General features: G+C 40.6%; 3 protein-coding genes across 5 annotated transcripts; 1 reads left to right on the top strand and 2 right to left on the bottom strand.

Moving 5' to 3' along the window:
* Positions 1-447: 447 nt before the first annotated feature.
* NKS1 (ubiquitin-associated protein (DUF1068)) lies at positions 448-10,544 on the top strand. The gene is made up of 3 exons (XM_010277986.3): positions 448-853; positions 8,846-8,869; positions 10,072-10,544. The coding sequence occupies exons 1-3, from the start codon at positions 652-654 to the stop codon at positions 10,371-10,373; spliced, it is 528 nt and encodes a 175-aa protein (XP_010276288.1). The 5' UTR covers positions 448-651; the 3' UTR covers positions 10,374-10,544.
* Positions 10,545-19,324: 8,780 nt separating this feature from the next.
* On the bottom strand, positions 19,325-37,760 carry LOC104611076 (Protein prenylyltransferase superfamily protein). Of its 3 annotated transcripts, none has more exons than XM_010277999.3 (11): positions 37,548-37,760; positions 37,090-37,192; positions 34,602-35,003; positions 33,482-33,589; positions 31,844-31,934; positions 26,883-26,951; positions 26,482-26,559; positions 25,104-25,196; positions 20,446-20,496; positions 19,895-20,131; positions 19,325-19,613 (listed from the first exon to the last, which is right to left on the bottom strand). In XM_010277999.3, exons 2-11 carry the CDS (start codon positions 37,173-37,175, stop codon positions 19,491-19,493), a joined length of 1,338 nt encoding a protein of 445 aa, XP_010276301.1. In that variant the 5' UTR covers positions 37,176-37,192; positions 37,548-37,760; the 3' UTR covers positions 19,325-19,490. The 3 variants fall into 3 exon arrangements, with proteins under 3 accessions (XP_010276301.1, XP_088742449.1, XP_010276308.1); XM_088886323.1 differs by having other exon boundaries at positions 37,090-37,214; positions 37,548-37,725; XM_010278006.3 differs by lacking the exon at positions 26,482-26,559 and having other exon boundaries at positions 37,548-37,726.
* A 15,294-nt stretch (positions 37,761-53,054) lies between these two features.
* On the bottom strand, positions 53,055-54,434 carry LOC104611091 (protein PSK SIMULATOR 1-like). Its single transcript, XM_010278012.2, has one exon. It carries the CDS (start codon positions 54,432-54,434, stop codon positions 53,055-53,057), a length of 1,380 nt encoding a protein of 459 aa, XP_010276314.1.
* Between the last annotated feature and the right edge of the window lie 17,655 nt (positions 54,435-72,089).

Raw genomic sequence — 72,089 nt, 5'->3', positions numbered from 1 at the left:
ACCCAATTCTGATGGGTGAGATTTTAATAAGGGGCAATATAGAAAAAATTAATAAGATTTTTGTACGGTTCACTGTTTTTGCAATTTTTTTTAAAACGTCTCTGATTTTGTCAATAATCGTAACTTCGTTAATTTTTATGAAAAGAAAGCCCTTTTAAGAAGTTATGTGACGGAGGGAAATATTTTGTCGCAAAAGTGAAAAGTTCAGGAGTTTTATCGCCTTTGTATGGCGATAATTGTCACCGACCCAATAGCACAGGGGGGGTTTGTAATTTAACCAGAAAAAAGCCAACTAGTCCTTAATTGGGATTTCAAACTAGAACCTTAAATAAAAAAACCAGATATATTTTTGTGTTCTTTAGAAAATTTAATCCATATCATCTACCGTATCCATGTTGCAGATCTTGACCTCAGAAATAAACAACATTGATTTCAACAATCAACACAGTTGCTTGTTTTGTCGCTCACATAGACATGCCGACATGGGCTGATAGGCTTTGCAGAAAATTACCGCGGTTTACATTTACAAGCAAGTAAAATTTGTAAAAGTTCTACTTTTAACCAGAGTGGGAAAGTGTGTTAGAGCTCATAAAAGGTGGTTTACATTAGTTATCAGATCTGAAGAAGGGAGGGACTGTGACTGAGAGAGAGATGTCGGGCGGTCCTCGTCGGTCGGGGCCATGTTTGAGGTTCTGTTTGGTGGTGTTTGCAGTAGCTTCGGCTCTTTTTGTATCTGGGCCTGCTTTGTATTGGAAGTTTAAGAAGGGTCTTCATTTGGGCAAAAATGGACCTTCTTGCAGTCCTTGCACCTGTGATTGTCCTCCTCCGCTTTCTCTCATCAAAATAGCTCCTGGTAAGCTTTCTTTTTGCTTTAGATTTGGTTTGTTGGCTCTGTTGTTTTTTTAACTTTTTTTTTTTTTGGTTCTGGGTCTTTGTTTATCATTCATTTTGTGAGGTTATGTGATGATTGGTTGAAATCGAAGGGGCGCCCAATTCAGTTTTTGTTTTCTAGTTTTGTTGATTTTGGTATTGGATCTCTGGTTTTGCTGCATTTTTCATGAAAGAAATCCAGTTTAGAAATGGCTATATTAGCGGCAGAGTAAGATTTGGAATCATTTTCAGGGGTTTACTTGGTTACTATTTATTCTTTTTTTTTTTCTGTTTGTTTTGCTTTATCTTTCTGTACGAACATGTTGAATTGGAGAGATACTGTAAATAATCAAGTTTAAATTTTCCAATTTCCACTTGCTTGTCTTTAATCTCTATATCCTTCATCCTTCATGTACATTTTCAACGTTTTCGTGTTCATTTGACAGTGAAATACAATTGAACTAAGTATTTGCATTTCTATAACATAGAGCTATCTGAAGTATCTCTAGATCTGATGTCATTGGGGGCCATGGTTTTTGTTGCCACTTAAATGATCCGATCTTCAAGTTAGGCTTTAAAGATATGGGAAGTTGTAATAGTAACGAATCTTTTAGGTTTTAATGAGTAGGACTGGATGGACCTTTACCAGAGTAATTCTTAGAAGGTTTTGTTCTGCTACATGTCAGAGGTTTAATGAATGCTAGTTCCTATAGTTGGTACAGCGAGGTAAGTGAATGTAATTGCTTTAGACAAGGGCCTTCCACTCCATGGGAAACCCAAAGAAAGGGCAGTCTAAAATATTCTCTACCGAAACTTTACAGTACAGGATCTAGTCAGTTATGTCCTAAAATGCCACTCAGATGAGATTAGTTCCACTTATTGGCTGTTATAGACCAGTATGTTTTCTGTCTATTTGTTTTCTCATGGTCAATAACAATGGACATTGTTAGTGATGCATGCCATCATGACCATCATCATTGTCAAATCCTTAACCAAGCTATTTGGGTTGGAAACACTAGTTGTATTCTGCAATTCCACATTGCCCAAGGTCAAGAATTCTCAAGGTAATAATGCCTTTGCTCAAAAAAAAAAAAAGCCTTAGCATGCGTTCAAAACAGAACCAGGATTGATAAAGAAGGGTTTGGCTAAAATTTTCAGCAGCCTGCCAACCTAATGCAATGTGTTCCTTCTTCTAGGCTTTTGGGACCTCAAAATGTAGAACTAAAGTGTGATAGTGAATGAGGTATTGTTGGCAAGTATGATAACCAAATGTCTCCACATGCTTACTTCACCTGCTTGATCAGATGACATGATGCTTTTTGACCATAGTATGAGCACTTCTAAAATATATAGAAATGTATCTTAACAAAACATGATACAGATAATTTTTCTAATATTCTATTTGGCATGATATAATTATTAAGAAGTGATAACTGAACTTGAAAAATTAAAAATAAAAGCATGGAATGAGCATATTAAATGGATGCCATTAGTCCTTATCCATTTCCTTGAGAGAAATGTAGGGGGAATCCCAATTCTTGCATCCATATCTTCATTGCCACTTCCAAGCATTTTAGCATCTTAGGTTAGTAATACAAATTAGAAAAAAAATGTTGATAATCACATGAACTAATATGACATCCCAAAGAAGCCCTCATATAGGTTCTCTTGTATCGTTGCTGATTGGTGTTAATAATAGTAGGGACATATGATTTTCACAATGTGCTCTCTTTGCCAATGGATAAATTTGTGCACATGTGTCCTCTCCTGTTATTCCTTTTTCCAGTCCACTGTCCACCTCTCCTCCCTAGACCAGATAGTGACTTCTGCAATTTGATGGATGCTTTAGAAGAAGTCAAGTTGATCCTACTGCAGCCGCTTGGGGGCATTATCCTCAGATCAGATGGGGACCTTTGGGTTTACAGTGGTCCTACTTCAGTTTCAAATGCTGCTGAAGATGAGATGCGTGCCCTCCTGGAGGGGCTTAGGATTGCTAAACTTCAATTTAGATCTCTAGTAGTGGCAGGACATTCAGGATTGCTATAAGTTGGGTCAAGAATCTGGGTATAGGCCCTTGGAATCTCTCTCACATTCTCCTAGAGATCTCATCTCTTATTAACTGTGGTTTCAGATGGATTCCAAGGGAGCTAAATCAGGTTGCTGATGGCTTAGCTAAATCTGGGTTGGGGAGGGACTCTCTGTATAGTGCAAATACAATGTCTATCTTTTAGCTTGGGCTTGTGTGTGTGTGGTGTGTGTTTCCATGGCCCTTTTTTGTACATCTTCTCATGTACATCCTTCCCCCCTGTTTTGATTATTGAAAACAACCTAACTTTTAAAAAAAAGAAAAAACAAAAAATCTGGACCCTTTAGAGGTAGCTGAAAGTACACTTCATCATCCTTGTATCACTATGCATGCCTTGTGAACAAGGATGTGGAGCTCGCCTGGACTAGGTTGTACTGAGGAAATCAGAAAAAGAACAGCGGAATAGTCTATCACATTTTTCAGATAATAGTAGGTGCCATCTTTTGAACATTTGTGGACAATGTTGTCAAAGTATTGACTAGTCAGTTGAGGGCTAGACCAGTTGTGTCACTAACTAGTTGGTTGATACTCTCATGATGTGGTTGCCTAAGATGACTAAGCATCAACTAGGTTGAGTGACTAGTAACTGATTATTGCATGGTTATAGTTTATGTTAATTTATTTATGAGATTGCATCAATATCTTGAATTTATCAAGTTATCACATTGACTCAGAGGCCAAAACAACTGGTCATTGCCTCACTGCATTGATAAAACTGTTTGCTGCACCACTGTAACTGAGTATTGACATTGTGATGGCTCTGACATGGTGCAGAAGTTGAGATCTTTTGCCATCTCATATCTAGGAGTCATCAACGAGATTGAGATTTTGATGGTTGAAGTAATGGGAGACTTCAACGGGTGTTGTGTCTTGAAAAGAAGTTATTAGATGCTATCTTGGTTCTAACTTTCACATGAACTTCACTTTAGTGACAGAGCAGATTAATGAATGTGCCAAGGGAGAGGGGTACAACATATCAACCAAATGGGGGATCTACTGAAGAGTAATTTTGGAAACCCTAAATGAGAGAGTTGGCTATCTCATTCTTTTCCTTTTCTTCCTTTCATATTCTTGGAAACCCCTCTCAATACCCTGGGTAGTTGGGATCATCATTGGGTAATGACATTTGCATTTTATTCTCTTTCTCCATGCGTCCATCCTCTCCATCTTGATGAAGCATGGTCATGTCCATATAGTCAAGTAGTAGGCAGACACATAGGGTGCTTCAAGAAACCATTTCCACAAGAAAATGTAATGTAAATTGTTGAAAAAGAAAAGGAAAAAAAAAGAACAAGAAAAAAGAAATACTCAAAAAAAATGTTGAAAAAAGAAATAACATCAAATGAGATGAAAGTGTTGTAACAGGAGGTCATGTTGTTCTCCGAGTTTGTGAAGGCTATTAAAGCATGAATGGAAGTAACAAATTTCTTGTGAAAGAGGATGGTCTACTTCATCAGTTGAGGGTCTTGCAATCTCTTGAAAAAGCTTCATGCTTTGAGGTGGAAGGGGATTCTGAAGTGATTGCTGGCTAGTTAAGAGAAAGTCAGAACTGATAGTGGATGCTAGTATGCTACATCTTATTATTCTCAAGGCTATTATTTTTGGCACCCCTAAACAAACATCTTTTTCAATTTGATTCCAAGATCATCTCAATCCTGTGCTGGTAGACCTATTAAAGAATTGGACATCTTATTTTACTGAGATCCAACTCTTCCATTGGATAGCCATGGATTTTGATTGATTTCTTTTTCTGTATGGGAGCTTGATTGGTGTTAGGTTTAGGATGGACCTTAGATAACTCTTGTACTTGGGTTTGGGTCTTTATTTTTTGAGGACATCCTGTTTTCTCTATCATTCCAACAAAAAGAAAAAAAAGCCTTGTAAAACCCCTCTTTTTTCCTTCATTGCAAGTGATGTTGCTTAGGCTCCGTTTGGTTTGTGGGATGGGGATGAGAAAAGGGAATATTCCAAAAATATTCCTTTTTCTCTCATTTGTTTTGAGGGAAATAGAGGGATGGGATGAGAAAAATGTGGGATGTCAGATCCCAAAATCGTGGATTTGGGGTTGCACCAAAACCGTGCGACCCCGGTGGAAAAATTTGAGAAACCACTGTTACCATCGACGACGAACAGAGGAGGGAGAGAACCAGTGCCTTCCCCGTTACCATCGGCAATATGCTACCTTCCCTTCCCCGTTTGAACCTAGAAGCAGAGCAGCGGCGGTGACACCCCCTCTCAGCCACTCCCTTCCTCCCTCTCTCCTCTATTCTTCTCTTTCTTCTTCTTTCGTCTTTTGTTTTTCACCAAAAAAAAGCACTGTTCATCATCTTCTCAACAACGAACACAGGAAATACCAGTGGCGGTGACTAGGACCATTTGCCCTCTAGTACCTCTCCGTTCATCGTCTTCGCTTTTTGCCAGCGAACTACTGTCTCCGGCGGCACTGTTTGCTTTCCAATGATGACCAGCGGCATTGTTCATCGTATTCGCTTTCCGCTGGTGAACTACTGTTCGTCTTCCTCTTGGTGAAACAGAGCACTCCACAACAGCTATACTCCATCATTCCTACCGTCTCTGGCAACCGTTTCACTGGTTTTGACTAGTTTCTCCGATCATCCATTGTTTCTGATTCACTCATTTTCCCTCTCTCTCTCTCTCTCTGATCGCCAATGTAGTCATGGAGCTCTCTTCTTCACCTTACATGAATCTAGCGAAGAAGTAGCTCGTCACAGTGCTTTTACCATTATTTTCCCATATATAAAACCGAACAATGGAAGTGTAAATTTGTACACTTTCCCATCCCATCCCATCTTTTCCCATCCCACCCAAATCTTCCCACAAACCAAACGGAGCCTTAAGGAACTTAATAGCTTGAGTCTTGGATTTTCTTCATCTTCGCTATTTTGATCATGAGTTCATGACACTGACAAAAAGTGTAGGAAAGTAGGAGATTTGTTGAATGCGACTAAAGAACGGGAAAATCTCATATTGGGTGACCATGACTGATAAGTTGAGTAGGCCACTAAGATGACCAGAAACAATAAAATATGGGCATGAAGAAGGGAGGGAGATGTTTGAAAACTTAATCTCATCAGCAACCACACATGCAATGTGGTGATAGAATATATTGTTGTCTTAGCAGTTAGCATCAATATCATCTCAGAATGAGGCCTTGTAAATGTGGTTACCATGTTACCATCCCTATTCTAGTATGACATTAATGTGGCAGATGTTTATAATTGACACACACATGTTAGCAAACCATTTGATTAAATGTGAAACCAAAATTACTTCCTTGAGAAGAATATAATCTAAACATTTTAAAATTCATTGCGTTCCAAGGTTGGAGATAATCATGTATTGGAGAAACTGATAATAGGGCCTCAAAATGGTTTTAGGTTGCTGGATGAATGTTTTATAGGACCACTAACACCAGTCTGTGTGGTTAGCCCAATGAAAGCTTTTGAATACAAGCAAACATCTGATGCACTTGAGGTAGACATAATAAATAATTTATCATGATTTTTGGTTAAGATAAGAAGAGTGTAAGTCCACTAGACATGAAGGAACCTATAATTTATTACAATTTTTCTTTTTTGAAGATAAGAAGAGTGTAACCCCACCAGACATGGAGGCACCTACAACCTATGACAGCTGTTCCAAGTATGGAATCAAGTCCCAGCTTCAGTGATTTCTTGCCAGATGAAAAAAAGATTGTGGAGAAAGTGTTGACTTCAGGATCATGGAAACCCTATATCCAGTATATTAATTTATCAAGGTTGTCATTTTTTTTTGACTTTATTAGGGTTATCCTACCTCCCAAAAAAATGTAGTTTCTCTTCCAAATTGCAAGTCTCTTTGTAAATCTCTCAATCACTGGATACCAGAAATTATCTATATTAGAATTTCCTCCCATTGGTAGTCCCAAATATTGTAATGGCCAATCCCCTACTTAACACCCCAACAGGCCAGCTAGCCGAATCATCTCTTCACTCCCTAAATTTACTCCTGCCACACAGTTCTTGCCCCAATTTATCTTAAGGTTGGAGATCCTTTCAAATTTATGAACTATCCTTTTTAGGTTCACAAGTTCTGTTTTCCCTTCACAAAACAGGATAATATCATTTGCAAATTGTAGGTGTGTAACCACCATTTCATCCCTTCAATTATGAGATGGGAGATCTCTAAAAAGCAATGTTTTAAAATGTGGAGGCATGACGCGAGGCATTCTACTACCTAGAGGCGTGAGACGTATTTCAGAACGCAAGAGGTATAAGCCTCCCGAACACAAGGAGGCATAAGCCTCCTTAAGAGGGGGGGGGGGGGGGTTAGGAGGAGGAAGGGGAGGAGGATGAAGAGGAAGGGGGGATCTCATTTTTTCTTTAATTTTAATAAAAATCTTTTATATTAAGAAGAATAAAGATGCATAACATTAGTTGAAAGGGGGGTTCTTGTCGAAGCGAAGGGGCAGGGGGCAAACCACTTTCTTTCCCCTTATCTTTTCTTCTCTTCTCTTCTCTTCCCTTTCCTTTTCTTTCCTTTTCTCTTGTTTTCTTCTCTTTCTTTTTCTTTCCCTTCCCTTTCTTTTCTTTTCCTTTCCTTTCCCTATTTTTCTTTTTTCTTTCTTTTTATATAAGATGCGCATGAGGTGTATGCCTCTACCACACTTGATGAAAAAAGTGCATGAGGCGTATGCCTCTTGTACCTGAGGCGTATGCCTCAAAGGTGTCAGTGCCTCTAGCATACGCCTCAGGGCGTTTTGGGAGTGCCTCGCCTAGAGGTGCGCCTCCAGGCGTACGCCTCCCACGCCATTTAAAACACTGCTAAAAAGGGAATTGCCCAAAGAATAGGCAAAACCAATGAATTCATAGTTAGTCAACTTGGTTTCATCAATTAGAAAATTGATGGACTCCTAGGAATTGCTACTAGCTAGTTCCCATGAATGACATGGAAAACCACCATGCATATGCAGACTGCACATTTATCTGCAACTGAATCACAAGCTGGAATGAGTCTTGACATGATAGCCATACTATCCCATTTAAGGCTGAATTTGGCACTGCTTAACAACTGCATTTTTTTTTGCCTTTTTAGTTGAAATTAAGTTTGTGTGTGTATGTGTAGGAAGCTGAAATTAAGTGACTAACAAGTGAATTAAGAGAAAAAAGCTTACTAAAATCATTTGGCCGCATTGCATTAGCTTAGGCCTTTGGATAATTTTTGATGGTTTTCTCAGATCAAGGAGAGACATTTTGGTGTTAACTGGAAAAGGACATTCATTTAATAGGGAACCTTAGGATTCATTCAAAAATGAAGATGCTTCCCTTAATCATCTCATAAAAATTTACAATTCCTAAAATAACCTCCTATATTTCGTTAACATTTTAATTATCACAAGAGCAGCCCTTTGATTTTTAAAAATCCAATTGATTATCAACTTCTTTTTTAATCCTGACCCCATATCCAATTAACCGCCTCCTCTGGCTAACTGGCCATAATCTCTGGGTTTTAGCTTTAGTCAAATGTTGCCTAAATCACATTAAACCAAGGGTCTTCATAATATTCTCCAAATTGATGTTAATTTCATTCTTGATAGGAAAAGTCATGGCACTTAGCTATGATATTTTTTATGCCTTCATTTTTTGTCCACAGAAATTATTCAACATTAATGGGCACATTGCCATCCTAACTTGTTTCTATGAGTTGCTCTTATGTTCATTGAAATGGCCATGGAGCATATTATCTACTTACTTTATGAGCTTCTTCATGCCTTTGTTTTGTTGCCTATGATGTAAATTTATTCAGTTCAATTTCATTGCAAACCCTGGTCATTGTTATTTAAACTCAGAAACTAACATTTTCCATTTTTTGTCTTTTATCCCTTTGCAGGACTCGTCAATCTTTCCGTCACAGGTTAGAGGCTATCTATATACTGTTTTTGTACTGCATCATCTTTTATTAATCTTCAATCTGTAGGAATGAAGTTGAGCTACTTATTTTCTTTCTTTATCTTTAATTTTATTCTCTATTGCCTTATCTCTTAGTTTAGCTGTTAGGCAAATAATTAATATGAAATTCCATAATATTTATAATATATATGGTTATATATATTACTCTTAAATTTATTCATTTTCCCCTTAGGTTATAAGTGGTTCTCACCTAGGCATCAACTCATCTTGCCAGGACAAAATCCATAGGTGTTTTCATATCTGCCTTAATTACACTGCCTTGTGCTAAGACCTGTTAACTTGATACTAGAAAAGAAAAAAGAAGGTTCTATTTTCCATGTCTAATATAAATCAATAAAAAATGAACCTCCATATCATGGAGATCACTTAATTCATTTTTGTTGACCTTATTTTATGGGGTATTTTGGTGTGTTTATTAACAAGTAATATTTTGAAGGGGCTAGAAGAGCTTGGGGTAGACCAAAAAGGACATGGGTGGAAGTAGTAAGAAATGATTTAAGCACTAATAATTTAACAGCAGATATGGCTTTAAATAGAATGGATTAACGAAACAGGATTCATGTAGCCGACCCCATATAGTTGGGATAAGGCATCAGATGATGATGATGTTTATTAACAATGTAGTTAAAGCATTGCCCAGGCATCTTAGGCTCTATTGTCTAGGTGATCAACCAAGGTGGCATTCATTACAACTAAGTAATTATTTTCCTTGTCATATATATGATACAATTGTGTGCCCATTTTGGGTCACTGCTTGGTTATTTAGAGCTAAAAAATTAGGGTGCTCAATTTCTGTGTTACCTTGAACTAGGGAGGTTAAAAAAAAATCTTCTTATTTTGAGTCTGAGGGAAGTCACTTTGCACAAGAAAACGCTGAAGGTTGTTTATATCCAGTCTACCCTTCCCAGAACCTTAGATGGAAGTGATCAACATTGTATGATTAGTTTTTGCATAGGCATGTTGCAAGGCATAATGCCTAGCTGGTGCTTAGTTACTTTGGTGGGGGCATATGCTTGGAGCCTGTATCTTTTGATAGTGCTTAGTAACTTGCCTTTCCAAATCATATTTTTGCCTAGTTATGAGTTTCATTACCACTAATGCAATGATATATTGACACTTCTACATATGTAATGGTATTTCACACAGATTGTGGGAAAAATGATCCAGATCTCAACAAGGAGATGGGGAAGCAGTTCATTGACCTTTTGACAGAGGAGTTGAAGCTTCAAGAAGCAGTTGCAGAAGAACACACACATCACATGAATATCACCCTTGTGGAAGCTAGAAAATTGGGATCTCAGTACCAGAGGGAGGCTGAGAAATGCAATGCTGCAACGGAGATATGTGAAGGGGCCAGAGAGCGAGCTGAGGCATTATTGCTCAAGGAGAAGAAGATAACCTCCTTGTGGGAGCGGCGGGCCCGTCAATTGGGTTGGGAAGGGGAATAGATACGGTTCATATTTACTTTGTTTAATATACAATTTGTTATTTACCTTTCTATTTATTTATCCCTTGAAGTACCAAAACCATGTTATCTAAGTAAACCGGCAGGCAAGCAGATCTGCTTGAGATGTAATATCAGTATAGCACGAATAGGCTCATGTTCTGAAAATTTTGCATCCTGGATATCACTCAAGGTTTTTAAAACTGAACCGGACAGGAAACCGTTCAGGGGTCTGGTTCCTGGGTTGAACGGTCCGATTGTTTAAACCATATGGATGGCCTGTTCTGACAAAAAAAAAACATAAAAAATAATAAAAAAAGTAAAAAATGGCCAAAAACCGTTGTTCAGGTTGATAGTTTCATAATTCGACCACCTGGGTCATTGGTTTGTTGACTAAATCAATGGTTTTTGACCAAAAAGCGGTTCTGGGCTGAAATAGAATTGCTCAGGTGACTGGTTTCCAGTTTTTTTGGTCAGGTCTAGTTTTGAAAACATTACTATCACTTATGATTATTACCATTGCCTCTCCTTGCACCATTCATGAGTAACTATGACAAGAGAGTATTTTTTTTCTTGGTTCATAAAATAGATATGGTTGTGTTCTAGAACCACACCAAATTGTAGCTTTTTAAACCATGTAAAGCGTTTTTCACATGGTTGTGGTTGTGTTCTTCTGAACCACAAAATAACATAACCACTGTTCTGTTCATGGTTCAATTTCTATTCTAAACATGTAGTCAGCTTTTTTGTGTGACTCATGTACAAAAGTGTTTCATCTATTACCCTTAAATTTTGATCATATAGTAATTTTTATTAAAAAAATGTCTATTAGGATGTGATTCATAGATTATTATGGATAATTAACCAATGGAAAATTGCAAATTGATGAGAGAAGCAATAGGTTGAACTGTCCAAAAACATAATGGATTCAAACACGGAAGAAGTAACCTGGACCTGGAGAATGGGATTGTTTCAGCCTTGTTCTCAGGCCCAATTGAAGTAGGTAATTCTCTCTGGGCTGAGATCTCTGCGGTCTTAGATAGTGCCCAAAGGGCAAAGGAAATGAACATTAGATGGCTTGTAATTAAAGGGGATTCAGAGGTAGTGATAGGGTGGTTGAAAGAAGACAAGGTTGGGTTATGGAACTACAAAAAAAAAAAAAAAAAAAAAAATCAGATGACTGGTTAAAGATACGGAAATAAAATTCAGTTGGGTGAAGAGATCTACTAATTCGTTTGCTGATGGGTTAGTCAAGGAACGGGTGATTAGGGAATCTATATTTTGGGTTCAGTTGTAATTCTAATCTTTTTCTTTGGGGGATCTTTCCTTTATTGCGGGAGTTAAAAGAGAGCTTATCTTGTAGGGATGAGAGATTCATCATATGGATGGCCAAACCCTGCAGGTAGGTTGGGCAAAATTTCAAAATCTCTCTCCCATGTGGGAATTACATTCCCTATTTTAGAAAACTGCATTTTCAATTATCAATCTTGAGCCTAAACCAGACCAGATCTGAAACCAAAAAGGTAGGAAAGGGATATACCTGATACGGAGTAGTAGTAACCCCCAACGAAGGTGTTCATGCCCAAGGAGATTACCAAAGACTGCTCCCGCTGAAGATGACACAACGTAGGGTGGAGCAGAATCAGTAGGATGGCTCTTCAACAAGAACCTCATTCTTCACCAAGAATCTGATGGAGGGCGAGTGAGCACGACTTCAGATCACTTTTTCTGCCAAAAGGTGATATCAATAACCCTTTCTTGATCGCTCCTATAGGTGGAGATCGAACTGGTAATGGCGGCAATAGCAGGAAAAGGCAAGAGTAGAAGATGGCGTCAGTCTAACTGTATGCTATCTTCTCTCTTGTATCAGTAAGACTGAAGGATGAACTAGGATTCACCCTTCTCCTCTATTTATAGCCTTAAAGAGAGGTTCTCCTAATCCCATTAAGAATTTCCTAATCCAAATCTTGTATTTGGATCTAGACTCTCTTTAAGAGATAAGGATAATCCCTTATCTTATCTACAGATAAAGATCAACCCTCCTAATCCAATTAGGAGTTTCCTGATCCAAATCTTTATTTGGATCTGGACTCTCTGAGTGGATAGGGACAATCCCTTATCCTATCTGTTGATCTAAATCCCAGAACCACCCCTCTTTAATTAATCTAATTAAGCCAGTTCGAATTGGACTTTAGGCCCATTAAGTCAATGTGCTCACTTATCCTCCAAACTGCTGCTCAGTTGGATATCCTTGTATGGCGTGGGACCCAAACATTGATCTACACATCAGCCACATGGATTCAGCTTAGCCTTTGTTACAAGGCCTGGCCGAATTCACTGTAGGAGACAGTGAACCCCTGAGTCCATCACCTTGGGCTCTTAATGGGGCCAACATTTACACTAAATGGTCATTGGGTCAAGCCACCTTATAAAAACCTAAGGACTGTGGGCAAATGCAAATTAGCCATCAGGTATTACCCTCAATGGTCTTACACTTAACCTCTCAGCCCATAATGATCAAACATTGCCCGACAAGAGAGGACCTTTCCCTCGGCTGCAAGGTACAGTGCTGCACTCTCTACTCACATGGATCCCGGGAATTAAAACATTTTGCAAACATTTTGAAACCATAATATATATATGTATATTTCTATATAAATATATTTTGTAAAACAAATTTCAACGGTTGAAATCGACTACCGACAATTTTGGTTTCCATCAAAGAGAATGCACCCCCGATCATTCACTTTGTCCGACAAAGAGATTGATCCTGTCACTATGATCACCCACTCAGATGAATTCTCGGACTGTCCCAACATACCCAGGTTTTGACCCCCTCTAAGAATCTCACTGATTGGCATATCAAAGATAGCCCAATCCGACACCTAGTGTAGTATCATAATCGAGTATAGGGGTAAGGTGTAATATTCTAGTTTTGCCCATCTATCTCCAAGGTATAGGGCAATACTGGAATTCTGGTCCGGTTCAGGGTTTCAAGAAAACCCACACTGCATGTACCTCAGGTCTCACCCTGCTAGCTGAGACAAGCCACCCCAACCAACTTGGCAACACATCAATGTCAGCCTTGGCAAGATAAATCTCCTCAGATCTATCCAACGGCTATGAAGATTCTAAACTGACACGAGTCTCATATGTGCCCAGTTTAAAGGGATTACACAGAAACACACCATAATAACATGAATCAAATATGTACTTTATTCATTTACATTAAATGTCATAATGTACATCATTCTGATTGAAGCTAAGGGTATACATTGTCTAACATATCTCGCCTCTTTGTAATTAATTCTTCTGTTTGATTAATGAAAGTTTTATTATTGATCAAAACAATTGAGAATTGAACCAGACATCAAACTAGAAAGCTATACTATTTATGGTTTTCATGTTTTAACCAGGCAGTTTAACTGCATAACCACCAAAACTAATCAAAACTATTGAACGAGTGTGGTGTTTGGCTCGCAGTTTCGAAGTTCAACTAGGTCATCCAAGCTGATTCATAAAGCATTGATTTGCTTGGCAGGATCTTTGTGGTCTTGTGTTTTTGTTAATTTTAGTTTTTTTGTAGCCTTTTAATTTACAATTGTCAATTTGTAATTTTAGTGTCTATTATTAGTCTAAAGAGTCAAAGTATGTATAAGAATATTATTGGTAAATTTTTAGATTTTAGAGAAACTGAAGTTGGAATCTCTTTATCTTTAGTTCTTTATTCTTTATGCCTATTACCGATTGATCAAAACTCAAAAGTTGGTCGTTCAAATTCCAAAAAATAAAGAAGTTGATATGATGTATATTGAAAAGTAAATCAATTTATGGAATGGGACGAGGATGTTGTCAAATCCCATGTGACTCAAGAAAGTTGTGACCATTTTACTGGTGGGGTATTAGTTGGTGATAGGATTTTGGTTATAGTGAATAGGATTTTGGTATCAGAATTTAAATCCCTTGGAATAAAAAATTGGAATGGTTTATTCTCATAGTTTGTTTTTTATATGATAATTGAAATTGGAATTAGATTCAGGTGGAATGGGAATTTAAATCCTTTAAATGGGGTAATGCCATTCCACTTAGAATGAGAATAAAATTTTGATTCCGTACCTCTATTCCCATGAACTAAACGGGCCCTTAGTTCCTTTTATGTAAGTCAAAACAAAAAACTGCTGCAAACAAAAAGCTCATCATAATAAAACATGGAACAGTCTAACAACTTTGCAATATCAAGAAGACAACTAAACTGTACAATCAACCTTTAGATGGTTCTTGTTGGGAATTGGGGTCACGAAAACTTGGAGGAGAAGCATAGAGGCATGTCTAAAATCATTTTCTTTAGAACGTTATTTTTCATCACTCAGTTTTATTGAGTTTGTTGTTGGGTTATAGGCAAATTCGTTCTTAAGATACAATAAAACCTTGGGCGAAAATCTACAATTAGCAAAGTTGAAGTCTCCAAAGAAATCTTTTGTAAGATAGTAGTAGACTGGACTAAGAGAGACAACAGTGATTTCCGAAAAACTTGTGTATTCATTTGCTTGATTCATGCTTCTTATATAATTTTTGGAGAATCATCTTGAAGAGGAAGGTATTGGTTCAAGAAAAACTCTTTGTACAGTCACAATTTCAAACTTTGGGACTGTTAAAAGTTAGTTAACAATTAATGATTGTTAACTTTTAAATAATGCCCCTTGATTACACTTGATCGAATTGTGGCCATTAGATTTTCTTGAAATGTTAACAGTCATGATTTAGTCTCACACCAAAAAATCAATACCGCCTTACGCAAATTACACGGGTGCAAACAAAATGTGCTTCTAAAGTGGCTCATTGTGCCACATACATGCACACACACACACATGTATTGTAGTAAGCCTCCATACTCTCCTCTATAATTTTAAGGAGCATAAACAAGTTTCTATTTAAAAACTCAAAGCACGTTTAATAATTTTCCAATACGGGACAAGACTTTAAAAAAAATAAACAAGTTGAAAACTGGTTTTAGTGTGAAATTTAAAAACTATTTTCAAGATATATGTGTAGGTGTATTTTCATGTAATTAATCAATTAAACCTTATTAAATTTAATATCTAATGAAATTAAAATCCAACAGTTCTAAGGTTAGATGATAGTCCCACCAAGATGTAAAGGCCTGATATCATATTAATCAAGATCTAGAGATTGTAAAGCCAGCATTCCAAGTTTGTCAATAAAAAAAACCAAGGTTTGTAGGCTTTAGGAGTAATTATGGGCATATTGTAGCAGCTCTTGCTTCTCAATAAAGTGGCTCTTAATCATCATTTGGTTGGATCTTGAATAATAGTTACTCCATGTAGATGGTGTAATACATTATTCAATTTCTTTAGGCTCCCACTCAGCACTCACAAGCATCAATGTAAGTTGCAATAAAGGAAATTCCAACTCAGCACTCCCTGAAAACAGAATACCATTTCTTAATTAGTCTGTCAATTTTCCTCTCCTCTATATCCTCACTACTCTTACACGTGCAAAATTGCACATACCACTCAACTAGTCTAAAACAAATGTACATCCACGTTCTTAGGTTGGTGGGTCAAGAAGTTCATAGGTTGGTGAATCTGGAGGAAAAAAGTGCAAATTTTGTATCAACGCTAGAAGTAGCATTGCCCATTCAAACAAACTCACCTCAAAACAACAAGCATAAAACAGCAACGACTACTCCATTAACGATTGTGATTCATTTGAAGGTCTTTGTTTCAGAGAAGGCAACATTCCTGCAATCGTTGTAGACCCAAGAAATAAAGAAAATCGAAGAAAATTGGCATTTTACCGCATTAATGCAGCCCAAATGTCGTCACATAAAATTAAGGGGTATTTATAGATTACTACACCTCAAAATTAAGAGGGTTTGGAACAATACATTCAGAAAACCAACAAAAAAAAAATGATCAAACAGTTGGGATCTCCTCCCAACAAAAAATTGTCTCAACAAATTCCAACATGATCTGTGCCCGCCTTCTGATGCATGGTGGGTCCCAGAAATTAAGAGAGAAAAATAGAGTAAAAAAGGGCGAAAAAGAATGGATCTCGGTCTGGGTGATGGACGGCTAGGGTTTGGTCAAAGGCTGTTGAAAATCTGATGATAAATGCAGATTTGAGGAGTTAGAGTCTTGACATCATTTGCTTTGTTCAGCCAGTGCTCAAGAAATATGGCAGTTGCCGGTTGGTTAACCCGTTTCTCTGTTTCTCCCATACTTGTCATGAATAGAGATGTTTCTAATACACGGTCGGGATGTATTGCGAGGGGTTGAACTTAGTGCTGCAATTTTTATTTCTCTATAAATGTCACTCTGCTTTTCAAATTTTTACCAACATGCCATTACTTCCGAATTACAACAATGCCTCATGCGAGTTCCCTGTAACAAATAAGGGAAAAAGTTATAACCAATCAACCAATATCATAAAAGTAGTTATCAATCAGGTGGGTTTTCATCAAATTCAGAGGTTGTGATTGGTCAAGCCCTTTCTGATATTACGTCTTTCCAGCATCATATATTTTTCCATAAATAACATGAAATGAATTGGTCTGACTGGTTTAAAAAAACCAAAAACAATTATCCCAAATACGGCCCAGAACTAAGACCCAGCCCATCCATCAGCAGGGCACGGCCCACACCACTGACAAAGTCCATTTTTCTTGGATTGGCTGGATTAAAAACGACTAAACAAGAATAAAGCCTCATACGCTTGGTTGTAATAATAGCCTAAGTCTAACGAATCCTGGGTAACTCAGTTAATCTGCAACATTGCCAAGCCCAACTAGGAACTGAGTCAACTGACTCCCAATTTTGTATTGGGCCTTGGACTCTCTCAACAGAACCAAACTTGAAGATGGGCTAGCCCGATCAGGCTGCCGAAATTCTAGCCCAACAATCGGAACCAGTTCAATCAAATCATCCAAAAACAAAGTTGCCCTTTCTGAGTTGTGAAAGTGGGTGTTGGGCTTTTCAGCTTTCCCCTTTTCCTTTTTCTTTGATGAAAACGTGATGGACAAGATGATTGGGTTCACCCAATTTGGTAGATTACACGTATGTGGCTGCAGAGTTTGTATCCATCTAATAATGGGTCCTCGCCCACGATTCATGCCACACAATGAATGGGCTTCCTTCAACCTCATTATTATCAGCATTTGATGCTTTGACCTTGTTTGTCATTCCACTTCTATTTTGGCTGAAAATTCGCTGTTTGGCAATAATGCAATATTAATTTTGTTTTTTTATTCCTAAGATATTTTTTGTTTCTTAAGAAGTTTGATAAATAGTTAGAAGTTACAACTACTTATTGGGCATGGCCGTGGAGGGTCTTTTTGTCTGAACAGAACACCAATTCTGAAAAAAAGATTCTCAAGTACTGATCTTTTTGCTGAGATGGTACCTTCAACATTTGTTGGTGTATCCAAACAGGCCGCAATAAGAATCTATAAATATGGCCAACAACTACCGCATTTGGAGGGTGGGCAGTGGCCAATGGGCTACCTTTCTAAAAAGTAGGCCGCTATTTAAAAATATATTTTTTTAAGAGAAAAATGCAGTGGTTCACCAAAGTTTTATAAATTTTTAGTTCTTTACATAAAAATAGTAAAAAATAAAATTTTAGTTCAAATTATTCTTTTCTATATAGCTTATATATCATGAGAGTTGAGAAATACATAAATCAACAGCTTAGCATGAGAATCAATGGATGGTGGTTCAATTGATAGGTTCTCTGGTTAGCTGTAGCAGGGACCTAGGATTAAATCCCCACTACCACTAGGGTTGGGGGTTAAGGGTTTAGATGGGCTACGCCTGTTGTGTAACCCTGTAAAGCCAAAAAATGTGCTTAACATGAGATTCATAACCTAACTTGAAAAATAATTTAAAAAAAAAAAATCAACTGACGGAGATAACCAAAAGCTCATGTTAAGCGATTTTTACTGCATTTTATTGAACCTGATAATCCTTGAAACAAATCCACGTTAAATTAATAAAAATAAAGAAAAACCTGATAACCCATGGAAAGGATCAATGATTTCTCTAGACTTTCATGTAAGAAGATTGGTCCACCGCAGGTGGACAAATTTGAGTTTTTACATTTGTTTAGGTCCAAGCTAGGGTTCATATTTAGGTTAGCCTTTAACTCAACCCACTCCATCTAATTTACACTCCTATTTTATTAGAGAGAGTCAAAAGGAATTAAGAGAGACTTAAGAGAAAACAGGAATTTAATTGGGAGAGTAAATGTTATAAACTTTGACTATTAAGAGGGGAGGGGACACCCACCCACACGTGCGCACACACAGATTTACGAATGGTCTTATTAGAGAACAAATATTTATGAGAGAATGAAGAACCATGAGAGTTTTAAATTGTGACTTGCTATATTTTTAAATATGCACACGTGTGCGAAAGGAGAGGAGGTACATACGGGTTGGGTTCTGTGATGAGAGAACCCCTCACCTCTCCTCTTTCCTCTTTCTGTTTTATACATATAGATGACTACACCATCTATGCATTAGACTATATGGCCATATGTACAATATCCAGATCTATTTTTTCCATTTTTGGCTTCTTTTGGGGGAGGACGGAGGGGTTCTGCTCTGGCAACAACACGGACACACTAGATGAATAATTTGGACCTGAGGAACTTCATCGCCAGTGGCTGCAAGATAGCATGGGAACCAATTGATCTATAATCTTAAGTATCAACATTTTGAGAAGTTAATAAAGGGAAAACATTTTAACGTCTTATCAACCAAGAAAGGGAAAAAGACTTTCACAGAACATGTTACAAAGTTCCAATAATTTAGTCTAATATAATATAGTTCCAGGCTTCCAGCAGTTATAACTGTATCAATCAAGGCTTGATATAATACAAGTTAATACTAGAACATTTTAACGTCTTATCAACCAAGAAAGGGCAAGATTTTCAGAACATGTTCCAAAGTTCAAATAATTTAGTCTAATCTAATAAAGTCCCAACAGTAACTTATAACTGTATCAATCAAGACTTAATATAATACAGTATAATATTAGAACCCCATAGTTAAACCATGGTTACAACAAGTGATCGCACCAAAACTTGAAAATTTTCTCCATCAACTCATTAGACCATTCCAAAGCTGAGCCTTTGCTGGGTCTACCTTATTTAGCAAATCCCTGAGGTCTCCAATTCTCTTTAGTTTCTCTTCGAGCTCAGTTCTTTGAGAGTGTGGAATTTGCTGATAAATATTAATGGATGGTAAGAATCATATTTGGCAACACAATGAAGAATGCTAGCCATACAGGTTTTTTCTTTTTTTGATCAGTAACTGAATGCTAGTAGTCATACAGATTAATCAAGCCATGCTTGCATACAGTGGCCTTGAAAACCAGATGCAAATACAGTTTGACCAACCCCTATGGACAGCATGGTCCAGGATCAAAAACATATGATGTATGCTTAATTTGATAAGAAAGAAGTTAACATGCAAGAAGAAAAGAAAATCAAAGATTCTACTACCTTTGACATCCAGAAAACATAAGCAGCCACAAACGTTACTTGTGCTTGGCCATCCTCAAAATCATCATCCAGAACGGCCAAACAAGTATGAAGGAGTTCCACTTCATTATCCATAAAGATGTACATGTCACGGTTTTTGCTATGGTCATCTTCTGAGTGGCAGGGTGTGTACTGAATGTTAGAAACAAAATGCTTCACCCAATATTGAGAGAGGAACCGACGATGAACCCATAAAGCCTGAGAGTGTTAAGCCCCAAGAAAACAAAATGGATCCATAAGAAATCCAAACACAACTCAGATAAGGTGGTGGTTTGCAGTATGTTAGCCCTTAAAAGGTAATTAAATTTGACTAGGAAACATGAAAAATTTTATGACAGTAAATAAGACTAATTTAAACTAAAAAAGAACAGTTTTTAAATCCTCTTTTCAAGTTTAGGGGCCTATGTCACTCAGGTGATCGTGAAGAATCACTTTATTTTAACAGCTTTACTAAAAACTTGAGCTGATACTGAAAATGCAATAGGAGTTTTATCAACATTGTAGCCATATACCTCTCTCCCTATGTAGCGCTTGATCAACATTTCATCCCAGTCAAGCTCCTCCTGCCAAAACACAATAGAGTGAAGCTCCTTTATTTATTTATTTAAAAAAGGGCCAGCCAAGACCTGTTACCCAGCAAAAAATTCAACATGTTAACAAACAAACATAAGAAATACATAATCATAAAAAATAGGATTCCTAAGAATGGTTAACAAGCAATTCCAATTCACAAAAACCCCCGACAAAAAGTAAGCCGGGTTAGGCAAGCTCTGACATTATAAATTAATATGGAACCTCTTGCATTGTAAAACAAATGATATATGGTTAACCGGAAATTTAGTGTTGACACAACAATCTCCTTGAGGAGATTCAAAGTTAGAAATCCATCATATATAAATAAACAAGAGAAATGAGTTGGGGAGACCACCTGCAAGCTTGCAAGAATGGTATGGACGAAAGCTTTGGGGCTGTTTGAAGTTAGTTTCTGTTTCCCATAAGATTTGATATCTCTCCTGTGGTGCTGGCAGCTGAATGGTTTGTCCAATAAAGGGAAAGTCTTGTGGGAAGTAATTCCGGAAGCAAGATTTGGTCTTTATGGACAGAGAGAAATAGGAGAATTTTTTAGAATAAACACGATACAGTAGATACAATATTAAAAGGCTTATGGGGCAGAATTTACTAATGTGCAGCAGTTCACAGACAGCTAAAGGATATATACCTTTCAACTCTTTTTTCGATAATAGGAATCTTTTTGTATCTAGATCTGCAGTGTAATCAACTTCTCAGTGGTTTCCCTGTACAATTCTTTTTTGAACAGGGCCTTGTATATTTTGTTCAGTTTCCTATAACACATTAACTTTTCTCAAAAAGAGTTGGGAAGACCACCTGCATGGTAAAAGTCAGCATAGATGCCCCCACGAACTTGGGAATTTCTGACCAGAGAAAGAGTACATCACTTCACTATGGGAGTCGATAAAACTTGTACAAGTGTGCAAATGTGATATATGATTCTGGATATGATCAAGGGCTCACTGGTAGGAGATTGTAACCTAAGTGGGAGCATTAAGATGGTTAGATAGTCTGACTTGTGGCTCTGGTCCCTAATTCCCTAATGCCCAGTACAAAGGCTTGCTAAATCATCTAAGCCCTGACCCAACTATATGGGGTTGGCTACATAGATCCCATTTTGCCATTCTGTTTGGTTTAGTGCCATATCTGTTGTTAAAAATAGACAAATCAGGATCATGACCTAAAAATTTGGCAAAAGTTTTAATACCAGCTGCCAACCTGAGACAACCCTCCTCCTTTATCCAGGCTTGGGACCACCAGTGTAAGACAAGCTCACACAATTGGATTTTTTTTAAGATAAAAAAAAGAAATTTCATTAAAAAAAAGAAAAAAAGATACATCCTAAAAACTATCCAAATTACAAATTTGATGTTCCAAAATTTCCCCTAATCTGTCACTCACATCTTCCTTAGAAACTTGACTAAAAGCTGGAGAGACCAGAACCCAATCTGCGACAGAGTTATTGATAGCTGCCACAATCTTTTCCATGTTCCAGTGTTTGTCTTCAAAGACTCTTCTGTTTCTCTCTTTCCAAGTGTTCCAGCAAATAGCGAAAGGTAAGCAGCTCCAAAGAATCCTTGCTTTTTTACTTCCTCTTAACTTGGTCACGTAGAAAAAAATTCTGCAGCATTTCCTGGCTGAAAATTTGGAAATCCAAACATTAATGTGAAGAAGCTCCACAAGAAGCCAGCAACCTTACAATGAAGAAAAAGATGTGTGACAGTTTCCTCCTGTTCTTGGCAGAGAAAGCACATATTGGCCATGCAAAAGCCTCTGGACTTCATGTGATCTATTGTCAAAATACTGTCCATAGCCAAAGCCATGCAAAAGCCTCAATCCTTGGAGGGATTGGATTTCCTCAAACACCATCTATCTGAGTTTGATATGAGTCATCCTTAACAATTGCCATATAAAAGGATTTGACAGAGAACTTCCCATTTGAATGCTCCTTCCACCACAGTTCATCCCTTGTTTGTGAAGATAACTTCATCTCCTCTAATTTCTCCAGCAGGTGCAAACATTCCTCCACCTCTCACACAATTGGAATTTCACACTGGCAGAGTTTCACACAAGGCTTGCCACATGCGAACATGTAACAATTGCACTGCAGGATCTCAAGCTTGGGTTAGAAATGTCCAGCCCAGGTATGATCAATTAGTAGTTCCAAAACAAAGAAAATCCCCTTGGTTGTGCTTGAGATGGATGGAATCAATAGTCAAGATACCAAAGGCCATACTTTCAATCCAGCTACAAGATTCAAATAAGCAAAACTGTGAGGAACCTAGGAAGCCCTTGATGCTCTAACTGGTTGGTTCTGGCCTGTTCACTATGGGGATGAAATCAAACACCAACCATTGAGGATGATAATGCGATATTTAGGACAAAAAGAAGCACCTAGCAGGAAATCTTCTCAAAAAAGTTCTACTGAGAACAAAGGTGTCAAATGGATCGCAGGAAGTACTTATTGATCGATCTATTGGTTATTAACAAGAAATTAAATTAACCCGTCATAGTTGTCATTGACTGGACAACAACTGAGCACCTGTGACCTAGTAGTTGTTTAGGTAATTATCTTTTATATGAAAAAATGGGTGATTTTAGTTTCTTTCTCAAGTCTCTTAGGAATTATCTTGTTCCCTGGTTGGTGTAAGCAACTAGAGAACATTAAAAGCTATCTAACACAAGAAACACTGAAAGGGGATTTTTAAAAAACATTATATGGTCTAAGCAAAACTAAGGAAAGGATCTCTGTGCTATTAATGCAAGAGGGACACATAAAGAGAATGTCTATGCTAATTAAAAGAACAGAAGAAGACAGACATATGAAGTGATGGAGCCATTATTTTGAATGAAACAAAGATATAGAGAAGAGAATATATGGGTGTGTTAATTGCAGAGAAAAGGAAAAAAAAAATGAGACTCTTCAAGTTGAAAATTATTCTTTTATAACAATATGATATGGTTTAGCACCACTACAGTTGAAATTATTACATCTTCTATAATGGAAACACCAACATGAGGTACAAGACGATTCCAAAGAAAATGTCTTATTGCCTAGGCATCAACTTGAAAACAATGAAATCTGATAATGGTTAGTCCTAGATCACAAGTCAATAAATGATCAAATCAAACAACCACCATTAAGGGTGACAAAATGTGTCAAATAGATTAGAGATGTGCAAAGCACCACTAATATTTTACTGATCAATTTTGGGTTGAACTATGAATACCATAATATTATTTATAGCATTTCATGTTTTACTATGTTTTATTTTCTAGAGTTAAGACTGCAACTCCACTTTGATTGGATGGTTGAAAGGTAGAAAAAGGTGAAAACTTTCACCATTAGAAAAAAAAAGGATAATAGTAAGTGGAAGCAATCCTCACCATTAGCTTTGCAGAAAAAAAGGCCATTTTTGGGTTTGTCTTCTAACTGGTGTATTCTTTGCAAAACTAATTGTGAGGATTGTTTACACTTACTATTATCCTGTTCTTTTGCTGCAGCTAATTGGAATTGGGTTTCTGCTTTATTTGGGTGCAGGTGGAACTTACCTACAAATGTAAGTCTGCTGTTCGATCCGTCTTTCTTTGTAAAGAGGGAGAAATATGTGGAAATGTATTAGAGCACCTGCCCCCTGGACAATTTGGGAAGGAAGGAATGCAAGAATATTTCAAGAAAAAGAAAGAATCCATAAATGTCAAGGATTGCATCTTAACAAGGACAATACATTGGTTGAGAACTACGGGTTCCTTCCAATTCTTTTCCTTTGAAGATCTTTGGAGGAATTGGTCAACAGTGGTAGTTAGCTCTTCTAGGAAGGATAGGGTCACTATAGAGTGGGTTCCTCTTCTTGAAGGAAGTGTAAGTTGAATTTTGATGGAAGTAGTTAGGGTAGCCCAGATCCTTCTGGAATAGGAAGGGTACTGAGAGATAAGGACTGCAATATTTTAGCCTTATTCTCTGGTCCAGTGGGTTTAGGAGGCTCTAGTGGGGCTCAACTATTAGCAGCTTTACAAGGTATTCAAATTGCGAATCAATTTGGTGTGGAGAATTTAATAATTGAAAGAGACACTACAATTGTTGTGGGGTGGCTGGCAGACTCGGATTCAGTGGTTTGATGGTACAAGGATCTCTTAAAGAAAGCTAATGGTTAACAAGAAACATGAATATTAGCTTACATTGGGTGGGCAGGTCGGTGAGTGCCTTGGCTGATTGTCTTGCCAAACAAGGGGCTAACAGGGAAAATCTGTACTGGACTGCTTTGTAAGGTGTTTTTTCTAGTGTCTTAATGTAATCATTACTTAGTAAGGAGAGGTCGCACTTCGTGCCTCTCCTTGGGATGCTTGTAACAGTTTTCATCCTTCGGTAATAAAATCATACTTCAATTATAATAAAAAAAGGTGAAAACTAAGGGTTTCAGATAGCAAGAAAAAGTTACCCAAGGTCTTTGTCGCATAGTGAAACCATGGGAAAAAGAGATATATAATGAACAGGATCACCCATTTCATTTAAAAAGTTAACTCAAGAGAACAGTCATGAATTAGAGAGAGAGAGAGATTTGCTACCGGTCATGATCTTTGTAATACACTAATAACAGACCTTCCAAATTTTATAGAGGCCCATCATGTTACTGGAGCACAAGTCATTCTCCTGATTCAAGCAGATGTCCTCCAGCATCCTAAGCATTAACCGCTGTCAATAACACAAAACAGTAAGATGCATGAAGGCTTCAAAATAGATCACAAAGGGAGCATCTGTTGGGGTGGGGGGAAGAAATCCAATTTCAAATTGTCCTTGTTGATGTTTGATATTTGATCACTGCCAGTACCTTGGTGTAGGTACAGGATCATGCTTTATTCTATCAATTTTTGCATAAAGCAAATAGCCCCCATTCCCAGTTACCATATACCTGGCAACATACTGACCAATTCTTTAAAAAGATATAGGTGCAAGGCAAGTCACAAGGATCTTCTAATGCATGCAGCATAAGCCGCATCAGATCTCATTCTCTCAAGAAAAAAGATGAACAAAATTGAGAAAAAATAAGTATAAGAACTACGAATAAATGTACTATATTTTTTTTAAAGAGTGTTTTGGGTAGGCTTGGGGCCGTGATAACTTGCCACCTGCCCCCTGTTTCAAGAATGAGGACTTACCAATGAATGGGTTCCAACTTCCAACTAAAACTATGGTTATACCATAAATCAATTTAATCAAATGACTTTTAATCATCTGATTTAGGCATTATCATTAGTACTTATGAAATTTAAGAATAACCGCTCACCATGTATTTAAATGCAGTAGTATCAGAGCACTATGACCTTCTGTACAGGATAGATTTTGACCAAGCTTTCTAATTAGGACCAATCTGACAATGGGTTCCAATGCTCCGGACATGGGATAAGTGGCAAGTTATAGGAGTCCTAGACCCATATACTGGTAATGTGTCCCAATACCCAGCTTTAGCCATATGTTCATATAAAAAGAGTGCATAGATGAATTAATCATCATATAAACAAGGATCATAAAGTACTAAAGAGCTTTTAATGGAAAAAAGCAAATGCATTCTTATCATAAAACAGAACCTCAAATAGTGTTAAACAAACTAAATATTTAGACAAATTACAAATAGACAGACAGAAAACTTTGAATTCGTCTTCAAATCCATCATGTGATGAGAATCCCATTATAAAACACATTCTCTTGACAGAGGGTTTTCCTTAAGCCTCACCATGAGGTAAGCCCGATTAGACTGTTCATGGGCCAGGCCTGGGTTCAGGTTTTGCCAAAATTTGATTGGGCCCAACCTGAACCTCAAGCTGAAGCAACGTAAAGCTGAGAACGATGGGCTGCCCCTGCCCATGAACGATGGACTTTAAAAAACTGGTTTAACTTGCCAAGGGTTCTTTGCCAAGTTATGATGCTTTTACAGTAATCCTAATATGTGATGTAATCATGTAAACAACATTAGACTCACTTTGCGATATTGAAAGCAGCAATTATCTGCGATATGTAACTCCGCCCATTTTCTTGATTTGTTGAACTCATCTAGAACCTGAATAAATGCACCCAGGTCTATTTATCATATACAACCCAATAACACTGTCCTAGTTATAATTTCCAAAGATACTTTATCAATGCATCAGGAGAATTGATACATGAGGTCAAAAGAATTGAACAAAAAAGTTAAGGTAAAAAGAGAGATACAGAAGGTCAAAAAAGGAAAAATAATGACTTGCAATTGTTGACTACAATTGCAAGGCTTAGTTGCATAGAGTAGTAGAGTTGTTAGCTACAACTTGGCTGTTTAATATCACACTTTCCATTTTATCTTTTCAATCATCCAAAATAGCAATTTCAATATTTATAGAATCAAACCTGGTCTTTTGTCATGTAGGAAACAAGCCAACAACGATGATGCCATGCACGATAGTTCATTTTTGATCTCTGAGCAACAGAAAGACCATTAATTAGTATAAAAGTTTTGTTCCTTTTGCAGCTGCAACCAGAGAGAGATAGAGAGAGAGAGAGATTATGGTGTAATTCCAGACTGCACATTACATGACATAGTAAATAAGGGCTTGAAAACATAATAAAGTCCTGAAATAGCATTATAATGTCATAGAACTCCTAGTATGCAACAGATTCTTTGCATCCTACTTTTAACCAGGCTATCCACTAGTTTGTTATGCTTGCTCCAAACCCCCTAAATGGTAGTTCTGACTTCCCTTTGATTTCATAATTCATATCTACCAAGTTTTGTATGATGACAAGGATATTTATCTAGAGATAGTATTATAACATGGTATTTTAAACTGTTGATCACTGGAGAGGTGAGAAACTTCAGGCCGGCAGGGAGGTGGCGTGTGGAGACGACCAGTGAAGCAAAAAACTTCCTATTCGAGCAGGGAAGGACAAAGGGGGAGGCTCATCTGAAAATCAGAGAAGGCAGCAGGGCGACAGTCTTCCTACCAGGTGAAGCTAAGAGTAGGATGATAAAACAAGGAATTTCGATGATAAAGCAAGAGTGGCTAGAAATCCATCACTGCATTGGAGCTAATTGATTTGTGCAGATCCCAGATCAGTGACTAGTCTTTAGTCGCCATTTCAAAATATTAGGGGTGTTGCAGTAGGGACAATTGATGGAAGTTCAAGTGAGGCAAAGGTGAGGAAAGATATTGAGCTGAGAAACAGTGTGGCGACTAATATAGAAGCAAAGGTGAGGGACACCACAAGCTGCATTGAAGCAGAAGTTACTACAATTGAGGTTTGTCATGTTGTTGGGATTTGCAAAAGCAGTATAAGTGGGGAGAGCGCAAAGGAAGTAGTAGAGCCAAGAACAGTAGCAGAGTTTGATACTGAAGCAGTGAGGAGCATCTTTATTGGTAGTGGTGACTTTAGGGAACAAAGGAACGAGGTAGTCTCTGTCCCTGAATTTTCAGACATCGGACCTTGGTTTGGGAGGATCCACCATTGAGAAGTCTGTAGGTGATGACTAAGGTGCCGTTTGGAAAGTCTTTCTAGAAAGATCTTCCAGCAGCCTAGATGGCTAAAAGACATATTGAGCTTTTGGGGTCTTGTCTTTAAAGACAAAGACCATTTGGTAAGCAGTTCGGTCTACCAAACTTTTAAAAACGTGTTTAGAGGCTATCTATCACACAGAAAGACCAGAAAGCTTCATTTGAAGTTTCTCGAAATTCGGCATTTTTGATCTTGTTGGGTCTTTCCACACACACGTCTTCTCATCTTTCCAGCTTCTGGTTACCAAACGGAAAAAGACCGATTTTTTGTCTTTTGAGCTTGCCAAAGCCCAAAAGACCGCACAGAAAGACTTGCCAAATGCCGCTTAAGTTACAGAAGTGTGTTGGAAAGTTAGGCAAGGTTTTGGATAGGAAGAGGGATCCAATGAACGTGGTCGCAGAGAGCTTTGCAACAGTCCTAAGAAATCTAGAGGAATTAGCAATGGTCATCTCATTCATGTAACAAAGGTGTTTTCACACTTAAGGGAGGGTATTATAGGAAATGAACCTTGTAATGGATTCAAAAGAATTTATAAGAAGAAAGGTTTGAGATATAAAGAATGTTTTCAAAAAGAGCTTGGTAAAAAAGTTTCACTAGCCTTGAAAAATAAGCTAATGGAAAAAGGAAGGTTGGGGTATGATCATGTCCCTCAGGATGAGGACGTGGAAGTTCCTGTTCGAGGAAGGAAATCAGCAGGAAGATTTATGTGATTTGGGTGACATTTGAGGGTGGTTTGCAGCACTCTGATAATAAGGTTGGTAATGATGGGGTGACGAAGAAGATTCAGGCAAGCGTGGATTTGATTTAAATAAGATTGTTGATAGGGAGATGGAGGTAGCTAGATCTTTGGGCTTGTTCTTTTAGGGCGGAGAGGGTTTTGTAAGAAGAGCTTTTGAAGAGTATGAGAAGAGTATCATATGAAAATTCCATCAGGGAAGGGGGTGAAACATGGAATGAGGACCATGAGCAGAAAGCTGACTTCAATGGAGAGATTGGGGTAGTTGGAGGGAGGATGGTGTTGTGTTGGTAGGCAAAGAAGGTTTTCCGTTTTTCTCTTAAGTTTTGATTGTGAGGGTGTGAAGGAGGGCAGCAAATGTTTTCATTTGGAAATCTTTTTTGCTTGTACTCATTGGATTGATGGCAGGTTGTGTCGTTGTCTGGGCATTGGCCACTTCAAGTGTTGGGAGGTGTTAGAGCTGTGAAGTTGTATTGTTGTCTGTTTCTTCTTGGGTATTTAGGTTGCCTCACCACATGCTTTCTTTTTTGTTTTTTCAATAAAAAATTTCTTCTTACTATCAAAAATAATAGAGCTAAAATGGAGGTATAGGTGGAGATCATGGTGGACATGGTGGGGTATGGTGATATATTCAGAGGACATGGACCAGGAAGAATGTAGGTATTGCATATATTGTGGCAGAGAGAGAGGATCCTACTTAACTATTGCCATGATCTACATGTTTTTTGGGTTTGTTCTCATTGTGGGAATGAAGGTCATACAATTGGTCTTTTTTAATTAGAAACAGATATTTACATTAAGAAAATAAAGGTGATTACAAAATGCCAAGCATCCCAAGCTGTGGGAATAGGACACTTATAGATGATATTACCTTACAATGCCTCCCAAAACAAATGAATCCTGTTTTCCTGTTTACCCCTTGTTTGGCCAAGGAACCTTCCAAACAATTTGCTGATCTTCTAGTCTATAAAAACCAGACCCACATATCTCTTGCTAAACTTCTCACGTCCTTCAAAGTTTGTCTATGGGCCCAAACTCCTAAGTTGTTCGATTGCATCCAACTTACTAGCACTTTGGAATCACTTTCTATTTCAAATTGCTTGAGCCCCAATTGCTTTGCTTCAACCCTTACAAGAGACCCAATAATTCTGCCCTCAATGCATCCCCATACCTATTGGCCCCGAGTGTAAAGCTACATTTCTCCCCTCACAATCCCTAAATGCTCCCCCCCCCCCTAAAACCAAATGCCAGATGACCATTGATTGCCATTTGATCTTCCATTGAAGCTTAATTTAATCATTTAAAGATCTGGAGGAATACATAGTAGATATATGTGTCGAAGATGCTGCAACAATACCCTATCCACTAATGATGTCAGCTGTTGAGAATTCTTTAAAAGCTTCATCTGTTCTAACCCAATGAGCTTCCTTTATAGTGATACTATCAATGATTGCCTTCTTTTTTTTGCTTGCTGCTTCAAAGAGCCTTTTATTCCTTTCTTCCCATATGGACCAGACAATAATAGCTCTTGTGGCTCTCCACATAATTCTATGTGGTCTCTGTGCTCATACCTATAAGTGCTTCTTTTGGAGTATAACCAGAAACCATATCTAGTGCATGCTTTTATTGTGGCCACTGCCACCAGACATGCACCATGCATTCATTATTGATTTATTGGAGATTCTTCTCCTTTAGTGATAATGGCCACCCCTCTAATATTTTGCTGGTTTGATGGTGAATCCCATTCAACGAAGTTGTTTTTACTCAGGCCTTTCCACTCTCCTTTGAGTCCCCACTTCCCCAGTAAGTTGAGCCTCTGCAGCAAATATCAACTCAACTCCTAATATTTCTTCGCCTCCTGCCCCTTACCACGGTAATCCATGCTACCAATACAGGATGTTTCCACTAGGTTGCCTTCCTCATCTTTGTCGTGTAACATCAAGCATATCTAGGATTTGAATGCAAAGAAAATTGTTTCTTCCCCTCCAAGCTTAGAAATTTGTGGACCGGGCAGGCCGAGCTAGAAATGATCACACCCTATTTGGCATTCACCATGCCAAATCTTCTAAGAGAAGTCTAGCATACAACTTTTTTGACTAGGAACAAGGAACATCCTATGCCATAAGCCATGCAGAAGATCTTCCATGAATACATAAAGTGGCGCTACTTAACAAAAAGAAACAAATATTGTAAGTTGAATGCCATTAGAATAAATTCTATTGGAATAAATTCTATTGTTTGGTATTCTGAGTGCATATACATATCATTGTTCCAGACCTTTTTTTGGAAAGATGCAAGTAAATATTTATATTAAGAAGAAGAAGATCCCTCAAAAAAGGCTATACAAAAAGGAGTCCTGGTTAGGGGTGAGCACTATTCCGTTAAAACCAAAAATTTCAGTTTTTGGTTAAATTGGTTCGGTTAATTCGATTTTCGGTTTTGATTTTAAGAATTAGAAATTCAGTTAACCAAACTTTCTATTATTATATATAATATGTATTATGTAATATATTATATATTATATATTTATATATTAATATATAATAAAATGAAATTTGATTTCATAATATATATTTTATAATATATAATATAAAATAAAGTATATATTATTAAAATTCGATTTTAACCGAAATAACTGAAAACAAAACCGAAAATTTTGGTTTCGGTTATTTCGGCTTTTCTATAATTCGATTTAGGTTCGGTTTTTATTTTTTAGTTCGGTTTTTAAAATTCCAGTTTATTCAGTTCAGTTCTTAACCGAAAAAACCAAATGCTCACCCCTAGTCCTAGTCATTGCTAGTTGGCAATTCAACTCTATACATCATGAACTTGCCGGATATCCCTATCCAAGTTTAACATTTCATTTTTCTTATTAGAAATGAGACAGATAAAGAAGCATAGGAATAAGATTTGAAGTAAAGGAGAAATTGGCCCATTGTAGCAAAAGAAATTAGGCATCAATTGTAAAAAAGCTACGAGTCCTAATTCCTAAAACCACAAATCCAACTTAGCAATATCAAAATGATGAGTTAATAAACCTTCAGTAATTAATGTTATCCATTTCTGGAACTGAAAAATAAACCTCAGCTATTTTCTCCACCAACTCAGATTCTTTCACCACGATCTCTTGCAGGTTTGGACACTTGCCAGCGATTGATTTGATCACCCAACGTCTGCCAATAACTGATATATAGTATAAAGAGAACAAACAAGACTTGAAAAGATACTTATGGAATAAAGAAAAATATTATAGAATTGTCTTAAAAGATTTTTAAAATTCTTGAGATAAGGAATTCCATAATATAAGTGGAATTGTGGAAGGTAAAATGTAACTAAAAAAATTATTGTATTGTCCTTGAATATTAAAATGATGATATAAAAGAAATGTCCACAAATGAAGCAAATGATATGACAAGAAACCCTGGGATTTGGATCTCACTTGTGATCTTAGATTAGAGGTGCTCAAGGCCAATATCAACTCTAGACCTTCTAAAAGAGGTTTTTTTTGTCTCGTATAAAGCTTGCTAAATTTGGAGCTTGAACTCCAATGCTCAGTTTTCTTGTACCTCCCTTTTTAAGGCTTTTTGCTCCACACTTGCATCTATTACAGGCATTCCTATGAAAGCTTTATGGTGAGAAGATACCACTCAAAATTAGGCTTTCAGCTAGTATGCATTTCATGAAAAAATCAATACCCTTGACAAGCTTCAAAGAAGGACTTATTTGTGCCCATCACCCCATGTGTTCCTTCCTTGTAGTGTAAATGCTGAAAGTGCTATCCACCTGCTAATCTCCAATCAATTTGCATCTTGTATTTGGAAGCTCCCCCCCCCCATACAACATGGAATTGTTTGGACCCTCCTTTTTGTCACCAACAAAGAAGAGAGGTAAAATTATATGATTATGGGAGGTTATCTTATGTTGTTAATGGGAGGAAAGGAATGTAAGATTGTTTAGAGACAAAGGCTTGAAGCCATCATTGAGAAAGTAAAGATCAACATGGAAATTAGGTTAAGATTTTAAATGCCTTCATGCTTATACAACTGATAAAGTGATAATATCTTAAGAAATTGGCAACAGGTGGCATCTACATCTATGGATAGAACAATGGAATCACCATAATGGTCTCCTCCAAGCCCAAACATGATCAAGCTAAATTTTGATGGCTGCACCATGGAGAATCCAAGTCCATCTGGAATAGGGGGACTATTTAGGAGAGATTAATCCATCCAGGCTGAAATATTGGCTGTTCTACATGGATTACATCTGGCTAGGTCTATGAATCTCAAGGGCATTCTGATAGAAAGGAACTGTCATATAATCATAGTCATAGGATGGCTATGAAATTATGAAGCAGGACCATGGAAATATAGGCGTATAATGAAGGAAACCATGAAGCTAGCGGTAGAGGTACGGACAGTATACAGGTAGACTCTTAGATTGACCAATACTGTTACTGATGGGTTTGCAAAACATGGAGCAAAATGAAGAGAAATTTATTGGGGTTTAGTACCCCAATGGTAAAAGGATAATTATGTGTGTAGCTGAGCTTAGCTACTTTATTGGGGTCCTCTGTTTAGCACATGCATGTATATATATACATTTTTTTATTAATAACGATTTTAACAATTACTGATACAAAAAGCAAATGAGAAAGAACGCATTGACATTATCTTGCACTTTGCAAGCCATGAAACAAGATATGTTTACCCAGTCGTACCTATGGCTCCAAGCATGATCACTTTTCGGTGAATATGAAAGAATCAATGCTGATAATTTGAGTTCATCCATAAATAATGACAAAATCTCCTGCAAAACAACTAATTTCCTGCACAACAAAGAGAAGATACCGTTAGATAACAACAAAGGAAAAAATAGATGATATAATACACATAACAGCAGAGGCTGCTACTAAAATATATCATTATCCCAAACTTGTTACTTGATGAGAAGAAGTCTTTAGAAAAACTACTTGAGCTACACAGAACTATTCCACAATCTTTTCAACATTACCAATAAAAAAACAGAATAAAAAATTCTCACTTTTTAGTTTATATGATAATGCATAGTCAGTAGTTTCCTTACCTATAACCTATAAGTAAGTACAACTTAGGAAGAAATTATAAATTATGGATTTGATAAACTCTGGAACCAATCAAAATTAACCAAGAAATAGAGAATTTCAAATGCAACCGGAAGAAGTTTTTTTCTCCTTTGAATGAATTGTCATGGACTGGAGTAATGGTTTACAAGTTGAAGGGTCTAGAAGAGCAACAAGCCAACCAAAAAGGCTATGGGTTGAAGTAGTAATAAATGAATAGGAGCCCATAATTTAAAAATGGATATGACACTGAACTGAGCTGAATGACAGAACAAGATTCATGTAACTGACCCCACAAAGTAAGGGCAAGGCTTTAGTTGAGTTGAGTTGAATCAAGAATGAATTATCATGGTCAGTCAACAAACAAGCCCAGAATTCTAATTGGCACTACATTCTTGAAAATAATGCACTACTTTTTACTGGCCTTAAAGGAATCCCTGAAACATATTGCATCAGGAACCGCATTTCCCCTCTATACCAAATTTTGCAGGCTCTACATTTCTGCATCATAGAGATGATGATATTAACTTGAACTCCAATGACATAAAAACTACAACTCTTTGTACAAAGATCATATCATGACCCTTGGTGAAAATGTCATACACTAAGCATCTAAGGTCCATTTCAACCATTTTGCCAAGAGAGGACAAAAGTAATTATTCAAAGTTCAAACACACAACTGAATGACTGAAACAAGAAAGAGAAGCTACATGCACCAAGTGTAGGAAAAAGGGAAAACCTGGAATTCCATGCAGTGCCAAAGTCGCAACTTAATAACAAAAGAGCCTTGCTGTGTTTCATCACTTCACTTTCAAGAAAGTGTTTAGAAGCTAAATGTTGATCTTGTACGGTTTCAGCCACCGAGTTATCTGTCTTGGCAGGTAAGTTGATAAGCATCTTATACTGTTCAACAGAAGCCAAAAAGGCATTTTTAGCAGCATTGTACAGGGGAAAAATAACTTCTGTTGAGATGGCCAACTTATGCTCTTGATTCCAAAAAATAGTCCCATCATGTGAGAAGGGATCAGTCATAAACATATTATGTTCCGATTGCTGTGAACTACTGACATGATTAATTGAGCTGCCTGCTTCTTCCTTTAGCGCCACTAACTGGGTTGGGTGAACAAAGCCTACTTCATCACTAGATACAAGCATCATCAAAATAAATAAATAAATGACTTAGAACAAATATAGGATGACCGGAAAATATTCTCTAAACAAGTGACCCAATGCATACTTCCTTTACCTCAGTAGAATGAAAAAATAATGGAGATGTAAGGTAGTCTATCAAGACAACATGGTTCTTGATCACTCGCAAAATATAGCTTCTTCTTTCATAAATTTGGAATTGCTTAAGTATCTCCATTAAAAACAAAAAAGTAACCATGGGACATTACTTGAGAGAGACATTTAGCATAAAAATTCAGTAACAATGAAATTACGGGATTCAGTAGAAGAACAAAGTGCAGTATCTTTGAAACATCAGAATATAGAAATTAGTCTAATATGGTCAATGAGGACACAAGAAAACTGTCTAATGCAAAAAATAGAATAGCACTTTCAGTAGGATACATCAACATTCTGGCACTAATCATAAGGAACCTATTAACCTAAGTTACTAGTGACTACAAATCACACAAGAAGGTCAAAGAAGAAGGGGAGAGATGAGGATATGAAACCCACTGCAAGTGTGGGGCACCATTATGCCCCTGGGTTGGTGTAACAGAGTCTTGGTTTACTTACCGTCAGAAGAACAGAGGGAGAAAAAGAGAGTAAGGGAGGAAGAGAGAGAGAATAGGGTTGGCAAAATAATTGAGTTAACCATTTCATGGTTTACCAATAGCTTTATACAATCAGTTTAACAGCTTTTCCCACCAATACAAGAATATGAATTGTAATAACTAACTGACTCAACCACCCGGCTAACAAACTCATACAAGGTGCTGACATTTTGGCCTAGGGTCATTACAGGCACCTCCTATTCATCCCCATTTAAGAGTAATTCAGTCCTATGCATTTCCATGCAGAAAATATCAATCTCTTTCCTTCCTCAAAACCATGTAAATAGAGTCTTAAAAGCATACTTGATCAAACAAGAATGCCAACATATCAAGCAATATGTTTATATATTATATGTTCACAAAATTCTAAAAGTATATTGATATGGCACTGAACAAAACAAAATAGAAAAGGATTCATGTAATTGACCCCATATAGTTGGGACAAGGTTTAGATGATGATGATGATGATGATGATGATGCTTATATGATATGTATTCTTTATAAAGTACCATGCAACTCAGACCTTCGCATACTTGCAAACATATCTAACCATGCTACACATAACATTACAATGCATCTCAAACTCAGCAATGCATCTCTAGATCTCATGGTATTGTACTATTGTTGACAAAACCCAGAGACACAAATATCAACTTTAATCTGGGTATAAGAACAAGTACTACCAAATCAAAAGACTTTCATGTATGACTATAACCATTTAGTACCTGGGGATTACTATTAGTAGTTCAAACTTCATACCAATTAAAGCAAAGCCCTCCTATCAAAGGGCTTCTTCATAAGACACGTTGTCACCTTCCTTTTAGGAAAACAACAAAAAAAAGGATCAACTTCAAGAGGAATTTTATTGGACACATGGTTAACTCCACTCTCACAGAAAAAAAAAAAAAAAACAAGGGAAAAAAAAGGTGCCCACTTCAAATGGGTGTGGGGCAATAACAAACAACCTTTCTAGTTTAATTTCCTAACTCAAATAAAAGATTAAAGATTCACCATAAAGACTTTCAATTTTTTAATTGAGGTGGGCGGTTAATTAGGAATTAAAGTTGATTTAATTTCATAAACTAAATAAGAGACCCAACACAAGTCTACCACATGAGTAGTGAATCCCAAACAACATAATAGATGTAGTTGCCCCATACTTAGTACAGGGTGACCACCTAGTTATAGATGAAATTAACGTCCCATTAGTTAGTACCACTCAGTATGCCCGACATGAGATAAACGTGCTTAAATTGAGTATATAACTTCCATTTCAATGTTCGTAATGCTAGTTTTTATGCCACATTCATCAATCACAGTAGAAAACTCACTTAAAATAGCTATTGGCTGCTTATAACTGTAATTTGAGCATAATTTATACAAAATTACTTATTCGAGTGCATTGAACTCAGCAAGATGGAGAGAAAGAGAGGAAGAAGAATTTACATGAGAGTATCAGATTCCAGTATATGTTCCAATTGCCCCAACAGACGAAATTCGTAATCTTGAGAACTCGAGGAGTGCGTCATCATCTATGCTTTCTTCTTCTCTGCATTGGAAAAAAATTAAAACTAACAGAATTTAGTGAGTTGAATATTCATAAGTCAAGATCCAATCGAGTTGACTCGTTGGCTCCCAGTCTCTTCCGGAGCTCTTTTCAGCTCTCTGCGTCAGTGATTCTCAGACGCATGAGCTTCTGGAAGAAATTAAAAATATGAAAAAGAAAAACATTGTTAATTTACTTGATTTAGAAAAGAATAAATAAATCCGGCAAAAATACGACAAGAAATTCGATTTATCGACACAAATGTAGAAAATATATAACTCAAATTCAATATAAACCCAAATGAATCCTCCCCGTTCCGATTAAAAAATGAATAAATCTGAAACTGAAAAGGAAATACCTTGAAAAGAGATTAAAATGCAGTAGAAGTTTCGACTTCGGGGATGAGCCCTAATAAATTGTTTTTTTTTTTTTTTGGTAGTAGAGGAAAGAAACAGGCTACGCTACACAGAACGGGGTAGTTAAAAACTGCCAGCGTAAGGAGGAACCCTCAGCCCTCAGAAGCCAGCTACCATGTTGTTATCCCAAAGGTTAAAATTGAAAACCTAGGGCTCGGATTTCATCCAACACAAGGTCCAAACCCAAGTTTATCAATCCAGACCAACTTGAACTTGATCTAATTCAATTCGCGCCGGATTCATGTTGGGCCTGGCCCAATCCAACCCAAGTTTAAATCACTGAAGTTGGGCCTGGTCAAATTACAACTCTAATATCACCTTTCCTTCCCTCCTCCAATTGAATATTGTCTAATATTGTCTTTGAATCTAAGCAGAGGAAAGATGGAATTTATTATTAAAGGTAAGGGGATATTGGCCTTAAGAAAATTTAAGGGTAGAATTCAGTTAATTCGCATGGCAAATGTCCGATAAACGAAAATGGCATGAAAGTTGAAAAAATGATAACCAAATTAAATGAGAAGTAGTAACCGATATCATATAACTAGGGTGTAAATGAACCAGGTTATAGTTGGACCAGTCCCAATTAAAATCAATTTTGTGTGGATTGGACGGACTAATAAGATATATTGAATTGGACCAAATATTCAATCAATTGACAGAAGATGTACTAGTGCCAATGGACTAGAATTGCATTGGACCCAATCTAAATTAAAACCAATTTTGGTTGAACAGAACATGATTTTTAAAACCGGACCGGACTGGACAGTCAAATCAGAAAAATTGGGAATCGATCACCTGACCGGTTTATTTTTCTCCAAAATTGCTTTTTTCCCCCAAAACCGTTGATTTTGGTCAGCAAACCACACGGTTAACCATTTCAACGGTTTTAACCGTTTTTCAATTTTTTTAATTTTTTTATTTTTTTGTCAAAACGGGCTGATCGTTTAACCCGATAACCAGACCCCTAACCGGTTCTGTCATCGGGTCAGTTTTAAAAACCATGTCACATAGTGCACCTCACACCAACCTCACAAGCACAACCCACCATGTATGGGAAACATCTTCCACGTTGTTATTCATGAAAAATGTTCCAAATGCATGGTGGGATGTGCCTGTGAAATCGGTGTGAGGTGCACTCTGTGGGGAGTATATCCCAATTCGAATTAGAGTCCAAAATAGTTCACGATAATCATTGGATTGGATTGAACCTTGTCCATTTGTTATGGACACATATTGGACCACGTCGGGTTGGACCAATATCCAATCTAGCATTGTAATCCCAGTTCTACGCATTTTCTTTTCTATCTTAAGATTCATTGTTTTCTTAATCGAGGCACGAAGGATTCATTTGGGTTCAAACTCAATTGAGGTTTACATTTTCTACATTTGCATTGATAAACCAAATTCTATGTTGTTTTTTTTTTATTTTTATTTTTTTTGCATTTACTAATTCATTTCTAAATCGAGTTGCTTAACAATGTTTTCCTTTTCATATATTTAATTTGTTTAAGAAGTTCATCGTTTGTAAATCACTAACACAAAGGGCTGAAAAGAACTCCAAAATAGATTAAGAGCCAACCAAGTCAACTCGATTTGCTTTCACATATTTATTGAAGAATGATCCTTGTGTTAAGCAATGTTTTCAATCCATTGTTGATCCAGCCGGTTGAACCATTTGAATTGTCACCCAGCTAAGATTCTGGATCTGGTTCTGTTAAGGCTCGTTAAATGATCAAAACCATTGATTTTGTCAAGAACCATTCAACCCGATCAGTTTGACCGTTGACCTGTTCAACCCGGTGACCGGATAGTAGGTTGCACACTTAATGTATGCAAATTTTCGAAGGCCAAAACTTTGCACTCCGATATCCAATTGGGGTTTTTTTATTTTAAGTAGCTTTTTGAGATCTATGCGTCCCAATGCCTTGGCCCGCTATTTTCACGAAAAAAAAAACCTTTTTTGGCTTCAAATTGCAATTTTTAATATTTTTTATAAATAAAACAAATTAAATCTGAATTAAAAAACATAAATTAAATATAAAATATACATTATTTATTGTTAAATTATATATTTACACACACACATATATATATATATATATATATATATATATATATATATATTGCTGATGTGGCATAGTTTGAATCGTCAGACCCAGCTGATTTTTAAAACATTGGTGTTAAGTATGGGACCGGTATTTTGCTAATATTTTATTTATTTATTTATTTATATTTTTAATAAATTTGTTTCACACCTAATTTTTATGTTGTAAATTTAGGTTATTATTTTATTTTATTTTTATGTATATATTTGTTAATTAATTTAAGAGATTAAATCAAGCTTTACCCATAAAATAATACCCCACTTTATGGATATTACACTATTTGGAATGAGCTTTTATTTTTTCTATCTTTTGAATGTTGATAACTACCATTGACAGTTTTTGAGAGTTGAGGTAATTACCATTTGAGTGGGATAAATACACGTTTGAGGAAGGAATAACCAAATTTGAAATGCTAATCTCAAGGTTTTCTTTAATAGTAGTGAAGGAATAACCATTTTGAATTGTTGTAAGTCTATAGTAGAATTTAGAATTCTGAGGTGGAGTGCAGTCTAAAAATAAAAAAAAAAAAAAAAAATCTAGGCAAAAAGCCCAAGAACGAGGAAGCTCTCTTACCAAACAGGCCTTAATGGACCCGTTTTTTTTTTTTTATGGATACATTTAGATGAAAGTCTCACACACTTGCATTTAGTACATAACATAAAAGCATGTTGCCAAACCCTTACTGAAGTTAGGTAAGCCCAAACCTTATTGAACTTGTCAAGGGACCTCTTTGTGTAGCCCAGAGATGAACCAAGTCGCCATTTCCCTTCTTTAGCTCTTCTGGTGTGTGAAGCAGAAAAGAGGAAAGTAACAACAACAGTGAAAATATTGATGTCAAATATAGTACACACATGTTGTCGCGCGGATAAGCCGAGGGCAACCAGGTAAATTTGCTCTTCAGGTTCCGAGTGTTGGCCAAGGACCTCGGGGCCTCGGAAGAGATTGACTGAAATCGAGGACCGCAAGCCGAGGTGAAGTATTCCTTCCGAGAATTACAAGTTGAGGCAAAGTCCTTGGTAACCAAAGATACTACAAGACAGGGGGTGTCAAAGGCCTCGAGGTGGATACCTGAGGTAGAGGCTCCGACGCTCAAGTTAGTATGAGGTGTAAAGCAGGGGAGAGTGCCAAAGAGCTCCTGGAGAGAGTCCTCGGATGCACCAGATCTCCCTGAATTAATGCTAAGTAGACAATGTAGGTGGAGGGAGTAAATGAGTGAGTAATGTTGGAGTTACTCTATTCCAACCCACTTTAAGGGGTAGTTATCCCTTATTTATACTTGAGCGTGCTGGGGGTAGGTGAAGATGAATGCTCCGGATGAGATCCGTACGAGGTCAAGCTACAGGCCTTGGCGGGTACGCCAGACAAACATGTGGTTGGCTCTGTACGGAGGCAGCAAGGCTCCCTCCTACTGTGGCTAACACTAGCAGGCGTTAGTGGGTTGGGCCTCGCAGCCCTATGTAGGCTGGGCCAAGCTAACCAACATCACTTGCCCCCCATTCCCGAGACCGAGGCGAGGCCTCAACTTTTGCCCATAATGAGGGTAGTAATCGAAGTAAGGCTTCGACTTCGGTCATTGGGAGTAGTGGTCGTTATGCCTTCGGATTTGTTAGCCGAGGGATGTCCTGTAATGGCATCGTCTTCGCTATTCGCGTCGTCCCTCTTTGGTTCATGGCGCGAGCGATGTGGATGCCTCGGCTTGGCGGGGGTGTCCTGTATCACGCACGGGCGGGTCACGTTAGTGGCACTACCGTGTAGGGGACGACCATCCCAGGAGTCCTGTGTTTATCGGGTCAAATGGTCTGCCCAGTGGTTTGTGATGAGTGGGCCTTTCGGTTTGCTCAGCGGGTTGCCGCGGGCGATCTTTGCGGTCCACCCGGCGTCGTTTCGCCTTCCGAGGGCATGCGCTAGGAGGTGCAATGAAACTGGTTCGCAGGAGCGGAGGGCTCCCGCATCCGTTGGATCTGCGTCAATTTGAACCGTTTCTTTGGGTGTCGTTTCATCTTACGAGTGCCCGCGCTAGGAGGTGCAGTGAGACTGGTTTGCAGGAGCAGAGGGCTCCCACATCCGTTGGATTTGCGTCAATCTGAACTGTTGCTTTGGGTGTCGTTTCGTCTCCCGAGGGCATACGATAGGTGGTGCATCACAATTGGATGGTGGGAGTGGATTGGTTTTAATCGTCGGATTTGGAGAAATCCAGGCCATTCATTTTCTTTTAAATAGGGGCCCTAATAGTGAGTTTCTTCTCCATTTGAACTTATATGCCCTTGCTCTCGAGTGAACGCAGCTCCCCAACTCTCAATTCTCCAGAACTTTTCTACTTCTTCCCTTCTTCGGGACATTTTGCCCTCTCTTAGGTAATCAAAACATGTCATTTTCAGATTCTGGTCCTGAGTGCCATGAACTCCCGAACATCTTGAGAGGGAGCTCTCCTACAACCCCCTCTCCCCTGTCTTCTCTAGGTTCTTTAGCCGTAGCCCCCCTTCGACGGGAGGTGGCCATTTTGAGGGAGAGGTTAACCTCAGGGGGAGCCGAGGGCAGTCACTAGGGAAAGGACTCTCCCCATGAAAGTGCCGCCTCAGTGTCGCCGATGGATCTCCTCTCTCCGAGGATGATGCCGTGGAACTTGTCACCGGACCAATGGCAGGGAGTGCTACCCGAAGGGTGGCTGACGCTGGTGTCCCGCGTTCGGAGTTTGACAACTCCTTAGACGTGTGCCAGGTCAAATCCTTGGTGAAGAGGTTCCACATACCCCGGTCTTATAACCTGAGGGTCCCCGATGTGGGCGATAGGCCGTGGACCCCCAAGGAGGGGAAAATATGTATCTACCAACATTTTTTGGAGTCTGGCCTTAGGTTTCCCCTCCCAACCTTAATCTCCGAACTGCTGGAGTGGCACGACATCACTATCATCCATCTCGTACCCAACGCCCTCAGGACCATCGTGGCGATGATGGTGTGGGCTCGGCTCAGGGGCATGGAGCTGATGCTGAGACTGTTTCGTGCCATGTTTATGCCGAGGAAGCATGCTTCCGAGGCTAACATGCATTACTTCTACCCGAGGAGGGGGAAGCCAGTGCATAACCCCTCGTCTGTTCATGGGTGGAAGGATAAGTTCTTCTACGTCTCCTGCCCCAAGGGCTGGCGTTTCAGGTCCGACTGGGGGAGACATGCGTCATCGTCGAGAGATGTCCCCCACCGCTCCGAGACGAAGAGGCTGCAGTTGTAGCTCACCTGCTTGTGATGGAGACATTCTAGGCGAAGCTGTTGGTGGAAGAGGAGGTCCGCCTAGTCCTCGCTGGGATTACCCCAACCCCCCTTGGTAGGAGAGGTTTTGTGGTTAGTGCGTCTTCCACGTTCTTTTCTTTTTCACTAATGTACTAGCTGCTTTCCTTTGTTGTTTCGCAGAAATGCCAATGGACGCCAAGCAACATTTGTTGGAGAAAGCCCGAGTGAAGCAGGCTGTGAAGAAAGTCGGAGGACAAATGCCAAAGAGGCCCGACGATGAAGCTGCCCCTGGCCCGGTGAAGGGGGGAGATCCACAGGTTCCTGCCAAGGGGAAGCAGTCGATGGTGGCACTGAATAGGACGGTTGAGGCGCCGAAGAGGCCCACGGGGGGGCCCGAGGCGGGTAGGAAGAGGTCCGCTGTAGACACGTTGAGAGAGGAGCCCCCGCGGAAGCTTGCCAACATGGATAGGCAGGTCGAGGAGGTGGTGCAGAGGTCCACACCTAGGGAGCACCCATCCGGGCCTTCGTCAGCCCCTCCATCAGTACAGGGTGTCTCCGAGAGGACCGAAGGGGCTGGTAAGACCTTCCGCCCACAATTGCAGCTCCGAGAGGGGGACTCCATTCGTGACGAGGGGGTCAGCCAGGAGTTGGTTAGCGGATCCATCCTGCCGAGGGATCGTTACCGCCTTCTGCAAAATGACCCCAAGTCCATTTACGACGAGGGCCTATACCATTTTTCTGAAGTAAGACGTTCTTCAATATTTAATCATGTATATATTTTTATTTTTTATTTTTTGCTGATCGGTTTTGTGGCAGGCCTGTCTGCACTTCATCGGTTTGGGAGACCAAACAAGACTGGCCATGGGTCGTGTCGACAAGGCAGAGAAGGAGAAGAAGGTCGCGGAGGAGAAGCTCCAGAAGGAAAGGGAGAAGTTCCAGAAGGCAGTCGCCGCCATCGAGGACAAGCACTAGAAATTCCGAAAGGCGCTTCTAGACGAACAATCGCTTCGGGAGCGCCTTGAGGCTCAGTTGAAGGAGGTGCGGCAAGGGCTCTCCAAAGAGAAAATGGAGCGGATGTGGTTGGAAAGCATCGTCACGAAAGCGAAGAGACGAGCTTCCGAGGCCGAAAAGAAGGTTGTCGAGGCAGAGGCAAAAGCTGCCAAAGCTAGGGCTTCGGTAGAGGAGTCAAAGAAGGCAGCGGCTGAGGTAGTGAAGGTGTATAAGAAGTCTTCAGACTACTTGGATGCGCTGGCGGAGTATGCTTCATCGTCCTACCTCAACGGCATTGAAGATACCAAGAAGGCACTCCTACTAGTGCTGCTAGATTTTGATGTCGAGGGACTACAAGTGATCCCTGACACTCCTGCTGAGGCTCAACCAACCAAAAATGTCGTTCCCCCTCCTGCCAATGACGAGGCGCAGGCGTAGATTTCCCCCCTTTTTTTATCGTTGCAATACTTGCCATTTGTTTCATTTTTTTTTTTTGTGAAGGCAATACAAAATTTTTGTAAAGGCTATACAAGACCAACACTGAATAGTGAATGAAGCCATTTTTTGTATATACCGTGTTTCATGCATGTTGTCTCTTCCCCTTTCTCTATCTCTTTCTCTTTTTTATTTTTTGTGAGAGGTCCTTGCCCCTCCGAAAGGTTGAAACCACGATACACAAGGCACACACGATTTAGTCATAGTATTTGTTTATTTGCACGCTCGTCTCGGCTTATCGGGATATTGGGAGTCGAGGCGGAGTCATACGTCCGAAGCAAGGCTCGCTTGGCCAAATCCCGTGCTATCCCAGGTGAGGCCGAAGAGACCTGGCACCATGGCCGAGGTCTAGGGTCAAAGTATCCTACCGAGGTACTTGGGTGGATGAAGAGCTACGGCGGAGTAGCACCATCGGGGTGCAACTCCCCTGACTCGTTCTCACCAAGTGTTTTCTCGGGGGAGGCCAAGGCGTCCCATCGAGGAAGCCGAGGGCTCTGTCTCGTTATTTTCTTTGCGCTAAGTGCAGATAGCTGAGGGGATCACCACGCTTCGAGGTGACGAGGTGAGGTGAAGAGGAACTTTTCTTTGTTCATTCATTACTTTCATCAAAAAGTTACATTCATCTGTAGTACATTTGGAGGTTCTCCGAATTCCACGTCCGAGGGACAGGTCTTCCATTTAAGTTTTCTAGCCGAAATGTGTCGGGGCCAAGAGCTTGCTTAATCCGGTAGGGGCCTTCCAATTGGGGCGCAACTTTCCTACTCTAGGTTTGGGAACCATGACCTTCTTGGGGACAAGGTCTCCCTCTCTGTAGTGCCTTTCTTTCACGTTGGAGTTGTAGTAGTGGGCCACTCGCTGCTGTAAGTGGTCATCCTAATTTGTGCTTGTTCTTGGGTTTCTTCCAGTAGGTCTAAGTTTGCTCTGAGCACCTTGTCATTCTCGGCTTCGGTATACCCTTGGATCCGAAGTGTTGGTTGGCCAATCTTTGCTGGGATCACTGCTTTCGTGTCGTAGGTCAGGCTGAAAGGGGTTTCTCCTGTCACTGTCTGAGGAGTGGTTCGGTACGCCCAAGGCACGCTGTGTAGTTTGTCGGCCCACATGCCTTTATCTCTATCCAACCTAGTCTTTAGTCCGTCTAGGATGGTTCTGTTCGTGACCTCGACCAGTCCGTTCGTCTGGGGGTAACCCACCGAGGTGTACTGTTGCCTGATGCCGAGGGAGGCGCACCATTCCCGGAATTTAGCGTCATCAAACTGTTTTCTGTTGTTCATGACCAGCATGTGGGGGAGGCGTATTGTTGCCTGATGTCGAGAGAGGTGCACCAATCTCTTCCAAAAGAAGTTCTGAATTACCTGCGTAGTGAGAGAGGGGTTCAGCCTCCACCCACTTAGCGAAGTAATCCACAATAACGATGAGGTACTTCCTGCCTTCCGTTGCCTGAGGAAAGGGGCTGAGGAGGTCCATCCCCCACTTAGCAAAGGGCCAGGGGCTGCTAAGGGCCGAGAGGGTGGTGGCTGGTTGATGGCAGAGGTTGGCATGTCTCTGACACGGATCACATTTCCACACAAGCTCGGCTGCATCCTTGTGAAGTGTCAGCCGGAAGTACCCTTGCCTTAATGTTTTCTGGGTTAGGGTTCGACCGTCGAGGTGATTGTCGCAGATGCCTTCGTGAATTTCCCGGAGCACGTACTCGCCCTCCTCCCTGCAGAGGCATCGGAGGTAAGGCAGAGTGAAGGACCTCCTATACAATTTCTCTTATAACAGAGTGTAGTGCGTTGCCTGTCGTCGGAGTCTTCGGGCTTCGTTCCTGTCATCGGGTAGCCTTCCTGTCAGTAGGAACTTGATGATATGATCCATCCAAACGGTTCGACCTCTACAGGGAGGATTCGGATGTCCTCTATGGAGGGTTGGGCCAATCTTTCCACACGCACAGTGCGGTCGAGGGTCACGTCCGACGTGCTCGCCAATTTGGAGAGGGAGTCAGCTCGGGTATTCTCGACTCGCAGGACTTGTTGCAGAGAGAAGCGTTGGAAGTGGTGGACTAACTTTTGAACTTTGGCGAGGTACTTAGCCATGCTTTGTTCTCTGGCCTCGTACTCACCGTTGACTTGATTCATCACCAGCTGCGAGTCGCTGAGGACTTCGACGTGCTTAGAGCTGAGGTCTCGGGCGAGCTGCAACCCTGCCAAGAGGGCTTCGTACTCGGCTTCATTGTTGGATGCATGGAACTCGAATCTCAACGCATACTCTATGACGACATTGTCGGGGATGAGGAGAATGAAGCCCGCTCCACTCCCTTTGGCATTGGATGAACCGTCGACAAAAAGTCTCCACACGGGGGGGGGGGGGGATCCTCGGCCGGTTGTGCTTCCTCTGACTCATCTTTGCAAGGCCGGCTGAGGGGCCTACTGAAAGTGCTTTCTACTACGAAGTCAGCCAAGGCTTGTGCTATGATCGCAGGCCTCAGCAGCTATTGTATGTCAAACTCCAACAGTTCTATCGCCCACTTAATTAGGCATCCCGAAGTCTCTGGCTTAGTGAGGACGGCCCTAAGGGGCTTATTTGTTAGGACCACTATGGAGTGGGCTTGGAAATACGACCTAAGCTTTCTGATCGAGGTGACGAGGGCGTAAGCTAGCTTTTCCACTTCGGAGTACCTGGTCTTGATGTCACAGAGGACCTTGCTGACATAGTATACAAGTCTCTAGGCTCCGTCATCTTTCACCAGGATTGAGCTGACGGCCTTGCCTCTGGCTGATAGGTAGAAATATAGGGTTTCCCCTGATACTGGCCGAGCGAGGAGCGGGAGTGAGGCCCGTCCACTGAAAATCTTTCAGCTTCTTGATGGAGCGGAAGAAGGGAAGGCAGTAGTCTGCCAATTTCGACATGAAACGGTTGAGGGCGGCTATCCTGCCGGAGAGTCTCTGAGTTTCCTTTACTGACCTAGGGGGTGCCATGTCTAGTATGGCCTATACATTGCTTGGGTTGGCTTCAATGCCTTTTTGAGTGACGACGAAGCCTAAGAATTTTCTTGAGGTATCCCCAAAGGCACACTTGCTCAGGTTGAGCTTTATGTTGAATTTACGCAGAGTATCAAAGGTCTCGGTTAGGTCCAAGGTGTGCGCTTCAGCCTTCTGACTCTTCACCATCATGTTGTCCACGTAGGTTTCGACGTTCCTCCCCATCAGATTCTTGAAAACCTTGTTGACAAGGCACTGGTAAGTGGCCCCTGCATTCTTAAGGCCGAACAGCATTACCTTGTAGCAATACGTGTTGTGCTCAGTGATGGAAGATGTCTTCTCCTCGTCGTCAGGGTGCATCTAGATTTGGTTGTACCCGGAGAAGGCATCCATGAAGCTAAGTAGTTCATACCCTGTGGTGGTGTCAACGAGGTGGTCTATCCTCAACAAAGGAAAATTGTCCTTCGGGCAGACTTGGTTAAGGTCTGTGAAGTCAATACATATCCGCCATTTCCCATTAGATTTCCTTACAAAAACTACATTAGCTTTCATTACCCAGTTAGGGTAATGTACCAAATGGATGAAGTCAGCATCAAGTGGCTTATCAACTTACTCTCCTATAGCCTTTCATCATTTCGGTGCAAAGTTCCTCTTTTTTTTTTCGAACTGGCTTAGATATCGGGTCCACGCTCAGCCTGTGAGTAATGATCGAAGGGTCAATTCCGGGCATGTCAGCGGCGGACCAAGCAAACACATCGACATTTTTTCTGAGAAAACTTACCAGTTCAAATAAGCGTTCAGAGGGGAGGCTAGACTCGATGCGGACTGTCCTTTCTGGGGCAGACTCATCCAGGAGAACCAAGACGAGGTCCTTGGCTGGCTGGCCTCGGCTCGCTGGTTCTTCCCAGGGGTCGAGGCCTTCTAGTGATAAGGCCTCCTTGTTCTTTTCTTTTAGCGCCGCTACGTAGCATTGGTGGGCAATCTGTTGGTTCCCATGAATGACTCTGACGCCGTGCTTGATGGGAAACTTAAGGGCCAGGTGATAAGAGGACATGGCTGCCCCTAGTGCATGAAGGGTTGGTCCTCCCATTATCGCGTTGTAGGGAGAAGCAACCTTCACCACTAGGAACTCATGCATCCAAGTCACCTGGTGTGGCACTGTCCCTACCGAGATGGGTAGGGTAATTTTTCCTTCCGGCCTGATGACGCTGCTGGAGAAGTCAACAAGGGGAGCGTCGACTGGCTGGAGTTCCTCGGGGCAAGAGAAATAGAAGCACTTATCCTTTCACCTGTGAACGGACGAGGGGTTATGCACTGGCTTCCCCTTCATCGGGTGGAAATAATACATGTTGGCCTCGGAAGCATGCTTCCTTGGCACGAACATGGCGTGGAACAATCTCAACGTCAGCTCCACGCCCCTGAGCCAAGCCCACACCATCATTGCCACGATGGTCCCAAGGGCGTTGGGTACGAGTTGGCTGATAGTGATGTCGTACCACTCCATCAGTTTGGAGATTAAGCTTGGGAGGGGAAACCTAAGGCTAGACCAAAAAATGCTAGTAGATACAGATTTCCCCCTCCTTGGGGGTCCATGGCCTATCGCCCATGTCAGGGACCCCCAGGTTATAAGACCGGGGTATGTGGAACCTCTTCGCCAAGGATTTGACTTGGCACACGTCTAAGGAGCTGTCAAACTCCGAACGCTGGACACCAGCGTCAGCCACCCTTCAGGCAGCACTCCCTCCCACTGGTTCGACGACGAGTTCCACGGCATCATCCTCGGAGAGAGGAGATCCCTCGGGCTCCCTCGGCGACACTGAGGCGGCGCTTTCATGGGGAGAGTCCTTTCCCCAGTGATTGCCCTCCGCACCCCATGAGGTTAACCTCTCCCTCAAAATGGCCAACTCCCGTCAAAGGGGGGCTACGGCTAAAGAACCCAAAGAAGACTAGGGAGAGTAGGTTGCAGGAGAGCTCCCTCCCGAGATGTTCTGGAGTTCATGGCACTCAGGACCAGAATTTGAAAATGACATGTTTTGATTACCTAAGAGAGGGTGAAATGTCCCGAATAAGGGAAGAAGTAGAAAAGTTTTGGAGAATTGAGAGTTGGGGAGCTGTGTTCACTCAAGGGCATCGTTGTGGGGGACAATAACCCCCTCTAGTTCCTCGTCGGTGAAGACGAGGGCATGTGGACAGCTTGGCCTTTGCGGAGTGTCTGGGTATTTCTGCTTCTTCGGGGCGGGTTCCTGGATGTTGAGCTGCCTGGCGTAGGCTTTTTGAGCTGAGGCTGAGACTCCACTCGAAGCCATGCCCCCAGCGATGACGTTGATGACGCTTGCCACTTGCTAGTGTTGCTGCTGCTGCTGCTGGGATGACGAGGCGCCAGCCTCTCCTCTGACGAACTACTTGAGGTGTCCTCGGCAGATGAGGGATTCTATTTCATTCTTTAGATCGTAGCAGTCCTCGGTGTCATGCTCAGTGCTGCGGTGGTACTTGCAGTACTTCGTAGGGTTCCCCCTCTTGGGGTTCCACTTCAGCTTCATTGGCCACTTCACAAACTTCTCTTCCTCTATCTGCATCAATATCTGGGTGCGGGTGGAGTTGAGTGGCATGTAGTCCTTGTAGGCTAAGGCTGGAGCCAATGGCTTCTTGTTGTTTTTGCCGCCATTGTTGTCGGGGTGGTGCTCGTCTCCACCTTTCGTCTTCTTCTTCGGGGGGCCCGTCGTGGTGCTCGACTGCCCTTTCTTGGTTGTCCCCGGCTGAAACCTCTTCGGACGCGATGTATTTTTGGACCTTTTTGAGGAAATCGAGTTTAGACTTCGGCGGAGTCTTAGCAACCGAGCACTTGAGAGTCAACCTGGGGCGGAGTCCGTTGATGGCTGCGTGCATGGAGACCATAGGGTCAAGGTCCCGAACTTCGAGCTCTTCTTTCTTAAAGCAGTCAATGTAAGATCGTAGGCTTTCACCCGGCTCCTATTTGAGCGACATCAGGGAGACTACGCTCTTCTAGCATCGTCTAGTGCTGATGAAGCGGGCGAGGAACAAGGTTGTAAATTGCTCCCACGAGCTGATTGATCGAGGAGGAATGCTGGAGAACCAGCTGCGAGCAGCCCCCCTTAAGGTAGCATGGAAGGTCCGGCACGTTAAGGCGTCGGAATAGCCATATAGTATCATGAACGCCCTGAAACCCTCTAGGTGGTCATCGGGGTCAGTGCTTCCGTCGTACGTCTCCAGTGTGGGAGCCTTTAAGTGTGGGGGGAGAGGCTCCGAGATGATTTATGGGTGAATGCGTCCATGCGGTTGGCAGAGTCGCCGTGACTGGTTGAGGCGTTGGCTCGACTCTCCTTAACCTGGCGGAGCTCGTCCTTGACAGCCCCAATCCCGGCTCACAATTCGGTGAACCCTGGATCAGCAAGGGCATGGACCCCGCTCCTATCTTCGGGGACCCGGTGGGTGTCGACTCAGACTCTTGAATATTCTGAGATAGGGTCGTGCGCTCCTCTACGGGCGCGACGATCGTTCAAAACGTCCCTGAGATCTGAGATGGGAGGTGGGATGGGGTGGCATCGTCTCTCGCTTAGGGAGTGAACTCCAGGGCGGCCAAGGTGCCCGCCATCGTCCCGGGGGTCCTCCCTATGGCGGTGGTGGTGCTGCTCCAAAGATTGATGATTGTCTTCGGATTGAGCAGGCACACTCTCCCTTCGGCTAGCAGATTACCGTGGCCGAGAGCCGGTGGTTCGACGTTCTCGTGTCGGCCCTAATCTTCTAACACCCCAGCAGGGTGGTCTCCTTGAGAGGGACCTCTTGCTCGGGGGCAAACTTCCTCCATTCGTTGGGTGAGGCGGTCCAAACGATCGAGGACGGCTTGAAATTGCTCGTAGGTGACCAGGTTCTGATTGTTTCGGGCTCTCCTCACCATGACTTTCGAGTTTATGGGGGGTTTGGATTTTGAGTATTATTACCTTTTATCCTAAAGTGGGTGTCGTCTTAGCAACGTTTCCCACAGACGACGCCAATTGTTGCTGCGCGGATTGGCCGAGGGCAACGAGGTAAATTTGTTCTTCAAGTTCTGAGTGTTGGCCGAGGACCTTGGGGCCTCGGAAGAGATTGACTGAAGCTGAGGTGAAGTATTCCTTCCAAGGACTATAATAGTCGATGACTGCAGGTTGAGGCGAAGTCCCTGGTGACCAAAGATACTGCAAGACAGGGAGTGTTAGAGGCCTCGGAGTGGATACCCGAGGCAAAGGCTCCGATGCTCAAGTTAGTATGAGGTATAAAGTAGGGGAGAGTCCAGAGAGCTCGGGAGAGAGTCATCAGATGCACCAGATCTCCCTGAATTAATGCTAGGTAGACAATGTAGGTGCAGGGAGTAAATGAGTGAGTGATGTTGGAATCACTCTGTTCCAGCCCCTTTTAAGGGGCAGTTACCTCTTATTTATACTTGAGCGTGCTGGGGGTAGGTGAAGATGAACGCCCCGGATGAGAGCCTTACGAGGTCAGGCTATAGGTCCTGGCGGGTACGTCAGACAAACATGTGGTTGGCTCCGTAGTGGCTGACGCTAGCAGGCGTTAGTGGGCTGGGCCAAGCTAACCCACATCAACACCAATGTAGGATTCTAATTCCATGCAATTTATCATTTATGTAGGATTCTCTCTCTCTCTCTATGAAAGCCTGGAAGCCTGAAACGCATTTTTGTGCCTTGAAAATCACTTGGTGGCTGCCCCAGCCCCCAGTCAGTTGAGGGCCAACCTACAGTTGATAATTCTTGGGTCCCTTGGTTCTAAGTAAAAGGCCAACCAATGTATAGTTATGGCATCAAAGACAGTTTTCAGAGTTTTCTCTGACTCTGTTTCTGAAAAGAAGAGAGCCGACATATATTCCAAAATCAGAGTTTCTCTGTGTTCCGTTGGACTGGGAATTTCAGGCCCTAACAAAGCTGAGAGACCACCCAATCCAGCTCTACCAAGATAAATATATCGAAGTTTTCCCTTGTATACCGCTGTAAATTATAAACTGGGTCATAAGGCGTCGTGCTTTGTCCAGGCCTCGGACCGACATATTGTCCCCATGGGCTTTGCTCACGCCAGCCCATTGCCACCGCTGAGGGAACACAAGAAGAAAACCACACTGCCACTATGCTACACAACAGGAGAAGAAATCCGTAGTAAACAACAGAGAATTGCCTCTCTCTCCCTCTCTCGTTCTTATTCTATGTTATGGAGATTGGGATCTCGTTTTCTGTATATTTTTCTTAAGATTAGTCTAATGGAAATCTAGGCCATTAGAAGAGAGAGAGAGAGAGAGAGAGGGAGTTAAATTAAAGGAGACACGCACATTAATATATATTTGGAAGAAAATATTTATGTTAAACAACAGCCCGTGAATTCCTTCTGGTCAAGCAATGAGCCCATAACCGTGGTCACAGGAGATTTGAACTCGACTCTTATGCTATTTACACATAATCTGTTATTCTGTATTACCATATACAGATCAGGGTTGGCAGCAAGGCAAATACCCCCATCAATCTGAAGCAAGGATGAGCAAAGACGCCCAAGCTAATTAAAACCTTGTTAACAAGAGAAAAAAAAAACAATCAAAGATATATAAAATCTGAGGATCCAAAAGAAAAGAAGAAAAGAGGAAAAAAATCATCCCCTCAACTTCAAGTCTGCAAATTTCAACACCCCATATTGGAGCATTCGAACAAGGCCTTAGCACTCATCTCCCTCTCAAATCTCCATATATAATTCAGACCCACAAGAAGCTCGGTGATGGCGGCCTCGGTCTTCGACTGGTTCGCAAAACAGAGCGTCTGCAGAAGAAGAACGTTCGTCTTTGGCAACAGATTCTGGTGTTCGAAGCTGCGCTCGCTCTGCCACTTTATCATGTTATGTGCTAATGGCGACAACCAACCCAAGATCCTCGCTAACGCATCTTTCCACTCTCCAGCAAGCACCGAATCAGTTGCTGAACACCCAACTCCTCTCAGTCTAGCCCTCAGTGACATTCTTATGCTAGCGGGAAGCATCCTGTAGAGGTCGTCTCTGGCGTCTAGACCTACGAACTGAGGTGATCTGATCATTTTCTCGATCACAATGATCAAATTCGCATAGTGCAGAGCAAGAGCTGCAGCGCCTAAGGTACCTGGTGGTGGTTTAAGAATCTTTGCGCTTGCCTCAAACAACCCAAAACCCATCTCCTCCTCGTCATGCTTAGATGTCTTCATCACCAATGGCCCCGATAGAAATTTACAGGAGGCCGAGTTGTCGGAGGGGTGGATGGCGGCCGACACAGTAAGGCTGCGTGATAGAGAAGAGCTGTTGGTTGCCAGACGTCGTCGCTTCTCAATTCCGAAGACAAGCTTGATTCTTGCCAGAATAGTGAAGATCGATTTTGCAAGCAATAACGTGACTGTGTCAAAGCTTCGGCTCCACAGGGAGTCATCTTTGAGATGCTTCACTTCCTGTCTCTGCCAGAAGAGCTTCTGTTGGAGATCGATCATCTTTTTCTCTCTGGTAGACTGGTCAAGATCACTGCATTGCAGCACTTTTCTCAAACAGTTCTCGGTATCCGAAAGCTCATCCATGGCTCTGTGAAGGGTGGAGGTTACCGTGACATAACGATCCATCTTCCTTTGCATGGATTCCATCTCCTTCCAAGGCAGAACCCAGCAGTGAGGGTCGTGGCCGGAGTTGGAGAACTCCTCGAACAGGCGATCAAAACACCGCCGACCCGAATCACGGCACCGCCTTCCGAGCCTGGACACAGACTTAGCTACAAGCCTCAAGTTCTCCACCGTCTCGGCGCAGGCGAGACCAAGGAGGAAAGCATCGTCATTGGAGACGATCTTGCGCACTCCCTCGAGAGCAATTGATTCATGCCGAAGACGAGTGAGGTTTTGGTCTGAGAGCGATTTCCAGAGATGGACGAGCTTGGACATAAGCCCGGTGATCTCAAAGGCCAAGACACCAACATTAGATTTCTTAGTCGTCCTAGCCATCTCAAGGCCGTTCGAGATGGCGTTCTTTACCTTAATTAGCCATGTCTCAAGAGCCATGGATTTGAAAGCTGAAGAAGTAGTGATCGATCGATGTTATTGTTTCTGTAAATCTGTTGAAGAAGAAATTAAAGAATGCTATGGCCTATGGGTTTGATTTTGATGTGAGAAAATTAACAAAGCTGGAAGCAGTGGAGTGGAGAAGGCAAAGGAAAAAAAATAATAGAGAGTGGAGTTGGAGATAAGGATAACAGGAGAGATGGTAAATTTGGGCTGGTTTTAAATTGTGTATGGAGACTCCTCATGACCCTTTTATGGTTGCACTTTATATCTAGCTAGGTGGGTACATGTGAAGCTTTTCTATCCTCCTTTTTCTGTCTTCTGGGAGTAAAATTGCACTTTTTAATTCTACCGTGAACTGGTTTAGCCTCTAATGAATAGGAAACTTTCCTAGAAAATTACCTTCTTTTCTTTTGATAGATAGATTGGTGGGTTAATGTGATAAAAAATAAAAGAAATGCAGAAAATGATAGCATCAGTCCGCGCATGACTTAAAAAAAAAATTGGGGTTGGGCCAATTGGATTGACTGATTGATGGGGGACCAAAAGCATGCTTTCCTTGTGGGTCTGTCTACGCCTACAATGATCTTGAAGCCCAAATGACGAGACGACCCATGAGTTGAAATGATCAAATGAACCTTTTATTTTGCAAGGTCAAACTGATCGGAGGATTGCAAATTTGCAACCATGGTGTATTGATTGATTCTGTAGATGGGTAATGGGAACTTGGGAAGGAGTCATCTGTGTCAATTGCCCAACTCAGAATACAATAAACCCACTAAAATCACATCACATAGTAGACTTAGTAGTTAGTGTGATGGGAAGAGTGAATTGGGACTGAGTGGTGGAATTTAAGTCATCAAAGGGGTCAAATGGATTCACATTTCTCTTCATTTATCTTCTTTCATCTTCTCGGCCCATGCCCACCGGCGAGAAGGCAGTTTACTAGATCCTTGTGGTCTTGTCGGGAGTTGTAGGGCTAGCATTCTACATTCATGATCCATCTCTGCATCTACATCTTGACATAAATGCTTCTAAAATAGACACCCTTTTCCTTCTATCTTCGTGTCTAATTACTACATTTTTTGGTAAAATGTGTATTTAGTACTTACTTCCAATGTTTTCATCCTCGGGTCAAACTGGTTGGTCGGATCAGTTGAACCGACCAATCTTTTGTGGTCTATTCCACCCTCAAACCCTTCTCTTGCAACAATACATACATACAAAACCAAAAACACGGGTTCGATTTTCGGTTAACTAAAAAAACCTATAGTTAACTGAACCGACCGTTATCTATAGATATATGTCACATATTATCTATATATTATGTATAAATATATATAATATATTATACATCACTTATTATTTATAATATATATTGTAAACATAAAAAACCAAAAAATCGAACTGAACCAATAACAAATCGAAACTGGTCAAACGATTCAATTTCAGGGTTTTGGTTTGAAAAAACACAAAAATCGATAGAACCGATTCGATTTCAGAATAATGCCCATGATTCAATTAACCGAACCATGAAAAGGTCTTCTTCCCCCTGATTATATTGAAACATAAAAATACTTAATATTTTACATATCGGGGCGGGGTACGGGTACAATGTTATAGTCCTGATAAAGCCCGATACGTGAGGAAATTTTTATCCTTGTTTGAAATTATTAATACATTTGATTTGAAATAATCACTTAGCTCTGAAGAGCATAATCACAGAGATTGGACAGAGAAATAGTTGCCATTCTGTCAGTATTGGGCAGGAAAGATAAGATTCTGTTTTTCCTAATTTAAGACATAAGGAGACATGGCACATGCTACTTTAGATTAGAACCTCTTTCATCTAAATGATTGTCTTTCTATAATCTATACTATTTCATAGTCCAATTTGCTTGCCTCAATCCACTTTTCTTTTAACCGTTGTTGACCCGACGACGCACCATCCCAATTCCCAACGCCCCCGTTTCCCATTCTTTTATTGGGCTGTTTCCTGCAGCCTGCTTGGCTAGTTCCAACTTCGAGCCCTTCTTATCAAGGGATGCCTCACAGGTACATTCCACCTTTTATTAGGAATATCTCGTGCGTTATTTTTATGGGAAATGTTCCAATGATGGGATGTGTTTGTGAGGCCAGTGTGAGGCGCCCTGTGTGAGTAGCAGATCCCAATTTTCTTATTAAGCAACGACCCACCGTGGGCCTCAAACAAACCCGGCCTGCATTAGCTGCTGCCTTTTTCAACGACAATTCTGGGTCCAGTTTTAAACCGGGTATAAGTACAAGTGTACAACTTAGCCCCGACCTTGACCTTCACATCCCAGTATATATCCAATGTTGGTGCAAGTGTGTAACTAAAGCTAGTGCTGCCAATTTGTCAGTTTTGGTCGGGGTCAGGGGTAGAGTAGACGAACCTGTCCCAAACCAATAATAAGTAAATGTGCAAACCAGACCCACTAATAGACTCGGAATCAGGGCTGCAACTTGGGTGGGTTCTGGTTTTGATCATTTGTCAAATTTTGAATGAGTTGCGTTAATTCTTCAAGCCGGGTGCTTAACTTGCACCTATATCCAGACTTATCCCAACCAATTTTTTGAAAACCGATTTAGAAACTGAACCGCTTTTCCTTCCGGTTCTTGGATAAATGACTCAATAATGGCTCTTTTCAATCTGTCATATAAGTCAGAATGGTATGTTAGGTGAGATTTGAGTAGTAATATAATCATCAATATATATTCAATACATATAATCATCAATATAGTTGGTTCGGGTCATAGGAATAGTCAAAACCGATGTTTTCAAACCGCTACTAACCCAGACAGTTGGGCCATTTGGCTCAGGAATTATCCAGGCAATTGGTTTCGTTTTATCTTAAACCTGGTCTCTAGCAAAAAACTATTGAATTGGTCAATGACCCATTATTCCGAATGATCAAATCATTGACCCGTTTAACAATTTATTTTTTATTTTAATTATTTTTTAAATTTTTTTGTCATATTGAACCATCCATTCAAACAGGATGGTCAAACTGTCAACCTAGAAACTGATGACTAAAACAATTTCAATTTCAGGTCATTTTTTAAAACATTGGTCAAAACCACTTCCGCCCAAATGCCCAACCATACGATTACAGTTGGACATATAACACAAGCCTGACCAGAGTTCAGATCTGCACCCCATGATGAGGCACCCCACAATGTCCCACAGCGCATCCCCATCTTGTATTGGGAACATCTCCAGATAATGACATTATTAAGTCTGATACTATTATCAGGAAACATTTTCAATACACACAGGGATGCAATGTGGAACATTGTGGGGCGCCCCCTTCTAGGGCGCAGATGTAAACTCGCCTGACCAACATCCGGACCCATCAATACTCTACCAAGTACATTTGCTTTAGCCCATTATTGGACAGTTCACCTTCCTGAAGGCTCTAAAATTATTTACCTGAATTTGGGACACCTGCGCCATTCGGTCTGTTAACTGTGACATCCTCCAACCTCCAACCTCCAACCTCCAACCAACTATTATTTGATTAACTGATTTGGTGGGACTACACCATAGGACGACCGAGATTAAATTCCCCCAAAAAAATCGGATTTGGTCCCCACAGGACCGTGTTCATACCGTTCGCACTAGACATGGCAAAACGCGAGCCCGACCCAATCCAATTCAAAAAGATAGGGTTAGGGTTTCAAACTTAGTTACCTGAATTTGAGAATATTCTGATCCAATTCATTTTGGAAAAATTGGATTAGATTGGTCATGGATTCATGGGTTAATCCATTGATCCAATTGTCAAGTCTAATTGGGACTACTTATATATTGTTAAAAGTTTTTATTCTTTAATTCTGATTATTTAGTCTTTACTTTTTATTGTTTATTTTTTGAATTGTTAAAGGTTTAATTTTTTTTTAATTTAATTTTTTAGAATTTTAAGATTAATTCCTTTAATTTGGCATTTTCATGTATTTTTTTTTAATTTCAATCTTTTTGGGATGACCCAAATTAACCTATGGATCAACCCTAACCCGAACATTTGAGATTAGGATCTAACATTTTTTTACCCAACCTGAAACCAATTCAAAGTGTCTTGACCTAACCCAAATCCGACCCACCTAACCCAATTGTTGAGTCTAGTTCCAACAGTCCATTGCAACCCCACTTGCTGAAACTGGATCTGCTCCTCACACAGGGCGCCTCAGACTGACCTCCCAGGTACATCCCACCGTGTATTGAAAACATTTCCTATACTTATGTGTTATTATTTATGGGAAATGTTCCCAATGCACAGTGGGAAGTGTATGAGGAGAGCCCAGATCTCTTGCCCATGAGAACTCTGCCCACGTTTGCCCACATAACATTGCAGCCACACATGGAAAATATCTCATCCTCCTACATAGTATTATGTAGGGGAAATGTTCCAAATTCATGAGGATAGTGTGTTGTGAGTAGCAAGGTTCAAAGTATCGGCCCGTATTGGCCGATACGTATCATTCCGGCACCCCTCCAATATACCCCTATAATGGGCGTATCGAGGGTCTGACTGGTCCAGGGGATGAAGGAGACCTAAACTGCCCCCCCTGACGGTTGCAAAAAAAATAAAATATATATATATATATATAAAGGGTATCGATTCACCTGATACGCTCATACCGACGTATCGGACATATCAATATTTTAAACCTTGGTGAGTAGACGTGGGCAGACTTCTCATGGACAGGAGATGCAGCATCATATGAGAGGCCCTGCGTGAGGAACAGATCCCAATTCCCATTTCCCGCCCTTTAGCTGGGTCGACTCGGCGATTCCGTACCTTGTAGAACTAGAGAGAGAAAGAAAGAGGGAGAGAGAAAGGGGTTTCTCTTTTTGATGCCAAGGCTCAAGGCAGAAAGCACAATCTATTGCGTTGTCATCTCCACATTCCCCCAAATGTTGCATTATTTGGATCCCACATTCCCAATATGCTTTTAGCAATTCAGGCTTGGTGGCAATAAGAGAGGTTGCGCATGGAAATTGGAAACCGACAGACAATCCATGGCCATGGGATGGAGCTCTCATACATACATACTCATAGCCTCTCTCTTTTTCTCTCTTTTCTCCCTCCCAACAATTGTAACAGGCGCTTAGGAGATTGCTTCCCTTTATGTGGGCATACCCTAGAGATCAGTAGAGATTGCTCTCAAACACTAAACTCTTATAACCTCCCCTCCTCATTCCTCACCAATGAAGATGTTCCTTCCTTGCCCTACCGCTACCCTGCTGAGGCTCATGGAATATGCGCACGTGCAAATCATCATTGTTTCCCTCATGCGTAACCGTGTTTTCCTATTGTACACGTGCCACTTCACATGACGCGTGCAAACATTATTACCTCAAAAACGTAAACGGTGTCAGTCCTCCTTACTCCTTACCCTTACCCCCTTTCTGGTACTACCAGTTTCTCTGCTCTGCTGCACTGTTTCCAACTATCTGATCAGTGATCACTACTTGGTATGATGATTGACATACACACAACTTTGCAGGAACCCAACCAAGCTGATTCCCATGTTTATAAAAATTGTCAGTCCCCCTTCCATGGTTCTATGATAATTTTCCATCAAGTATGCTAATCATATCAGGCTGTAACTGTGAGCGTGTAATCTCTTCCATTAATAATTTTCAAATAGAAGGAATCGAGCAACGTAGTAATGTAATCTAATCTAAGACATTAATGTCCTCTAATAATCTCAAATTGCACTCATGTTGTTGCTTTATAAATCCATTATTTTATGTTTCATCCAATCTCTCATATTGTTGCCTTGACCCTTCTCATCTCCAAATTATTTAAGATTAAAGGGAGGGTAGAAAGGAGACCTTATCTGCAGTTGTATGATCAATATTTGAAGGGGCATCGAGCGATCATCTCAATTATTGGGTTATTGTCAAGATAGGAGAGGGACACCAAACAAGGTTTAAAGTATGGATACGGTCCGATATATCAAATTAGGTGTATGAGACATTGTATCAACAATCATATTTTATTTAGTTTTTTTTTTTTTTCAAAATATGTTCAGAAGGGTTGGTTAAAGGCTTGGTTACCCTGTGAAACAGGTCTTACCCCGAAAGTCTTAACATTTCATATATTAGTGACCCACCGATATGATATGTATCAGTTAAGATAATTCAATATGTGACAAAATTTTGAACCTTACACCAAAATACACAAGTGCGATCATGCATTTGATAATTTTGAACCTGCTCAATCAAGCAGTCTCCGAGATGCTCTCCCTTTCGGTTTGATCACATGGAAAAATATGAGTAACTTTGTGCATGGATACGGAACAGCTTATGAATTATGTCTATGTGAACTGTGAAGACAAGCTCTTGTACAGTTTGCACCGTGTAAAAAGATTAGGAATATGATTATTTCACGATGAAGATGCCAAGATGGATGGAATAACTAATAAGAAAGCAACAAGATAGGCCTGGGAGGATTAAAACAATGAGTCCGGATCATCTACTAAAAAGTACCTTCTAACCCTCTATTAACATAATCTCGTACCCGCACATCTCATATGTGATTAATCTCACTTTTATAATGGGTCCCAGTCATAGTGAGATGTGCGGTGTTAAGATCAAATTGGTAGAGGGTTGGAAGATGTTTTATCGGCAGAAGATCTCAATTTTAAAACAATGGGCCGTGGCCCAGAGAAATGCAACTTCAATTTGTCAATTGTCATGAAAGAAATGCAACTTCAATTTGTCAATTGTCATGAAAGAAATGCTTGAATTAGCCACAGTAGTAATAACCACCAACCAGTAGGTCAACCATGTAAACAGCAATTATAGCCAGTGGTTCTAATTTCTAAAATGTCAATAAAGTAGTGGGCTATCAAGGTTACATGGGCCTAGGGGGACCATGACATCATCAACAGTTTTAGTTCAACAGCTGGGCCACCACAGCAATTATATGTTGAAGAAAAGTTATCAAAACTGAGCAGCTCTACAGGAAACATCCTCTGACAACCGTTGGATTATAATAGAGGGGTAATCATGGCCCCCCCAACTGGCGAACTGTTGATTGTGACGCAAAGTTGGCCGGAGTTGTATCATGTACACCCTTAACCCAACATTTCTGGGCCAGACCTCACTCTGAGTCCGACCATTATGATTATAGGGTTCACCTGCTTTGAATCACAATTCAGATCAAGCTAGTCCTCCCATCGCTACTATATATCATGGCCCATTGAACAAGGACACTGAACGGTTATTACTTAATAGCATAGGTTATGCTCCCAAAAAGATAATCATCATAAATTGCATTTCCATCATCTTCAAGCAGGCAAAAAGAATGCAAATGGGGACCTTGAGCTCAGCAGGTAAGGGGGATGAAATGGGACAACCATCTTCATTAATAAAAGATCAACACAACTTTCTTCAGCCAGTATCCCCGTATTTCAAACAAGCTCAAGTGCTAATCACTGCGTTCACATTTCTTTACCAGTCAATTTGAATTTGATAGCTTGGAAACTCATGGACCCAAAACAAAGCCCTAGGTCCATTAACCCTCTTTTTTGTCAGCTTTGGTTTTCTAACTCAGATCCACTATAATAGAGATCTAAACCAACAGTTCACCTGTCGGATACCGTTTAGTACATATCAACCAGCAATAGGAAGTCAGCAAATTTGAGAACAACTTGCTTCAGGAGAAAAATTGGGATTCGGACACAAAGATATTGGAAGGTGTGTGATGATGCGAATTGCAAGAACCGTTCCCTAGATAATTGATGATTCACAGATTCAATCCAGTGACAACCAAGGTGTTTAAAACCAGACTGGACAAGGAACCATTCTGGGTCTGGTTCTCGGGTCAAACAGACCACTCATTCGGTTCGAATGGATGGCCTGTTTTGACAAAAAATTAAAGAAAAAAAAGCTAAAAACTGTTATTCGAGTCTGACAGTTCAACTGCCCAGATCAGTGGTTCACTGATCAAATCAACAGTTTTGGAGTGAAATGGACGGGTCAGGTGACAAGTTCTCAGGTTTTCTGGTCCAACCGCCCAATACGGTCCAGTTTTGAAAACACTGGTGACAACTGTCTATGAACTAATGGAACTGCATATATTTAAGAAATATTTGAAAATGAAAATGTGAAACATAATGGGAGAGCAACTTACCGTGCCAACTGTTCTCTTGGGAACAGGCCAATTAGACTTCATGTTAAAACAGAACTGTCAGAAAGCCCTAGCATTTAGGACAGCTACATGGGAAACAGCAATAACAAGATTCCTCTGTAGAGCTTGAAGTCTGTGAAATGTAAGCTAACCAAAGGGTGCAATACAGCCGGTGATACCATCAACGTACTAAAAAACAGGGCAAACTTATTTGTTTTGTCAGAACTTGGAGCAGCAGTGGCTGGAAGGGAGGGAACAATTGCTTACAACTAAAAGAACTTGGGAGAAGTACCAATCAGCCCAGATCAGAATTTACTAGGCCCAAAGTAAAGGGGGAATGCATCCTGACCGTGAATTGATGCCAAATTCACGGGCAGGATGTGGTTTATCGGAGAGGGCTAGTTGTAAGGGGCTGGAATTCAGAATTCTGCATCGTGTTTCCGTACTTTTCCCTTTGTCGTATGGCACCAGAATGAAATTCAGCTCCGGATAGAAGTTTCTGCCCTTCCAACTCTGACATTTTTGGTTTATTATAGAAATCTGCATGGAAAGAACAGTACAAGAACGTTCCAACTCTGACATTTTTGGACCATTCAGGAAAATATAGAATAAAACACGATAATCTTGAGCAATAAATTCTAGCAAAGGAGTATAAAAAAATCTACCACATAAAACTACAGCAAGAACGTTACAAGGATTGGATAAGGTCATTTATCGTAGACTCGTAGGTTAGAATAATTTTAACTTGTGAACATTTAGAATATCACAAGAGTGTCACTATAAAACTTCCATAGGCTCTCAGTCCTTGTTAACTTCACAGATCAACTTCATATAATCATGTATAATGCAAGACTTAATATTAAAACTTGAGCCATTCATATAACATTATCTTTTAGAGTAGAATAACTTATTTAGTTGTTGAATGTTTCTGAAGAAAAGCCATGGAAAGGATAATGCATAAAAGTTACAGATTCCCATTTATTCTAGAAGTTGATTGTTGGCTCTCCGCAGTACCTGTACCAGGTTTGCATAATTTTCTTTTAAGAAAATTAATGCTGGTTTCTCTTTTTTTTTTCTGCTAAAAAAACTGAATTCCATACAACCAGTGATCAGTCTTGAAATCTATATTTGACAGAACCTATTTCAGCAAGATAAAGTAACTCGTATTGAATATCATAAAGTAGTACTTTCAAAAATTTTATTAAAAATGGAAACACCCCGATTATACAAGTGGTTCATAACGTAGTTTACAAACCATACCGTAAGCTGACATGCCATTCTCTTTTACACTGTACGTTTTAGAATTTTACAATGTTCCCCCAGGCCCTAGTTGACCCCAACATAAGCTTTCCCTTGAAATACCTGACCTTTCCAAGGACTCAGCAGTGCTAGTTGCTGACCTGTGCACCACCTGAATGAGAAATTCAGATTGGACCCCAATGCTCTTGCATGTCTTACTAAAAACTGCAAGGCCCATGGTGCTTACTTTCCCAAATTTCAACCAGTTTACCACCAATTTTTAATCTCCCTCTACTTGCATCTCTGTCCGGACAGATATTGATGTAAATGTTAGCCATTCCAGTGCTGTAAGTTGTAATCAACCATAAGATCAGTAAAGCTCATGGAGAACCTCTGTTGCAAAACAATCAGGATTTCCATCATCTTTGGTCACTAAGCTCAACTGAGTTCCTTGTTCCGCCCCATAGTTGTCAAGGCATCTAGACGATTCTGGGCAACAGTGGGGCACCTAGTCACCTAGGCAGGCAGCTAGGTGATGCCTAGACAATAAGAATTTCATAAAATAAAAAAAAAACTAAATTTTGCTTAATTCCCTAGTTTTATATACCATTGAGCATGAACATTAACTAAAAAATAGCAGTTCTATTTATTAAGAACATTATAAGTCCTCTCAAAACATGGCAAACCATCGTATCTAGGACAACAGTATTTCAAATATATTAACTTCAATAATTTCAAAAACAATACTAATATAATAAACATTTAATAGAGCAATTTCATATCAAATGAGAAACTAAAGAAGACTATAATTTTATATGATAAAATTTAAGATAAAAAGTAAAAGAGAGAAAGAACAAGGGTAGAGTTGCTATTTTATTTAATGTAAGAGAGAGAGAGAGAGAGAGAGAACAAAAAAAACAACATATTTATACTTCTATTATTTATTTCCTCTTCTCTTCTTAAAAACCTTGGATCATTTAAATTTGAATTCTAAAACTTTAAAACAACATATAAATGACATATATGGTATATAATAGAATGTATTAGGCTATTAACAGAGGGTGGGCCTTGGTGTAATGGTTGGGTTGCTCCATTGCAACCTGGGTAACCAGGTTTTATATCTTGGAAATAGCGTCTCTGTATGTGCAGGGGTAAGGCTACTGTTAAAGTTTGACCTGCCCTAGAATTCTGTCTTGTTCGTTGACTGTAAAGTAAATAACAAGAAGTAGGAGAGGAAAGAGGAAGAGAGAAAAGAGAGGAAAGAGAGAAAGGCTGGTTCGGATTAGAGAAAGAAGATCTCCCTAGATTCGGCCAGACCTGTTATTATATTATTAACTTATTGGAAAAGACTTAAGTGCCCTTCTTTAAGTAAGAGGCACTCGAACTAACATAACAGTACACATCAACATTCTCAACAAGTACAAAGATCGAAATACCCCTTCACTAACACCACTAACACTCCCCCTAAAGCTGGTGAGTATATATCATATAATCCCAGCTTGTTACATATATAGTCCACTCTCCCCCGACTCAAACCTTTTGTAAACAAGTCTGCCCACTGGTTTCCCGTACTAACATATGCAGTTTCTATCACCCCATTCAGCACTTTCTCTCTCACAAAATGATAGTCAACTTCGATGTGCTTGGTTCTTTCATGAAACACCAGATTGGAAGAGATATGAACCGCTGCCTGATTGTCACAATAGAGCTTCATTGGAGTACTGATGTCATATCCTATCTCCTGTAGAAGGTTCCTCAGCCACACTAATTCACAAGCAGTATGTGCCATGGCCCTATATTCTGCTTCTACACTGCTTCTTGCCACAACTGTTTGCTTCTTACTTTTCCACGTTACCAGGTTACCCCCCAGAAAGGTGTAATAGCCTGTGGTAGATCGTCTATCAGACATAGAACCTGCCCAATCAGCATCGGTGTATCCTTCTACCACCAGTTTTCCACCACTCCTATATAGCAAACCACGACTAGGAGCTCCTTTCAGATACCTCACAATCCTTAGCACTGCATTCCAATGTGGGACCAAAGGTTTCTGCATGAACTGACTCACCACACTAACCGCAAATGAAATATCTGGCCGAGTAATGGTTAGATAGTTTAGTTTGCCTACAAGTCGTCGGTATCTGCCAGGGTCTTCAAATACTTCACCTATATCACTGCTCAGCCTCGTATTTGTTTCCATAGGTGTCTCAGCCGGTTTAGTACCCAACAACCCTGTTTCTTCCAGTAAATCAAGCACATATTTCCTCTAACACAAATCAATGCCATGCTTAGATCTTGCTACCTCTATGCCCAAAAAGTATTTCAACTTGCCAAGGTCCTTTGTCTAAAAGTGTTCTTGTAGGAATGCCTTCAATATGTCAATGCCCATTTTATCATTCCCAGTCACAACGATATCATCCACATACACCAATATTATTTTGCCTGCCGACGAGTCAAAACTAAAGACAGAGTGATCAACTTGGCACTGTTTCATACCAAACTTCTTGACCACCTCACTGAACCTACCAAACCATGCTCAAGGGGACTGTTTAAGTCCATAAATAGCCTTTTTAAGTCTGCATACCTTACCATCCTTCCCCTGAGCAACAAACCCTGGTGGTTGCTCCATGTAGACCTCCTCGAGCAAATCACCATGCAAAAAAGCATTTTTGATATCTAGCTGATGGAGAGGCCAATCATACATAGCTGCAAGGGAGATGACGACACAAACTGACCCTATCTTAGCAACCGAGGAGAATGTCTATGTGTAGTCAATGCCATAGGTTTGGGAGTACCCTTTGGCAACCAGCCGCGCCTTCAGGCGCTCAACACGACCATCTGGCAAGTACTTAACACTATACACCCACTTACAACCGACAACCTGCTTCCCAGGAGGGAGAGCGGTGAGATCCCAAGTGTGATTATGATGTAGAGCAGAGAGCTCTTCTTCCATAGCACGACACCACTTTGGAGAGGTAAGGGCTTCCTGGACATCCTTAGCAACAACCATGGAGGATAACAAAGAGATGAACTGGCGATGGGAGGTGGAGAGGTGGGTAAGTGAAACAAAATTGGAAATAGGGTGAAGGGTGCAAGTACGTTTACCTTTCCGGAAGGCAATAGGAAGATCTAGGTCGGAGGCTGGTGTCAGAGCTGGAGCTGGATCTGTCGACAGTGATGAAGCTGGAGGAGCTGCAGCCGGTACACGCGGGCGATGTGTATACACGTGACGAATGGGTGGACGGTCAACCGACGGTGGCACCAGAGGCAAGGATGTAGGCATGACTGGAACCAGGGGAGGTGGATCAACCACAGGAAGAAAAAGAGGAGGTGGTGATGTGGAGGAAGCAGCAGCACCGGACCCCACGAAGAATGGAGTAGACTCGAAGAATGTAACATCAGCACATATCAAGGAACGACGAGAAGTGGGATGATAACACTTGTACCCTTTCTGAGTTCGGGAATAGCCAAGGAAGATACACTTCAGGGAACGTGCATCTAACTTGTCAGTCCCGGGACCCAGATTATGAACGAAGCAGACACACCCAAATACCCGAGGAGAAAGCGGAAACGGAGACATGTTGGGAAATAAGACACTAAAAGGAGAATGACCATCAAAGATAGACGTGGGCATCCGATTAATTAAGAAACAAGAGGTGAGCATTGTATCGCTCCAAAAGATTTTGGGAACATTCATGTGGTGCATGAGGGAGCATGTCGTTTCTACAAGATGGCGGTTCTTTCTCTCAGCAACCCCATTTTGTTGCGGAGTGTAGGTACATGAAGTTTGGTGTATAATGCCATGTTGGTCCAAGTATTCTTGAAAAGATGAAGACAAGTATTCACGACCATTATCAGAACGGAAAATTTTGATGTGAACGCCAAATTGATTACAGATCTCAGCATAAAATTTCTGGAAGATGGCAAATAATTCACTTCTTTCTTTCATTAAATAGAGCCACGTCATTCTTGAACAGTCATCAACAAAAATAACAAAATATCGGTATCCATTATATGACATCACTTTATAAGGACCCCAAACATCTGAATGAATTAAAGAAAAAAGACTCGACACACGGTTATCGACCCTAGAACGAAAGGGAACACGATGGTGTTTCCCAAATTGACATGACTCACAATCTAAAACAGAAAGTTGACTCAATGAAGGGACTAAGGACTGCAACACTTTCAGCGAAGGATGACCAAATCTACAATGCCACTGGAGAGGAGAAATGGATGACTGAAGGGCCATTGACATTCGTCCACCACCATCAAGATAATACAGTCCACCGGCTTCATGCCCTCCACCAATCTTCATCCCCGTCTTGAGATCTTGAAAAACACACATAGAAGGGTAAAAAGTGATGGAGCACTTAAGGGACTTGGTCAGCTTACTAACAGACATAAGATTAAATGGAAGCTTAGGTACATATAAAACAGAGGATAGGGATACAGGGTCTAGGTCAACATTACCAACACCACATATAGATGATGTGGAGCCATTAGCAAGGGTAACAGATTGTGATGTTTAGCAATGAGTGAGAGATGAAAACACACCTGGAGTTCCCGTCATGTGATCGGAGGCTCCAGAGTCAATAATCCAGGGGTTGGGTGTGGATGCCAAACAAGCCATACCTGAGTGTGCAAAGGAAGTTGTGTTCTGCTGCGACTTGGATTGAACAAACCTCTCATACTCATCCCGAGGAACACTCACCATCTCCTTGCCTGGACCATCTGAGGGAGTAGAAGGCATCGGGTCAGCTGACCGGTTATCCTGTCTAGAGCTGAAACTGGTATCACTAGTCATGGCATGGTTGGCCCACGTCGAGGGAGGACCATGTAAGTCATAGCAGTAGTTAATGGTATGTCCATCCAAACCACAATGAGTACACTTCCGTGGACCCAAGCCACGTCCTCTACCATGAGCTCCCCCTGAATCTCTGCCTCCAGTACGACCACCACCACGGATATGTGTAGATCCACCACTACCACTCCTACCAGACTGGGCTCCTCGAGCCCCACTTCTGCCACCTCGACCTCTCGACACTGCGAATGCTGATTTATCGGAGACATTAGAATCCATAGATCCAATGGAAGCCCTCCGAAGACGAGCAAACACCTCTAAAGCTGAAAGAGCAGATCCCCCTAGTATCTAGGCTCGTACTGGTTCATACTCAGACTTCAGCCCCACCAGAAACCATGTCACATCAAGCTGCTCTCGCTGTTGCTGTTGAACTTTGACATCAGAAGTGAGAGGATGATAGACATTTAACTCATTACGGATATTCCTCACACTAGCATAGTACTCCTCAAGGCTCTGATTTCCCTGTTGCAGATTGAAGTATTCCTGATACAGTTGATATACCCTAGTGGATCCTGACCTGAATACAGTTTCTTAGCATGATCCCACACCTCTTTGGCTGTGTCAAGAAACATGAAGTTCACACTGATTTTGGGTTCCATACTGTTCCACAACCATGTAATGATCTGTGCATCTTCCTGTTCCCAGTCTTCATACTCCTGAGAATTAGCGGAGGGTTTCTCCTCTCTTATATGCTTCACTTTCTTCTTCGCCTTCAGAAAAACCTCTACAGACTTGGCCCAAGGGACATAATTCTCTCCATTCAGTTTAATGGAGGTCATTTGGACATTCAGGTAGTCAGTAGATATCATGACACTAGGTTTACTATCACTATTATCTGCCATTGCCAAACTCCCTTATCACTGAATTCTGAGCACTGAATTATGAGCACTACACACTGCACACTACACACAGACACTTCACTGAAATCTGCACACTGATTTCAATAGTAATAAATGCTGAGAACTGCAACACCACAAACCCTACTCACCGAAATCTGCACACTGGTTTCAGCAGTATTAAATGCTGAGAACTGCAACACCACAAACCCTACTCACCGAAGTCTGCACACTGATTTCAGCAGTATTAAATGCTGAAAACTGCAACACCATTAAGTAGACACTATTGCCCTTCGAATCACACACAAACCAGAAAAAAACCCTAGCATAAACCCTAGCATACTGCAATCTGAAAACCCATCATGCGAACTGTACTACACCTCTCATGTATTCCATAACAGATAATATGCATAAAAAAACTTTACCTCATTGCCTGAAGGCCAACCACACGAAGGGCTGAGACACCACTGCACCACACGTACCAACCCTAACTAGGGCTTAGAAACCACAACAACCAATCACCAACGACACAATCGGAGGCATAGGAACCTCCTAGGGAAGAGGGCAATCACTCCTTTTCAGCCCTTTTCCTAGTCTCCAACTCACAGCTGAGAACCCAAGAGAAACCCTAATTCGAATGCGCAGAAGACAGAATTCTAGCAAGTCTGATTTGTTGAACCTCGCTCTGATACCATGTTAAAGTTTGACCTGCCCTAGAATTGTCTTGTTCGTTGACTGTAAAGTAAACAGCAAGAAGTAGGAGAGGAAAGAGGAAGAGAGAAAAGAGAGGAAAGAGAGAAAGGCTGGTTCGAATTAGAGAAAGAAGATCTCCCTAGATTTGGCCAGACCTGTTATTATATTATTAAATTATTGGAAAAGACTTAAGTGCCCTTCTTTAAGTAAGAGGCACTCGAACTAACATAACAGTACACATCAACATTCTCAACAAGTACAAAGACCGAAATACCCCTTCACTAACACCACTAACAGCTACATACACCTGTCCATCCCCAGACCCTGCATTGGCAGGAGCCTCGTGCACTGGGGCTGCCCTTTTTTATTAGGCTATTAGCACACATATTAGTAACATATAACAATATAAATGATATTATAAAAAGGTGCCCGTCTTGTCATTTTTGTCACCTAGGCTGGTGCCTTGTTGCCTAGATGGGCGCCTAGTTGCCATAAGCCAAGGCATTTAGGTGAGACACCCAGCCAAGGACACCTAGTCACCTAGGCGATGCCTTGACAACTATGTGCCTTCCATGTAAAAAAGTAGATCCTTTCATGAATCACCAAGGAGGATAAATTTTTTACTTGCAATTTTATTTAATTGCATGAAAAGGATATAGTTATCCATATTTCTACATTATCGAGTTGATGCATTGATATTACATCACAATATTGCAAAGCATATACACCAAAAGAAAAAAGAATCAACCCAAGATAACAATAAGCTCTAGTTCAGTCCTTGTACAGCAAGGTAGCATAAGGGGGAGGCTGTATCGAAAGCTAGAAGTTTTTTTTCTCTGTTCGTTCTGTACCCTTTATTTCTTTTTCTTTAATTCTAATAATGTTCTCAGATCAGTTACTGATAAGCAGGACCCCAACTCCAGTAATTTGGACAAAATCAAATCGGCATAATTAGTTGAGATCAAATATGACCAACCCTAGAAGAAAACTAATATTCAATACTTGTCCCTGATGATCCAAAGGCATGATATAATAGTCAGTTGTAAAACTGGTATATTTAAATGTTGTCGCAGCTGTTAACCTTAGGAAGTCTGAGTGTAGGATACATATAAACTATCTTGCACCTTTACATTCACAGAAGTAATAACCTCCGAAGTAACAAAACTAGTAATTTCTTGACAAGGATATTATCTACCAAAGAAAAAATATGTCAAATAGCCAGGTAATTTTGTATTTAATTGATAAAAATTGAAAGCTTGCACCATAGAAAATATTGGATCAATACAAGCACCCAGTGAATCAAAAAAAAAAAGGCAGTCTAAGCCCAACAGGTGGATTCCTTGCACACCTTGTAAAAAACAAAAAGAGAAAGAGAAGAAAGATGCAAAAAATCAAGTTGGCATTTTTTTGGATTGATGAAACCAAGTCAGCATGTTAGCACCCCAATAAAGCATCTGTCATCATTCTTGGAAGGCTAGGCAGTCAGAGGTCAGATGAATGGATCTCACAATCCACTTGATTGATGAATTCACTTTTGCATTCAAAGACCATGCAGAACTGATATGATATCTACACCTCCAAGGACTGCTAATGTTTTCCTCTTTCAATCAATGACAATTTTATGAACTTCCTTCCCCTATATGTCCCTCAAAACCATAACCCATAGAGAAAGATAATAGAGCCCTTGAAGAGGTAGCGGATCTGTGCTCACTGAGTGCCCTGAGAATATTTAAGATCATTCTTTCCATCCTCACCCCCAAAAATATATTTTCTTAATATTGTTTAGTTCAAATTTTGATAATTTATTGTGCCCTGGGTTTTAACTTTTACTAATTTATTTATTTTCCTTGAACTTCCTTCCCCT

Source organism: Nelumbo nucifera, chromosome 4 (genome assembly GCF_055504915.1).
Source record: "Nelumbo nucifera cultivar China Antique chromosome 4, China Antique-T2T, whole genome shotgun sequence".
In the NCBI taxonomy this organism is placed as follows: domain Eukaryota; kingdom Viridiplantae; phylum Streptophyta; class Magnoliopsida; order Proteales; family Nelumbonaceae; genus Nelumbo; species Nelumbo nucifera.
The sequence above is the reverse complement of the archived record's forward strand: the minus strand, read 5'-3'. Positions and strand labels throughout refer to the sequence as shown.

Coding starts and splice junctions, on each gene's coding strand:
- NKS1 (XM_010277986.3), top strand. CDS start 652: ATGTCGGGCGGTCCTCGTCGGTCGGGGCCATGTTTGAGGTTCTGTTTG. Junction 854..8,845: donor TCTCATCAAAATAGCTCCTG/GTAAGCTTTCTT, acceptor ATCCCTTTGCAG/GACTCGTCAATCTTTCCGTC. Junction 8,870..10,071: donor CGTCAATCTTTCCGTCACAG/GTTAGAGGCTAT, acceptor TATTTCACACAG/ATTGTGGGAAAAATGATCCA.
- LOC104611076 (XM_010277999.3), bottom strand. CDS start 37,175: ATGATGACGCACTCCTCGAGTTCTCAAGATTACGAATTTCGTCTGTTG. Junction 33,590..34,601: donor GGCACTGCATGGAATTCCAG/GTTTTCCCTTTT, acceptor TTTGTTGTGCAG/GAAATTAGTTGTTTTGCAGG. Junction 26,952..31,843: donor TGGTGGAGAAAATAGCTGAG/GTTTATTTTTCA, acceptor TCTGTTGCTCAG/AGATCAAAAATGAACTATCG.
- LOC104611091 (XM_010278012.2), bottom strand. CDS start 54,434: ATGGCTCTTGAGACATGGCTAATTAAGGTAAAGAACGCCATCTCGAAC.